We start from the raw sequence: 72,089 nt of genomic DNA, 5'->3' as shown, positions 1-72,089 counted from the left end.
GTTACGTTTCATATGTCCCGCCCAGTCTTCAATTCTATTGGCTCAAATGTTTTAAACGTCCGTCACGTTCTGCTTAGCCATTGGCGCGGCGACGTGTCCGTCACACCAGTTTACGGAAGCGTAACCACCCACTACAAAGATGGAGGACGATATCTCAGATTTGAGCAGACCACAAATGTACTTGTTTGGTGAGCTCGCTTATTCTGACAAACCTAATATTTTTCGGCCCCACAATCAGTTTTACCGCCATGTTATCATGCACAAATAGCCATTTAACATTTTTAGCTGTAGAAAGTTAGCTAAATAGCTGGCTAACCTGCCTGCCCCTACTCGCGCCAATTCAGCTCTTTTGTTAGCTAGGTCGAGCAAGGCATGGAGATGCATAAGTTAGCTATAGCAAAGAGTAAATCCCTGGCATCTCAAACTATTTGATGCATTTGTGTGTATTGTTTAAGATAAGTGCCAACATGAGGTTAATTACACGTTACGCGTATCATTTCCCATAGGTTGTACCCTCAAGTCGGACAAACGGGAGTTCAAAGTTGACGTAGACGACGATGATACGGAGCAACAGCTGTCACTCAAAGCAGTAAGGAAGCCGCCTTCCATTGCATGTAGAATAACTGTTCCTGGTGATCAATGCGGCTGTAACGCATGTCTCAAGGGGAGAGTTCATGAGGGTTAAATATATGTATTTGCAGTTTGTTTATACGGAGTGATTGGGGCAAACGGTAGTGTACTTAGCCCTACTTTTTTTGAACACCTGCCTCTGTCAATCAGTTTGCTTTACTGGTATGAAACATAAAGACATACGACAAGGAAAACAAATGTCATTAATATACAAATAACTACTACAAGAGAAGAACTATCAACAGTGAACATTAAAGGAATTCATCACACATCCAGTGTATCCTATGTTCATGTGTTATGCTCACATAAGATTCACATCCAGTCTAATTGTCAACATACAGGTCAGGTCCAAATCAATATATGTGTTCATTTCATACATTACATCACATGTATAGTTCATTAAAGACATGTATGTTGGCACATTATTTGGTATCTGTCTGTCTTTCCTTGTGGCAGCAGGTATTCTTGTCTTTCCGTGATAGAAAATAAAAATTTTCAATACTAGGCAGGGACATAAGATTTGGGAAAGATTTTTCAAAGTTTTGATAGAATAATTTGATATTTTGGACACATACAGAGTTAATGAGTCTTTATTTTGATGGCCTGGTGACAGTGGTTCACATATGTTTTGGGGGTTTCCATGATTTCCTATAAAGCCTGTTTCAATCAAAACCTACTAAATTGTTGTTCATTACATTTTACTGCATAGCCATTATAGCTGCTGCTAATTATTATTTTGTATTTATTCATTTAGTATTGTTATGTTAATCAATAAATGTGCAGTATGTCTAATGTAGGTTAGCCTGATGATGCCAAGACATGAAGGTGGTGTCGTACAGAGTCCGTTGTGCTGCTTTTCCAGGTGTGTCTGGGAGCCGAGGCCGAGGATAAGTTCCACATGGTGGAAGTCGAGGGCGTCACTTATGATGGAAAATCAACCAAAGTGCCATTGGTTGTCCTGAAACCGTCCGTCCTGCCCTCTGTGAGTGAACGCCATAACTGGCAACATTTTATATTTAAGGGGCTACTCAATGGTATATAAGTAAAGAAAAGGCGTGTCTATCAGGTGATATGTATCATTTATAATGTGTAGTTTTGTAATTTTCTTTTTTTGAACTAGTAAAAGTATAATAGCCCTCAGCCTCTTTCATGCTCAATAAAATAACAAGAACTAAAAAGTAAACCTCATTAATTTCATGGAGCACACAGAAACCAGTAGTGAAGAACATGAATGCAAATACTGCATTCAATTGGAGGATGCAAATAGTATATTAACAATTATTAAATTGTTTATTTTGATGTTCTTTCTTGTCCAGATGAGTTTAGGTGGATTTGAGATCACACCTCCGGTTACCTTCCGTCTGCAGTCTGGCTCTGGACCAGTTCACATCAGTGGGCAGCACTTTGTTAGTGAGTATTAAGGAAACTGCTGCTATTGCCCTTTCTTCTTTTAGAATTACAGACACACACATTTAAAATATGACTCATTTTACAGTTCACCACATCACTGAAACGAAGTGCTTACCTGCTCCACACTATGTCAATCATCTCCACCTTCCTTGACAGTGAAGTTGATGGTGCCTCTTTTTACAGACCCATAAAAAATAAAAGGCCCATCATATTTCTTCAGACTTTCTTTTAGAGTGAACTTTTTCCTTTCAGACTTCCTTATTTGCAGTTTGTTTTGGTGGGAAAGGACAAATGAATAACTGGAAAACAGAAAAACAGTGCTAGTTCCACTAACAGTGTTTGCTTTGTAGGCGTGAAGGATTCAGAGGATGAAGAAGAGGAGAACAACACGTCACCGGTGAAGCGGCCTGCAAGCCTGATGTCAGGGAAGAAGCCTCCATTGGTACTTACCTCAGTGTATTCTTTGAATTCAGAGCTGCCTTTAACTCTGAAGGAAAATGATCCCATAGAAAGTGTTTTAACCTTTGTAAAAATAATGAAAGGATGATTCATTTTCCTTGTAGAAAAAACTTAAGATGGATTCTGATGATGATGAAGACGACAGCGATGAGGATGATGATGAGTATGTTTTCCTATTAAGAATTTTTCCAGTTACTGTACGTGCCTTAAAAAAACTTTTAGTCAGGAATAATAGGAAGAATCCTTTTATTCACCGAATTTCATTTCTAGCATTTGTGTAGAGACAACTGTCATATTGCTTTTTACCTGAGTTGACGTTTATTTCCCCTCTTCCTTTTTGTAGTGATGATGAAGATGACGACAGTGATGAAAATGATATGAAGCCTCAGAAGAATGTCGGAAAAGAGCTCAAAAAAGTAAGCCTGGTCTGTTCTATGTTCCTTTTATAAATAATATTGAAATTTGGTTGTACCTGTAAATAAACGTTGACAGTCGCTGCAGGATACTGTAGAGCAGAGGTTTTCACTCTGAGGCACACCACCTCACTTTCCAAGGATATCTTTATCTGATTGCGATGTCTATCTGAATAAATGTCTATCTGAATAAATATGAGTGGAAATCATAGATAAAAAGACAAGTGTTTGGATGTTGGATTTTAAGATTTGTGTGGTTTTTTTTTAAGCTATCTGCAGTGTTTAATCTTATCTCCTTCGTTGCATCATTTCCATCACTATTCATACCAAACTAAATGTCCTGGTCAATGTAGGTTACCAAACGTTAATTTGTACAGTAGATTACATTAGTTTGGAGTGTTTCCAGCCCCCTGTTGTCCACCAGGTGTCAGGGTAGCCAAGCGCTTGCCCTCAGTTTTTTTGTGCGAAAGGAATTTCTCTGTGTTGTTGCAGTCAGCTCGCCCCCCCCTTTTTGATTCTACCACATCATTTAAACTCCCACAGACTGTATCCTATAGTAGCATTTCATTTCAGCAGGCCCTTCCCATTCCTGTACTCACTGACCGTCCAGCTTTATGTATGAGACAAACCATGGAACTTTTTCATCCTGTTCGCTCATGTACCCACCTGTTTTCCATGAGTAAAACACAGGGTCTGTGTGGCGTAATGATTGGATTTCTCCTCTGTAATCTGCTTGAATTCTCACTGTCTCACCAACAAGACGGCACTATGTTATCCTATACATACACACACACAGGCATGCATGCACGCACGCACACACACACACACACACACACACACACACTCTCAAAGGTATATATACACACTGTACACTGTACACATATGTGTAAGTACACATGCATACTTGCAAAACTGCACACAGTCTGCAAACAATAACGATACATATCTACAGTACATATGCAGAGAAGCACACGCTACATACAATTTCAGACACACACACCTACACACAGACACGCACGCACGCACCAGTTATGGGAAACATCTTCCCCCATTTTTCTGTAACACTGCATATCTTTGTCCCTCTGTCATCCCACTGTTAATATGATTGCTCCTTTTTATCGTCTCTCATGCCATTTCAGCTTTGCACCTGGCCTTTGCCTTTGAACACTTGTTTTGCGTGTTACCACAATCATTTGCAAGTGTGTGGGTGCATGTGTGTATCTGCCTCATTTGTACGTCGGTGTCTGTTTGTGATTTCTTTTTTTTTTTTTTAAACACGCTATCCCAGTCTGTGCCAGGCAAAAGATCAAAGCAGGGCAGATGCGCATACCTGCGACATGAGCGCCGATCCTTGCCTCAGGGTTAGATGACAGCTGAGCATTTCTGTCACTTGTTGATTTATTCTGTTGTCTTCTCCTCCAAGTCCTCCACCTCCTGCACCCCACACCCCTCCCCTCAATGACCTTAATCCTTTTCTTCACCCTTCTTGTCTTTTGCTCCATACCTGTCCATTCTTTAGTAATGAAAGCACAAAACTCTAGAAAGTAGGGCTGGGACCAATTATTTCTTTTTGACTGCTAACTCAGCAATAAGTCAATGTATTTATATATAGCAATGTATATAGCACGACAATTTTTTGGTATCAAATCAAACCTCACCCCTACTGTCCTAAGCAAAATGTGTCCGCAGCATTGTGTATGGAAAGTTGGCATCAAATGTTTGATCAGATTCTTAATCTAGTTTACTTTGACATGTAAATCTTACAGCATCATCATCAGACAATTATCATGTTTTCGGCAACAGAGCAGCCTGGCAGTGCCAGTTTTGGCATTGAAAGCAAAACAACAAAATGCTAAGAAAAGGAAATCGATTAGTCCAATTGTATTTAAGAAGACTCCTTTGTTCAGTCAAAAACTGGCAAAAAGACGTAGTTTGTCTTTCAAACAAGCACAGGGTGCTCTTACACTACAGAAACTTTGCCAGGAACACAGTGTTCTCTACGAGCTCTGGGACTTTACCTGCATTTCAATCAAAGAAATTTTGGCTTCTGGGCTACTTGTCTCTTTGTCTCCTAAAAGTCTTTGCTCCGGAGGTACGTAAGACCAGGAACTTGGAATTGGAGTTTGCAACGCTGAACATTTCAGACTGCTCCAAAACAAGCCTTAATGCATGGCATGGAGACTGTCATGTAGCTGACTTCCCAACTCTAAAAAAAAGAGCACAATAAAGATACGAAGTGGGATAATGTGAGAGAGTGAATGTTCGTTTCAATGTTGTTATCTGCTAAAGGAGTCAAATAAGATGATCTTCCCTACAGAGACAGGTAGAAACTTCTTTCCACTTCTAAACTTTTAATGTCTCCATCCAAACGTCACAAGAGCAACACAATTACTATCTTATCACAAACACAACTTCACTTTCTTGTTATAGTGGTGTTCTTCAATTGTGGTAGAAGCAAAGTGATTAAAAGCATTGGCGAAAGACTATTATAATAAACACAGAAATGATAGCGACAAAAGCCCAAAGAAATGATCACATCTCATGTAAAAAGTTAGTTATTCTCAATCAGGTCTACCAATCAGGTGCAGCTATGAAGGGTTTGAAGAAAGCACTATGTTTCTCTATTTGATTGAGTTCTGTCCTTCGCGTATTATTATTATCCTTCTGATTTGAAAAAAAAAAGAAGCTTTGCAACCAAACTGGAACAGCCTTACTGCATCTTGAATTACCAGGTATTGCTCTAGGAAATAACATGTGTAATTGGCTTTTAGCAGTTATGTCAACACAGGCAATTACACTTGTATCCCATTCCAAGGCGAAAACCAGTGATTGCAAGGAAAGGGTTGGTGCTCAGGAAATGCAGGTACTTGTCTCAGGCTATTACAAGGTAATTACACAGGTGACTGAAAGCAATGGAAACCTGACGGGAAGGCCTCCAGTGTGGAGAAGAACAATGACAGGTTATTGGGGTACTAAGTATCTGATCAGTGACAAATTACCAAGTATGTCTAGTGCTTCCTCTGTGATTTCATAAAGCGCTGGTGCTTGGAGATAATTTCAGTTTTGGTTGCATATCATCTCTGAATTGTTTGCAGTTTTGTTTTTAGTACAGCCTGCAGATGGACAAACCTTTAGTCTGAGATACTTCATGAGAATAAGCTATTGATTCATAACATTAGGACTGCCACTACTCATTTAGCCCGTAGAATGATGTTATGCTGTTATCCTTTTTGTTTTTTGCCTTGGGATGTACTTTGTCTTCTTGGGTTAAAATGCTTTTTAAAATAGTCTACACATGAACACCTCATGGCAAAAGACTCTGAAGAAAATTAACCACAATTGCAAGCACTTCTACAAATGTGGTTCACATTATGTTACATGCCAATTATAATTTGTCAGCTATAAAAGAGGTTTGGCAATTTGCGCTTTGATATGAAAGTTTTCAAAACAACATGACACAACTACCAGAGCCCTAAAGAGGCGAAGTTATTTTAATATCCAACATAATATATCAGGAGAAACAGTCTGAAAGTCACAAAAGGAGCCACTGTCACAGTTTGAAACTAACCAACAGGGACATGATAAATATGTACAGTATATAGGGGGCTGTCTAAACAACCAACAACAATCTAAACTCGGACTATTAAGCAGTGTTTGCAGATGTCATTCAGTTACTTCGAGGTTAGTCAGGGCACATTTTCATGAAGTGTTGATACGATTTTCAGCTGCTCGTAACTTCAGCATGGCGCCCCCCTCACTTTTGGTTTTGTTTCCTGTGATTAACTTGATGTATGATCAATTTACTATACATTTGCTGAGTGTGTGTTTGTTTGCTGAGAGAGTCTTTGCTTGTTTTCTTGGTATCTCTTTTTTTATATACACCTTTTACATGTTTTATGAGCATTTCAGTAAAGCAGACTGGTAAATTGAGCTGGTTAAAGCCCACGTTTCCTAAAAACATAGGGATGTCATACTGGGGATGTCTCATTTATGAATTTTGGTTGTGTTTATTTGCTTTCTCAGAGCCCAGCGTCTTCAGCAAAGAAACCCAACAAGACTCCGGTGAAACAAAACGGCCCTGCAGGAAAACCATCAGGATCAGCAGTCAAACCACAGATTAAGGTAGGAACGGCTGCATCACCTGTTCAGCTTTGTTTACTTGTGGTTGGCTTGTGGTTATTTAATTGATTGGTTGACAGCCATTATACCGCAGAAAAGGGGTCAGCCATTAGGTTCAACTAAGAGCCAGTTTATTCAGCACAGTTATAACAGGACGTTATCTGCCAGACTATAGTCAAAGCCAGAAACTCTATTTCTAATGAAATACATCAGGTCACTCTCAGTAATGTGCAAAAGAATTGTGCAGAATATGCAGAATGAAATTAACTCTCCACAGAAGAGAGAGCAACACATTTAAAACCTCCTTCTTCTTTGCAAATAGACATGGATCTCGCACTACCTACAGTATGTCTGAAGTTGAAATGTGATAAGGCCTTACACAAAGCAAAATGTGTTACACAAACAGAAAAAACCCTCTGCAAACAACTTCATCTTTTTGTGTTAAATTATTTGTGCTCAAGCCTGAGAAGACACAATGTATATATGAGAGTAATTAAAATAATTCACAATTAAAACCAAAAAAAGGGAAAAAAACTCTGGAGAGCCTCCCCATTCCACCGCCGAGGAATGTGATAAATGCACATTGCAATTAGCTCAACCTGATAGTTAATTTCTTGGATGGAATGTCTTGGACAGCCGCCTCTCAAAACCCAAAGCTTGAACTCTGCCTCTCTTTAAGCAAACACACCTGACCTCTAAACAGGTTTCCTGGGGCAAGGTTTAAACCCGTGACCCCTTGGCCTGACCCCGCCGTCTTGTGTTGCAGCCACCTTTGATGCCCCCCAACCCCCTGTAGCACACAAACACATCAGGGAATACGAATTGGCAAGTTTACAGATTTCACAAAGCATGTTAGATAAAAATGACTTGGACCAAAACTCAATTTAGATAAGGCATTGTGTGCATCTCACACACTCGCACACCTTGTACACATAACAACATTGTCATTTCGTGTCTGACGCCTTGAAAGAAAGCGGCATAATTTTGATCAGGTTAAACACTGAGCCGCGTGATTGCTAAATTCCTGAGGCGAGAAAGTGATTCCTCCCCAGGGCCGGAGCTCATGGTGAGTGGGTGAGTGCAGCTAATTCTGTAGTGGCCGTTGTCCAGACCCAACACAGTGGCTCTTGAAATGCTCTGGGGGATTGACCGATGGGCAGCTGAACTGCCGAAACCATCCCGCCAGTTTAACTTTCTGGCCCGTGGAGCTTCAACTGCCCCCATCCCCTCTCCACTTATGCACAACAACTGTTCCCTCTCTACAACCTTTTCACACCCCTCACTTCCTGGACACACCTTCTCCCAATTGCTCTCATTACCAGCGTTTGATGTCTGGTGCAGCTTGCGCTTCCAGATGCCCCTGAGGAGCGAGGAAGCGGGCGTGGATGTCTGTTTTTTTCTTTACTAAATGCAGGTGACTGGTCATTAGATTGGCTTGTCAGATCTGTTGCCAGTGCCGTGGTTCTCACCTCTCGCAGCCCAGCATGTAGCTGCACCTTCTTGCGTAACATGAGAACCAGCTAACTCGAGTTGTGCTGATCTGAAGTAACTTTGTCTTGCAGCTGGTGTCTTTTGATTGATGGGTTTGGAGAAGTCGATGCCTTTAAGCACACGTCACAGTCGTAAAGTTGTTAACCACTCCACTCAGGCTTATCCCAAAAGGGTGTGAGTCATTGTTTTGGCGACTGATTGACATGTGTTACAGCAGGTGCCTATCTTGTTAGTGCTTATTTACTTTTCCCGTGAGTGTAAGGATGTTGGCTTCTAACTATGACTCTGCCAATTGGACCTATGCATGAAAAATGTCGAAAAGCCCCAGCCCCTTTACTTACATTGCATATATTACTCACAGGGTTAGAGTCACAGTTCCCAGTGACCCGACGTTTTCCCTAGACAAGGGCCTCCAAGGCTCTCATTCCAACAAAAGGACAATTACCAACCCCAGACAGACGTGATGAGCAAAGGTGTCACAACCATGTGTTTGCACCGGATTGAAGACAAGCGATTGCATCAAATGATAGCATGCTTGTGATTAAGTTCCCTGTCTCGTGGCATCTGTAATCAGTGTCTGGCCCAGATGAAAAAGCTTGCTGGCTTTGTGTGTTTATCAGCTGTTTCAGGTCCACAGCTGTCCTTTGGAAGTAGAGAGCTGCCCATAAATAATAAATACGTAGTGCATTTGTCTGGCCAGGAGCCAGCAGCATATGTGCTCTTTTTTTTGTAGTGTGGTATGTGTGCGTCAAGGGTTTTTTCATTTTATACCTTTTGATCTGTGCTATAAAATGCAGATCTCTTGGGGACAGGGACAGATAATTGCATTTTTTTTTCAAACTACACAGATTTTATTTTCTCAAGATCATTCCACCTGTTTTTAACCATTTCAAGTCTTGGTCCCTGGTTTTGAAAGCCAGAAGTTGCTGAAGGTGTTTGAAGTATCGAGTAGTAACACATGACATTTATTGATTTCTTTTATCCGAAGAACCTTATCATTAGGGTCGGGTGGGGAGAACTAGCTCAGAATTTGAACCAGGTCCAAATGTTTAAGAAGTGGAAAATTGTTAACAAACCTGCCTTTTGATTCCACTTATTCTTTCCTGAATGTTTGATTATGTTATGTTCCAATCAGCTTGTGCATGGCAAGATATAGCATATTTATTTTTCTGTATTTGTTTATATTAATCAAAGCAAATCACACAATACTAGAAACCAGTGTTTATGACAGTGATTGGAACCACTAAGTAGAAATCTGAATAAAAAAATGATAATCAAAACAAATTACAACCAAACAAAAACGAACTTTTTTTTGAGAGCTGCTTTATACATGGCTTCTCTCTTTCTTTCAAATGTGTCTCTGGCTATCAATGAAACCCTGCAATTTCACTGGATTCCACAGTGGCTTAGCATGTAGGGACAAGCTCCGTGGCTTGTGTAACATGCAGTCACTGTGTGTGTGTGTGTGTGTGTGTGTGTGTGTATGTGTGTATGTGTGTATGTGTGTGTGTGTGTGTGTGTGTGTGTGTGTGTGTGTGTGTGTTGTTGTGTCACAGTCATACACTTCTAATTTAGGACCTCTGGGGCCTCGACTGTCCAGGTCTGGACACACCTGTGGGCCCAGTAGTTCAGTGCTCATGCTGCTCTCATCTTCACAAACACGGGGGACTTTTTGCGTGTTGAAATAACATCAATAATGTCACAATGATAAAAGAAAAGTCTGAATGACAAAGAAGGGCTGCTTATGACAATACTGTTTTACTCTTGACCATTCATAAGCGTTGAACAGAAAAAGTGTTGTCTTTTCTCGTGGAAGTCATTCATTTGATGTCATCTTTTATTGAGAAACAAGCACAAGAACATTAGTTGCACTTTGACCTTTTTTTCCGTCGTTGGGATTTACCACCAAGGGAAAAAGACATTTGACAAACAATCTCTATTACTCATTGGAGAGTCGGGTCTTGCCCTCTCCTGCTTGCAAACAATAAAAACATAATTTGTACCTGATGTAAATAAAGATGGTGTAATTAGGCTAGAATTTGTTGTCCTTTCTGATACTTTTATCTCCTTCCAGCTGGTTCCCCACGCCAAGCCTGTAAACACAGGCCCAGACAAAATGGGTCACGTAAGGGCTGTAGCCCAGACTGGCCTGATGGTCAACAAATGGATTTATCACCAATAAGTTAGAATTAGCAATTTTGTGTTGAGTTCAAATGAGAAACATAGAAAGATAAAAGGTAACAGCAAGAGCTGAACCTGAGTGAAAGATGAAATGTTTTGCCGCAATATGAAGTTATCTTGTTATCTACAACTCTATAAATCTCTCTTTATTGACATATCAATCAGTATTTCTTATCTAGCTGATATATATTTTTTAAGACACCCGCCCCAGGAAAAGACAAACCCCAGGCTGGCCCGTCTAAATCTCCCTCTCTGACTGAGATTAAGAGCAAGTTGTCAACGGCAGCTAAGGAGGTGAGCCTGTCATCCTCTTTTGCAAATTACCACTCTTAATTGAATGTCTGACACGCGGTTAAGCTGATGATTTAATGGCCTTTTTCATCAGGGAAAACCGCTACCGAAGACAGAGCAGAAGTTTGAGAATTTCGTGAGGAGTTCTTTCAAAATCTCAGACAAAAAAGTAAGTACTCATGAAAAATTTGTTATATTACGTATATGATGATTGCACGAGGTTTTGAGAGCCCTGATTACGAGACATCTGAGATTGGTCTTATGTTTATTTTTTTTAAGTCTTCAGTTTTTACATCACATGTACAATTTATATAAATGTCCTGCTTTTTTGCTTTTGCAATCTATGCATTTAGTGTCATAAACACTTTGGGGAGTCGTGAGGGTTCCTAGAAATATTCCAGTTGCTGGGTGTTTCAGCTTTAAGAGCTTTTTGCCATGATAGATACCCAGGAATGCATTATTGTTCCTCACACTGTCCTCATACCTTACACTGTCCATTATGCCTCAAACGTCTCTCCAGCACAGTGTGTTCTCTTTGAATTATATTCATTTTGTGTCAGCGGGCTCTTCCGAGATGGAATGGGAGTACACCTGCCAAGGGAAACTCTTTCTCAGTGATTTACTGGAGTGAGTGTCTTTTGTAGCCTTAATGAAGGGACTGGTGGTATGTGGATGGTACCAGTCTCTTTCACATTCAAGGCCTTTGACCAACCCAAAAAAGGGGTTTTTCTAAATGCAGGACTTAAATCTTTTCTAAAGCTGCTTGTCATTTCAGAAGAAAAACAACAGCCCCTGCACATTGTTTTGCAGAGCATGAATTAATCACCCAAAAACCTTTAGATTATCACCACCAACTGAAGGATTCTAGGCAGTGTGTCGGATAGTAAAGCTGCGTTCTCTGTATCAAAGCATCTGTAAGAAGGCGATCACTTGAAAGAGGCTATTTGAGCATTCATTTGTGATTGCATTGCACTGTTAAAAAGTCAACTGTACAGTTATGAGAGCAGGTGAAAGCTCTTTAGACCAGCACGAGGGCCGGTTGGACAAGGAAAAGAGTGGGGGTGGAGAGCTTGTTGATCCCAGTGTGTAGAAACATCTGTGGAAGTGCTTTGGTTTCATCAGCCAAGGCTGAGATCTGTCAGACCTGGAGCACCTAGTCATATACTCTGGTATGTATTGTTGCCCCCACCCAACCCCTCGTCGTTCCCCAACAGCCCCATCTAAACTCAGCGTTCCCACAGGCGAGACGCACAAAAGCAAGTTGTAGTAAAAGTGAGTCATGAGTCTCATGCTGTATAGCACTTCATTTGGATGATTAATAATTTCTTTCTTCTATTCTGTTGTCATCCCTCTCTCCCCTCTCCGTACCTTCCTCAGGTGGTCAAGGACCTCTGGAGTTTTGTACAAACTCTGAAGATTGAGAAGAATTAACAAACCTTGTACTTTGAGGCATTTGTACATTTTGCATCCTGCAAGACATTTAAAGGCACAGTCAGCGAGATTTCCTACTTGGCCTTATTATGTCATCAACTATGACTAGGAGTGACCAGAAGGACTTAAAATGGGTAAAGCCATTAATGATTCAGGTGTCATGTTTTGTTTTTGTTTTTTTTTAGATGCGAAGCACCTTCTGGAGCTAGTTCGTAATTCACTCACAAACTCGCTCATTCACGTTTAGCAGACTGCAGGTTTTCCACAAGGGGAAGCTGTCCTCTTCATCATATGCCACTCTGCACCACCTATAGGGAAGAAAAGTAATGTCACCACCAGGACCTGCAGATGACCATGTTGCTTTCCTACAGGAAAAAAATAGCTGCCTCAATTTTAACACGTGCGCCACCTGCAGGCAATAAATGTTGCACCTGCAGATTTTTATAGATGCAATAAATAACATATTTAAATTATTAGGTAACAACAAAGTTTATAATACAAGTATTCAGAGCCAAAGACCAGACAGAACCTAGTCAAGTTAGTCATTTTAATGGTCTCTTGGTCCCAAAAACAAAAAACAGCTATTTGTGAAGTTTGCAGCATTTTCAAATCCTACACACGAGGGCTCTTAGATGCAAAATACAAAATCTTCAAACAGTGGCTGTAAAAATGCAAGGAACTGCAGGTGGTGTAATTGTCAGATTACAGAAGCTATTCCCTTCCTTTCCTGTAGAAGTTGAGATCGGCATGCCTGTATCTTCACATATAGTTGCTGCTTGTTGCATTAGAACTGCAGGTGTGAAACTGCTGGTGCTGCAGCTCTGCAGCTTGATGATATTGGCTGAGGCTGGTTTCAGGTGCTTCGCATCTATGACACTGTGTGTCCTTGTTAAGTCAAAAATGCAATAGGAGATATTGCAGAATGTGCCTTTAAATATCTCTACTGTAAACTGAGATAAATCAGAGTCCCAATTTGTGTGAATTTGAGCAGTATATACAAGGATGGTTAAGCCAGCTGATACAGGGGGAGAGTGACAATATATTTTTTCTCCCAAGTGTTGTTTTGTTATTTTAGGTTCTGTCTGGCTTTACGAAGCATTTCTAGCTTGCAAAACACGCTTACAGATTGTACTATGAATTTGTCTGGCTTCATTGCTCTATACATGTTGTACAGAAATTCATAGCTACTCCTGCAGCCTTTAACAACTTGGCCAACAACACCAAGGGTTACTTTTGTGTTTCCTGCAGTGACAAACTAAATAAGCAAAAAGATGTTTATAAAACATTTCAATTAAAAAAAAGAGGAATCTAGACACAGTAAGAACCATATATCTACATGGATGTGTGCAGTTTTAAACCTTCTACTGTTACATATCTTTACCAGTTAATCTATTGAGTAAACAAGAAAAGTTTCATCCCGTGTTTTTAGCAGGAACACACCTGACATTTCTTCTATTTTACTTTCAATACAAATGTTTGTTACAATTACAAAAGTTTATATTAGTGTCATCTAAACAGTGTGAATTCATATGAAGCCCATTAAAATCTGTGATAACCTGAGAGGACATTCATTACAGTGATAACAGCCAAAAGTCATCTGTACCAAAAATGTTCACAAGAGCAGTACACAAAACATTCTCAAGAGTATTAAAAGCTCTATAAAACCAACGCAGATGTTCTGACTGTAATGTTTTTCTTTAATGTAATATACATTACATACAAAAAGTTCAAAACAAGAGAAATAGATTGGGTCCAGGGGTATATTTACGACATGGCACTAACACTGTTTTTAGTTTATTTCTATGTACTCAGTGCACTAAAAACAGATTACAAGCCTATGATTAACGCAGATTATTTTATTTATTACAACATAATCATAAGGTATATATCAGAAAATTACATCAGAGTAACATGGCGTCACCTTTACAGAAAGCCCATAAAGAACTCAACCCCGTAATTGTTAGCACTCGTGTATATCAGTGCTCTGATGACAATAAGCGTACACTCGCTCTGGGCTTATAATGTGTTTATGGTCCCGTATAATGCCTTTTATGAGCCAAATGTTGGCAGAAGGATACCACCTTTAACCAATCAAATTGCTTGGTTCAACCTGTTGTCTGTAAAGGATATCCTTAGCTGTACTACTAACTAGCTGAACTAATTTAGGTCATTGAAGTTTCCCTGGTAATTAAAATTACATTTTGAATATCGGTAATGTCCTCTTTGTTGCGAGGTTTCAGTAGGAGCAGGATGCCATCACTAGGATTTATTTTTTGGCTTGTGTATGACGGAGTCCTTCATTACTGATTTTTAATACTTCCCTTAATGAACTTTTCTTCTGTAAATAAGTCTCTTGCTTTTCTTTACAAGTACGGCAGCTGAACAATTATATTTTTAAGTGTATGCTTAATCCGCCCCTTGCTAATAGCTGGATTTGCAGCTTGGATCATTTGTCATGATCTTCAGTTGAAATGTTGTGTTCTAGTTTGGTGTATAAATGTTTTATGTTGAGTATAAAACCCCTTTTCAAATGTTGGGACTGTCCTGTTTTTGTTAACTTTACATTGTAGCCCTGCTGTTTGTCATCTTTTGGTTGTCCTCCTTTGATTCTGTCCGAATCATTTTGAAGCCAGTAACTAAATAGTCCTAGTGGGGGAAAAAAAAGAGATTGTAATCTTTGTTGATAACCTGATGTATGTTTTGGGCTCATTATTTTTAAACGTTTTAACAAAAATGAGGTTGAAATTTGGCTTTCAAAAATACAATTTGCAGCAAACACTGTAGTTTTGCTCCTTTACAATGTTGCTAGCATGGTAGCACATTGAGTTCAGAACAGCATTATAAAGTTGTCATTACGTTTTCTGGATCTTGAGTAGTAGTAAATATATAGTAAGAGTAAATCTGAGATTGATCTATGATTTTGTAATGTATCGATCCAATGACCCCCCGCTGTATTTTCTTTATCCATAATCTTGCCTTGTGTCTGTCTACTGTAAAACATCAGTATGTGGTGAGTGGCATCTTCAGTTTGAATTGACAAGAAACAAGGCTTGTACTTATTTGATGCATATGTCAATGCAAATTAAATGGTAATACACTGTATTGTAGTCAAATCTGAATTAGTATTATGATGGCTGTGCTGACTTGGCATGATGATGAAAGAAAGTGCATTTTGTCCATTTAGTCAAACTTTATTGGTAAGTTCCCGCATGACTGCTGATGGTGGATATTCATTCGTTCATGGTTTGTTGAAATGAACATATCCATTTTTTTTTTTTTATCCTACCTGTAACATTTACCTGAATAAAGTGAATCCCAGCTGGTTTTGAGTCACACATGTTGAAGTTTTTTTTTACCTGTAGACCTGAGTAAAATATTAGTCGTCTGAACAATCGGACCTTACAGTTTTCCATCGCACACAGCTGGTAGACATTACTGTCAATATGTCCAGAACTAAAACATTATAGATAATACCCAATTCAGTATTTATTTTTGCAGTTATGAGGCAGTTTTCAGTCTTTTGGGGGGTTTGGTGTAGAGTTACTAAATCACCTATTTTTCCTCGTTTGAAAAGAAGCGGCGCATCGACAACAGCTAACCTGTGTTTCTAAGACGATGCACTCTACTTTGAAGAGTGGACTACAAGTATGGTTCATGCTATGAGAGGGACAAACATGACCATATGAGTGGACATGCTGCTTGATTATCTGCAACTTGGACTTAGTTCGAGTAGCTTTCTGAGTTGCCCGCTGGTGTTTTGCAGTTGTCAGCTATTTGACCGGCTAAACTCTTTTCCAGGTTTACAAGTTGAATGCAGCATAAAGAAACTGTTAAGCACTGAAGCATCTTGGGCAACACTGCCTTTTAATATTGGCCAAAGTTGCCCTTGTGAAAGTGAGTGAAATGCAAACCCCTTGATTTGATGTCGACTGGTGCTCCCAAATCCTAGAATGTCATCACGACTCACTTGTGATATTTTTAAAGTCCACACAGTACAGTTTCGAAGCATAGTTGGAAAAGTTGCGACGAGCTGCGATTTTGAGACTTGAACATGGTCGTTTAAGTTTAACTGATTATGTTCACTACGTTACCACTGTTAAAATCCCACAATATCCTTTTTGGTGGTGGTTGTGATTGTTCCTCCTGTCAAGCCTGGCTGTGAAGATTCCTTTCTGTTCTGTGCAAAAGATAATAGGCTTCAGCGGTCCGAGTCCGACAAATCAAGTGGGTATCTTCCAAAGTGCCAAATTCCCTTTTTGTGTTTCCACAGACAGTAACAATAGCGCTTTATCGTACAGAAAAGACCAACTATGGAAAATACCTTCTTGATTTGACTGACTCGAACTGATGAAACCTCATATTAGCTTTGGCTGAACTTAAGAATTCATTTTTGCGCTAAGTTAGGACTGTGGATTTTGTCCCTCATCACTTATATCGACTTTCCTTCAAGAAAAATCTGCAGCCACTGTGAACAGCTGGAACAATTAAAGCAACCAGCAACGCTTTCAATGTACATACGGGCATGTGAGTATAGTTTTAAGACATACTTGGAAAAATGTGAACCTTTCCCTTAATTGTAATTACCTCCCATCTTTGCCGTCACCACTGGGTGGCACTGAAGTCCAGGCGTTAACTTCAAAGCGAGACTTCATAATGATATAAATTGATTAAGCTTTTACCTGAAGTGTGAGTCAGGCATTACTTCACTGCCAGCTGAACAGTTTTTTGCCCTGTAGCCACGAGGAAGTGAGGCGGATGCAGCCACGGGATGACGCACAATTTTATGTTCCAAACAAGACGACTGAGAGGCACGTGGAAATCCCCCCTTTGTGGTTGACTTGAATTCCAGTCCAGGGTTTGACTGAACCAGCCTGAAGGTATGAACACACACAACAAAATCCCAAAGCACACACACACACGCATATATATATATATATATATATAAAGAATGGCAGGTCTACAAGTTGCTCGGTGCACCTCAGTGGAGAGAAAATAGTATTGACGCTTGCAGAGTATTCAATACCAACAAAATGAGCATCGGTCAGGTGGTAGATAGCAGGAAAAAAAGCTACAGACAACACTGTAAAATCAAAAGTCCCTTGTAGTAGCAGGTTAGAAAAGGTTATAAGTCATATTTGTAATATTGGACAAAAGGAAACAAGAGGAGGAAGCGGAAACCTTGGCAGAAAAGGTGACATGGAGAAATAATGTTTATTTAATGTGCAAGTGTTCTGGTTATTAGACATCTTCCAATCCATCATCTTAAGGCTTAAGATGATTGTTTAAATTGCATTATTTCTGCAATCATACAATATTTATATATGTTTTTTATAAGAAAAACTGTCACATACATAGTTATATATCTAGCTATATATTTAGCCTATCTCATTGCGCAGTGTGAACTAAAACAAAACGCAATAAAGGTCTACACTGGTTTTGAACTGTAGGTGTGATCATATCTTCATTACAACACTCAAAAAACAAATGTTCTCACTTCTAGTGGTATCTCGCCTCGACTGTTACATTTCAACGGAAAATTGTCTGTCCAAGTCCTCATTATTAACATATTGTTAATTAAAAAACATTTCTTCTGTAGAAAATATGATTCCAGGGATTGTTTTTGGATAGAGGCAGAAATAAGAGACTGGCACCTCAAAACCCGGGCAAATAAAACTGCCTTCATGACTAGATACCACTAAAAGTGAGAATATATATGTTTCTTTTGTAATTTGGGTGAACTGACCTTTAAATGTTTCTCCTTGTTATGTTAAAGTTAGTGCCTCTCTTTAACAGTTAAACCACACAGGGTCAATGCAGGTGTGCTGTCCATGTGAGACTGCAGGTATCACTACCCTGCGTGTGGCAGCCAAACACATCATTAGGCCATTAGGGAAATATCGCCCTTTTCTCTAATCCCAGCAGTCACACGATATGGGACAGGACAGACATCACAGTCTGTTCGCAGACATAGACGCCTCCATCTGAGGACGATCTGTTCAACCTGTGTGTGTGTGTGCGTGTGTGTGTGTGCGCGCTCGCTCTTAGGAGAACAGGTGTGTTTTGTTTGTGACTGTGTTTGTCCCCCCTATGAAGAACTTGTGAGTGAAGCACAGGACGGGCAGTTTGTGCTGTATAAAACCAGCTTGTTCAGCCATCTGCCTTATTAAAAGCCTGAAGCCTGTGTGTGTGTGTGTGTGTGTGTGTGTGTGTGTGTGTGTGTGTGTGTGTAGGGGGGGATGGATTAAATAATCTTTCATCCAAACTGAATCATTTTCACTGTTTAGGGGCATTTAAACTCAAACAAAACCAAATTTGAGTGTGATTTATTTTTTTTATTGAAATATAAAACCTTAAACATATAAAAGCTCCAGGGTTGTTGTGTTCTTTGTAACATTAAAGACACAAACAACTGCAAACCGGACATGACCACAGACAAATAATTGTTTTCACAACACTTCTTAGTGAAATGCAAGTGGGGGAGAGGAGGTACAGTAGATGACATCTAATTGGCTCAGGCTGGTCTTGTACATTCAAACCATTTGAAGAACCTTTTTATAGCTCTTAAAACACTTCCTAGCACTTTTGAAAGAATGCAATACTCATGTAACCAGTACGTCATGTTATACTAGTGACTGATCTGAAAAACATCTAGCTAGGCGAAAATACAAAACATGAACAAAACCTGAGAATCAGCTTCCAGGTGAATTTTAAAATGTCAACGTTAGGGCAGAAGAAATGTCTGCTAAAGTGTGTTAACCATTGATTTAAGACTTTGTTTTTCCTCTTCATCACAAAACTTAAACTCGTTTTTTTTTTTTTTTCCTTCTACCCTTGCCAACTGAAAGTCATTTGCACCCTGTTTTACACCATATAATTCACTCGGCTTACACTTTTCCTCTTTTTCTCTTCTGCGTGATGGTTGAAGTGGGTTTAATTAATGAAAGCAATGACGTGTTACAGCTTTCACCTGGATTTACCTGGTCAATGAGTCATGACAGCATTCTTTGTGAAACACTCAATACTTAGGTGTGAAAATATGCAAATGTAAATGCTAAAAAGATACTTCCTTTTGATAGATGAAATCCAAAAATATATGTAGGGCTGTATTTGGAACGTCCTATTACATTCTACCCAGTAATGCAGTGTGAAACTGTCAGATCGATTTGTTTTGCAGTATGCCCGGTCAGGCTTACTGACCTGGTTTCAGGTTTTGGAAAGCGGAAGTAATAATCATGCAGGTATTTTAAACAAACCTTTAAATTAGACCTTGTAGGTCTAATATGAGTGAAGATTCAGTAAGTGGGTTGCTTATTTCTCGCCTCAAATTTGTTCAGACACAGATTTTGGTGGACTGCTGGGGTGAAGTAAGTGAAAGTTTACATAACGTTAATGGAAATCCACCGCCAGCCCTTTGCTTTGTGGGACACAGTATGCGACGTAGACTGGTCTGATGCATACTGAAGATTTTTTCAGAATCGGGTGTTTTTGACGTACTGCATACTACATTTTGGCCAAATCAGTACATACTGCTAGTACAGTAGGCAGTTTCGAATACAGCCTAGGATAGTTTTTGGCCTCATGTATGATGATATGGGATCCTTACTAGGGTTTAACCCATTCTGGTTGAACCCCAGTAATGATGTTCAAACTCTCTCAGCTTGTAGGTGCAACAGCCAGTTTAAACTCCATTTCATATTAAAGGTATAAAAGTTATCAAGTTATGAATAAGTTTACATTAAGTGTTTCCCACCAAAATGCATTGTGTGTATCGCTGAGGTCTAACAAGCATGTCGAATGCTTTTCCTTCCTCATAAAACATTTGCAAAGCTATAGTATTTTAATTGTACATTGTTTCCATCCATGTTTGCTGGTTTGTAGTCTTCTTCACTGCCTTTGTTGGGGCATTTCCACATTTCTTGGCATGTTACAGCCACCAACTGTTGACTGTTACAACCCCGGATGAAGGGAAGCAACGTGAAGGAAGAAAACAAAGTTGGATAAACTACATTTTAGGTTTATTAAGCAAATAAAAGAAAACAAAAAACAAACAAAGTGGTGTGGAGAGTCTCTGCTCCTGCAGATTCTGCTGGCTGAGAGAGAGAGTGGGAGGTGGAGGAAAGGCCTTTTGTAGGTGGATCAGGTGCCTCTGATTGGATAGGAGGAGTTAGTTTATTGGGACCTTCCTGAAACAAAGAACAGAAGCCAAGTGCAGAAAAAACTACATTGGTCATACACAGGCCCACTCATAAAAACATTGCTCTATAGCACTACAAGTGGCCAAAAGCTCGACAGGATACCTATGAGCTCATGTGAGGATGGAATCGGAAATCGTAAAAATGTCACATTACGTTTGTATCCAGGTCAAAGCCCGTTGCGGCTTAGTCATTTATGAAAATCTTGAAAATCTGTTTACATAGGCTTGAAGAAACAAACTCTCAAATTCATATTAAAATTCAGACGTGTTGTCACCACTTCACCACCTCCTTTGTTAGTACGGCTTGTAGCAACTAGTATCAATTAAGCTACAAATTTCCATTTGATACGATCACCTGTGCTGCTGCCAAGAGTGTTGCTCCACATGCTTCTCTCCAGACGTCTTGGAAGTGTCAGTGTATCTTTCTCAAAGACCAGGCACTCTTTTCCATGAATCTGAGGCACAGATTATGCAACCTCATCCTACACTGTTCTTTAAACTGCCTTCAGGGAATGCTAACACTACTGTCAGACTGACTGTATCACTCCACTCACAACGCCTCCGCCTGCATTTTTTACAACTCCAGTTTTGATAGCTAAAAGCAGTGGTGAATGGCAACTAAACCCACTCACTTCATTAGTTTATTTTAAGTAATGTCACCTTATATATCTATTTGTTGTTGTATATCTATTTTAGTGTAAACTCCAACTTTTTGTCAGGTGTTGTTTTACTACATTAGAAGTTCTGCAAACGTTCATGTATTATCAGTCAAATAGTCTTTCCAGGGTTTACCTGCAGGACATCTAATTGAGGACAATATTTTCATACTCATCTCTGGTGGAAAGAAATGTAAGGTCATGTCTCTGCAGGCATGTACATTTCCGCCCTCTTTTTTCTCACGACCCAAAGGGATGTGTGATTTTAAACACATCTGTGCGTCTAGTTTGGAAAAAAAAAAAAACCTCAACGACAACAGGTGTTGTTAACACGTGTTAATACTATATAATAATTCTGTGGTTAAGACACGTGGTCAGTCCTGTATCTGGTGATAAGTGTTGTTATTAAGAAAGAGTGAAGTTGGAAAGCAACTCGGTGTATGTCCTCCAAAATGGGACATGCAGATGTGTTGAAAAAGAAGCATTCTTTCTGAAGCTGCACTGTCAGATTTGCACTTTGGCATCCCCAAGTGGCAGTGAAAGATAACCTGGATTTTTGGACTTAATTACCCTTTATCGGTCATTTAATGTGATTTGTACAGATGGACAGGGTTGTGATTAGCCTCTCCAAGTCCTCAAACAAACCAGCTGATTTTCATTGAATATACAAATATGGAAAAACACCGTCTCCGTTAAAGGGATCAAATTCTTTTTTGTGCAGCCAGTTTGTGATTTAGACTGATAAGAAGTATTTTCAGACGAAAATCATGACTCTCTCAGAAGATTTGTAAAAACCTCTGTCAACGGCATGTTTGGGTGAGCATGTTGTGAACAATATCTGTTTTCTTTTGGTAGTTTGTACTTAACACGTCAAACTAAAACTACTCTTCTGCACTACACACACACACACACCCATCCCTCCCATGACAATTGTTTTGACCTTTGCTCTGAGGAAATAAGGCCGTCTGTGCTTGATGTGACAGGTTGGCACATCACCTGGATACAAGCAAATAAACGAGCAGAGAGAAAAAATATCAAGGGAACATTTCAAGCATTCACAGAGAGCTTTCAAAATGGAACAATGACTTTGCCCTCGGGGGAAAAAGTGATCATGCTGGTATGTTTATATTAGACGGAAAGGAAGCCATCATTGTCATCACCAGTGATTTTCTCTTTCACGGCAAGATTTTGACAGTTGACTGTATCTTAATAACAATTCCTTCTATGTATAAGTCAATTGTCACGGATGATGCGCTTATGTAAACATTTTTCTTCATATAAAAAAAAGCAGGCAACTCTTTTCCTGTCAGGATTTGTGAACTCTGTGGCATTATCATGAATAGTGTGAATATTAAACGGAGCTATTTTTAACTATTTCAGTCGTAAATTAAGTCTTGCGCTCTATTGTATCATCATTTTTTTGCTTAAGTACGCTCTTGGCATGGAGGGACGACAGGGTGGGGATTTGCGGGGGTTGTTCATTCAGGGATTGGGAACACTTCAGGGAAACAGACATCGGGGGAAGTAATTGTGTAAATTAGAGGAAGAGGTGGGGGAGTTCATCATCTATCTTCCCGTAAGCAAACCCTGGCCCAGTAAAACACAGCCCAGTTGGTACAGCAATAGGACATGCGGTTATTAATGCAGAAGAGGGAGGTGCGCTCGCCTCGACAAGCGCCAACACGCGAGCACATTACCTCTACGGCTGCTATGGCAAAGATGTGAGCTGCATTCCTCTGCCCACAAACTCAGAGCTTTTTCCCCTCACATAGAGGAGAGGCTTCTGAGAGTCAGGCTCAGGTCTGGGGGAGTTTGCAGGGCTCAGGCATTGCAAAAGAAAACTCACCTACACTTTGTTCTGTGGCCTCATGGCCCACATTGTCATCTTTCTGAGATTATGCATGAAGATTTTGGAAAGGTAGCCTACCTTTCTTTTTTTTTTTGACTAAATAGAGGCTGAGAAAACAACTGTCTGGATATATACTGACGAAGAGTGATAATGGCATTATGCACAGCGTTTCAGAAGATGATCTGGTATTCCAAAAATGTCCAGTGAGATGCCAAATTCTATATGACTCAATGTTATGTTTGGTGTGGCAGCCATCACATTGGCTGCTTTAATGTCCCCTGCTCTAAAACACTTGACTTAGGCTAAAACATGTTAAACCAACCCATGTGTTGAATAATTCAATTCAAACCCTAATACGGTCATTTAGAAAGGTTACACCTAAATGTAAATCTGATTACTTGAAGCTAAGAGAACTCAATGCTTTCATACAGCCAAAAAGTTAACGAGAACCTGGATTCAGGATTCTGAGGTAATTACTGCCAGTTCACTTTCTTGTAAGTCCAGGCGCTACTCCATAGAAGACTGCGAGACTGTTGTCCACTTCCTTGTCAGAAAAATGATTATTCACCCTACATTTTGTCACGTATGAAACCTTCCAGTTGCTCAAAAATGTATTTCCTCTTACATCCTCAAGGAAGTTATACTAGCTATTCCCTCCAGCTTACTCTTAATTATTAACAATTCCCCTATTACTGGTCATGCCCCCACCTTTTTGAAGAATGCCATTATTAAGCCTACTAACCATGATCCCATTGTCCTACGAATGTGTAAACAGCTACCTGGTTAAAATGGAGGTGGGGCCTTGGTATACCACTATTACAACTGGCTCTGGGATGTGGCATGAAGTGGCACTTTTCTGGTGGCGAGCAAACCAAGGCCAGTGTGTAAAAGATGGCTGGCTTCTCTCCTTTTCTGGAGTTACCTAGTGTGAGATGCACATGTGGATGTCATGAGGTTCTGGTTCAACACCAGTATGGTGACTTTTTCCCCGGAGAATGATATGGTCATCTCTATGCGACAGCCGCTGTGCATGGCTGAGCCCCCTTTTCACAAAGTCTTCAACTGCAACTGGGTTTGAGGAAGTTAAAGAAAGTTAAAGAAGGACTTTTGGTTGGGTCAGGATAGGGAGATGAGTGAGTGAGGTTCTTGCTCAGGTTGTTTTCAGTAGAGGAGAACTACTGACCTTGACTGCTGATATCCCCGGAGTATTATCGGATCAGAAGGTCTCTGCGGAGCCAGAAGACCAGAGGTCCAGAGGTCTAGAGGTCTTTCCAGTGTTGAAGTCAGGACAGGACTCACGGACTGCTAAATGGAGGTGGTGATTCTTCTTCTTATAACATCCTCCAGTTATTGGGGGACTACATTTCTCAGCCTCCCAAGGAAAGCTTATGCCAGGGCGTATCTAAATCTGCTTTTTTTTTACTAATGCTGCAGTTCTGCTGGCTTTATCAAACCTGACCATGGTAGATTGCCCCTTCAGGAGGAGGTGCAGGTGGTTACTGGGCTTCCTTGCTAAGCCAGCAGCCATGACTTGGACCAAAGTAAGCAGTAAAAAGTGGATGAATGGATGGACACTCATTTCTCCTTAAATAAAAATATCATTTATAGGTAAGTAATGATTATTTAGTATAGGGCTGACCAATATTTCAAATAAATCATTGATGTGTAACAGACGTAGTTACAGGGTTAATGTCTGTAGGTCTGTTTGATCGTAAACCACTCCTGTTGCTGCCATAAAGGACTCCATTCAAACAGATGTCACTGCATCACCACATGCCAGTAATTAAGTGGTGAGTAACGTGTTATCTACTTGATAGGAATGATGGCCACAATTATAAAGATATAAAATATGCTCTGAGAAAATGTATATACCTATAAAATTGAGAGTTTTTATTCTTTAAACTGGAGGCCGTTACCTGGTGGTGACCACAGGTAAGAGTTTGAATTTAACTTTTAATTTACCACAACAGTAAGTGCACTTAAGTGAACGCACATTTATCTGTTTCACACTTATCAGTCCGAGATCAGCAGCAGCCTCAGGCAGCACTGTTATCATATATTTGACAGACATGCCTCACTCAGACCACTGTGGTTCGACAAGGTAATTTGTCAGTCCGCAAACTTCAAAAAGCTGATATCTGTAATGACTTTAGCCCCCGAGCTCTGTGAGGCCGTTATGCACCTTGCATGTTGTCTCACTTGACATCTTTCCCATCTTCACCAGCATGTTCTCTACAAGGTTTTAACAAGGTGAAAGCAAAATGTGACAAGTACAATGATTGGTTGGTTTTCTCTCTGCCAATTAAACGAAGTGAGTGTATGCATACAGACACAAACAGTCTCAACAGATAAAAGCAGAAATGAATAAAACTGCAGTTGATTTACTTTATTACTTTATTTCAGACATGAAAGAAGTAAAGAAAATACAATCGTCATTGAGTCCTTCCCCGCAAAGGCAGGAGAAAATAGGAATAGGATATTACTGCATTAAAAGTGTTTGATAAAAGTTTTAAGTGCCTCTCTAAACCTTGAAAGCCCAACACACACACACACACAGACACATTAACTGTGTTCCTCCCCTGCACAGGTAGGCAAAGCTGCAGGACTGTAGACAATTATGATTCACATTTAAAAATGGTTTTCACAGAGCAGGGATGACTTACAACTGGCCATGCAAAACATCCCACACTTTATTTGTGTTGAGCTAATGCATTTCTTGACCCACGACACACTTTTACCAACACTGCACTGGGCTTTAACCGCTTTTATTGTAGCTCGGCTACTTCTTTTTATTGTCTTAATGCTTTTATTTATCCTACCAAGTATAACACAAATACAAAGTAAAAACTGTCCAAAAGCTCCCAACCCAACTACCACTTCCAGATATCTTGTGCACATTTCATTAATTAATGCTGGCACATTAATGCTGGAATGCCTCTTTGACAGCTCAATGCATCGACACTTCCAGGGCTGAGGGTTTGATTAATGATCACAACACTAATAATTAGTAATATGATTATATTAACCAAACTGTCATCAGCTCAGCACAGTAACATCACAAAACTGTAGACTGGGTGTCTAAAAGATTCGGAGAGACTTAAACAATGACTGCTATCACTGTACTGATATTGTATTAATGTATTACTGCGTCACACTAGGAGAAATTACAGGACTCCAAATAAAAACCTATTTTACCTGCAAACGACAGCACACTGTTACTGAACTGACAGGCTGCCGAACGTCTTTACAATAAACAACATGACTCAATAGGTGTGTTTTGTTTACAAGCCCTGGTTTGATTATTGTTGTGCAGGATGAAACTAAATTAATCAAATAAACAAATACAATATATTGTAAAAGCTTCTTGTGTTTTCCAGATATGGATCATACCCACTACAAACCCATTCATATGAATATGTATATACTTTTCTTTACCTGGATAAATGATGCAGAGACATTCCCCGGTGAAGTTCGATCCAGTCAGATCCGTTAAGATCTCCGCATGCTTTGACAGCGAGACTGCCATCAATCATATTTTATTTTATCTTTCACACTGTCTAAATTTAGTGTGAGGTGACGTAATGCATCACATACTTGTTTGAAGGAAATTGCACTGGCAAGAGCAAAAACAACATTAGCCATATCAAAGCTGGATGGGTGTGGAAGGGTCCAGCCTTTTTCTCGGTGGGTGGAGGTACCAGCCTGCCTTCCCTTTGTACATCTTACATCTGGAATGGGCACATTTTTTCCCCTCTTTTCCAAATAACATCTGCAGCTAAAAAGCCAGACAGGTAGTTAGAGCTGATTGGTCATGGATGGATTTTCTCTCTCTCTCTCTTCTCTTTCTATGTTGCTCTCTCTCTCTCGCTCCCTCCCTTTTTTTTTCTATTCTACAAAGCCCAGAGGCTAGTATTTCACTGATTACAGAGTCCCTCCATTTGAATGGTCGTTTGTGTATTGTCAGAACAAAGGGGCGAGCGGCCTCTGAAGAGGTGCTAGACAGGGGAATGGATTGGGCTCAGCGATTAGGATGAGTGGAACTACAGGTTCAGGCTAGCTTAGCAGAGCAGAGGCAGCTCAAGGAGGGACTCCACTCCAACTGCTGTGGGACCTTTCGTGACTGGGAAAAGAGGACTTGTGTGCAGCAGCTGCACTCCAGTGCAACTTATTGTTGAACTTACATTGTAAGGGGGAGCATCAGGGGGTTTATAGTGGACTAACTGACCCCTTGTATTGCTCTGGATTGGAGATATCCCTATGCTGCAAAACTGAAACCTACGTTAAGATTAAGGTCTTTAATTTGATGTAAAATGTTCATTATTGCATTAAAGCAGCACAAGTTAGCCTTCAACAATAGGTGGGCCCGCAGTAAAGTAAAACGCCTCATCCTGCCTAAATGAGATGCCATATATTCTTCCTATTAATGAGGCTGTGTTCTCAGGTTTGGACATTTTTCGGCTAATGGGAAGTGATTAATAACAGCAGCTTTCAGAGAAACACGGCACAACTTTAGCCTGAAATAGGGGTACAAGAAAGTTTATTTTTCAAACACAAAGCGAGTTTGACTTCAACAAACAGTGAGAATAATGGGATTTATTCCAAAAGGTTATAATTAGTAGATATAATGAAGTATTTTTTAATCGACATTGTTAACATTAAAACCTGAATTTAAAAACTGAATTTGATGACACAATATGAGACCAATCTGGTGTGTTGCCACAACAAGGGCACAACAGACCAGTTGCACCTGAGGAAGTGCTTTTCAGACAGCACAGTAATCAGATAAACATTGGCCTGACAGGTTTCGGCTTTGAACACCCACTTAGTACTTCTCACCCCTAACATGAAGGTAATGACTTAAAATCAAAGTCCTCATCAAATTAGGCGGGTGAGTCCAGGTCACACTCTTGGTGGGCTTCAGCATCCTTTTGATTCTAAAGTATCACCTTTTCAAAGCTGTTTCTAAGCTGAGTTTTAATTTGCTTTGGGTCTACGTGTCAGTAGTGAGATCTACAAACGGCCATTTCTTTAAGGGTAGCAGCAGGGCGGCTAGGTGTTATATATATAATGATTGTCAAATAGTAACACATTTTGTGTGAATGAGTCAAACCTTCTGGCCAGTTTGTAGGTCTCATAGCAATTGTATGCCACATTACAAACAACCAGACCCTTAATTTGGTAATTGTGGCCATCCAAGAAAACGATTATGGGGTCGTTCAATTCAGGGAGGAAAAACAAAATTAAAGAGCTGACAAAAAAACTCTTACATCATTTTACTTCCCAAACTTTCACCACCAGTCCACCCAGCTCTGAAGGCTTATTATGTCATTAAGGCACTCATATTGTTCAGCAAAAGTCTGAGAACAGAAACGAGACTTTTTGATTACGTCTCGTCCAGGGGACTTGACATTTATCTGTCAAACTCTGGCCAAAAACTTAGAACTCATGGGGTCTATCGGTTGATTGTTATTCAATTGTAGCACTGTGACACATTTTGGCAGTTTCTCTTTCCTGAGCAATGGCCAAAGCATCCATCCAAGCAAGAATAGTTTAGTGAGGTCTTCGAAATGCATGCAGTCACATAAAGTTATTTCACGTGTTAGCAACCAGCAACAAGACAGCCCATACTTTTGTTTATGTTTTTGGACAACTCCAGACTCCCCATTGCATGAGATGGAGCAAATCATCATTAATGTCAAACAGGCGACTGAAGTCAGTGGAAACATTAATACGTTCTGCGTGTACCGCGGTGCTCAGAGATGATTTGTTGAAGAGCGACGCTTTAATTTTCACTCCTTCACTCCCACTGCCTCTCCCCCAAAGAGCGTCCGCACCCAAATTCTCTGGCCTCTTCCCTTCAAGGCAAAACCTAAATGGCCCTTAATGACTCCATGCAAACAACGTGTGACGGGGGACAAATTACTAAAACACTTCCCGCTTTTTTTCCTCCTCCCTCTCCTTCAGGTGATACTTGAAAGGTCTCCGAGGTAGCTGGCTAGCTGTGCCCTCCCTCCTCTGGCTCCTCTCTCTGTCACCCTACACAATGTCAAGGTGTCGCGACCCCGTTACGACCCAAACCCACGTTAGCCGTTGGACTTCAGTAGCCCGCAGAAGGGCACGGCCGACAGTGTGAAAAGGGATGTGAGTGTGTGTTTGGAGAGGCGGGGGCTGGGGTCAGCATACACTAATGGGGTGAGGCTGATTTCAGTGAGATGAGAGGAAGAAGGCCGTCCCGTTTAGGTCTCACGCGCTTGTCGGCCTGTGACTTCTAGTTTTAAAAAAAAGGGCTTCTGGGTGGCTTATATGAGTCAGTGGTCACCTCTCTGCATCAATCGCCTCACCTTGAGAATTGAATGGGACACGTACACCCCCCCCAGACACACACCACAACTACCCACCCCTCCGTCGCGGCCCTGGCACCCCTCCTTTCCTTTAAGTCAATATGTCCGTGTCAGAGATGAAAGTGCAAAGTGGGAGGGACGCGGAGGGGGTCCTGACACTAATGTAGTACATTGGGCTTCACTTACTGATCTGCCAAGTTCTTTTGTCAAGCCCTAAATGCCTGCTAGGGCCCTTTGAACCGCTGAACGCTCGCCCGCCCTCAGATGCCTCCTCCTTTAGCTTCAATGAGATATCCTCGGTGACATTCCCACAGTCCCGTCGCTGTGGACAGACACGCATAGCTGCACGGACGCGGCGAGGTTCAAATTCAAAGGCTTGAAAGGAGTCTGGGAGTCGTCTAAATAACATCATTCGCCACTTTGCAGCTCTTGACTTAAAAGTTCAATTCGTTTTCATCAAAATTGAAATAGAATTGGCGGATGTGGCTGCAGAGGATCATTTCAGGCACCGTTTGAATCTGTGGTTTGAAAGCACTTTCATTGGCTGCCAAGCACAGCAAGCCAGGTAAACTAAGACCTTTAACTTGCTTGCTTGTTTTTCTCACTCCCTCACTCTTGTCAGCTAATCTCTGTGGGTAACCTTATCCCAGCTCTTGAGTGGCTGCCCCCCCCCCCCTTCCAAGCCTCAGAAACTGGACTGAGAAACAGGTCTCCCCATTCATAAAGCTCACTCTTGTTATGCTCGACCAGCGGCGTACTGCGTTTGATTGATTCTTGCTGTTTTATCACTCTTTTTTTTTTACTTTTTCAAATAGCGTCAGCAGACAATTTACAAGAGCACCAACTCTTTTGACTGAAGGTGTGGAAATGTATCCTGCTATCCACATCTAAAGTGCTTCCTTTTAAAGGGTGAACTTGATTAAAAGTTACTTCAAACAGTATCTTTTTTCCGTGCAGATTGTTTTGATTTTAGTCACTCGGGTTTTGAGACCATTTCAATGGAGGTCAATGGAACTGAATGTTTCAATTTCAAAACTTCAACAGCAAAAACAATGTCCCACTTTGTTTTGGAGATAATAGATAATCCACAGGACACACTGTCAACAACTGGAACTACTTTCACTGTACTGGGGTGTCTAGATTATTTAGTATTTTCGTAAAAAATTGTGTGAACCATCCCCTCAGGCCTGCACGGTGTCCTGCAGATTAGGTATTTTGTTTATATACCTGTTACCTTGTGTTAGAGCTACTATCACTTTATTCTCCACATGCAACAGCTGCACAGGTTGTTTTCTCTGTGGATTTTATGCAGAAGATTAAAAGTTAAACATGAATTGACGAGTGGGTCTTCAAAGGGGAGAGTTTTGACCATTATAAATCATTTTCGGTCCGCCATATGTGTAGGTAGGACAGAAAAGTAGGGCCACATATTAAATCTGTCCCTCTGACTCCTGATTGGCCAGCTGCCAAAGTAACTGGTAGTCCAGACAAGTGCCTGGCAGAACCATCCAGAAACCGGCTTGTAGCCATTACTTATTTCCCATACTCTTAACAATGATAAAATGATAAAAGTCCTCTTTAAAAATCTGGGATCTTCCATTTTGCCACGAGCAGAGATACGTTTCCTCCTCCTTGTGACTCACAGGTGGCCACATCCAGGCCTGCTGCTGCGCTCTCTTCTCTCAGTTGTGGATTTACAGTCATGCTCCGAGACGTTTGTCACAAACATGTGCTTAAGAGGCGATGAGTGACTCCACAGTGCTGGCTCTATCTCAGTCAGTGTTGTAATTACTGTTTATCATCCTGCCTTCTTTAAATCACTTGTCAGGTGCCGTTATTTTGAACTTTCAGAGAAATCTTCACCAGCGGTGAGCAGCAGCTAACGTAAGCCGTATCTGATCAAACAGAACACAAAGCCTTGTATTTGTAAAGAAACCATCAAATTATCTGTCTCAATAATAACTATTTGCTAATTTTTGCTGTGATTTCCCTCCCTTAGGCAGACAAGGCTAAATTAGTCATGCTGTAAATGACATTATTCAGCAGTTGTGTTACAGGGATAATTAAAGTGCACTGTGGTTGACAGGATCAAACCTTCTTGTTAGGCACACAGCCACCAATCACAGCGTAAAACCCACATCAACCCACTTTATCCACATGTGTACTTGCAGACAACACAAAGGATTTTGTGATTTAACTTGTAATTATAAATCAAACACTCTGATATAGTCTTTTAACTAAAAGCCATTAATTAATTTCTGGATAAATAATTGATTTTTGTTTATTTTGCTGTCTGTTTGCCTTATGTTGATCAGCAGCTGGAGCTCTTGGTCAAACACTCCTTTTCATTTCCCACTAAACTCACAACAGGAGGCCCGTTGAAATCCCCAACATGGGAAGTTATGTATGTAATCATTTAGAATCATTTTGAATATCAATGGGGCAGGAATGCCGAGGATCCAGTTTTAATGGGACAATAAAGGCGGACCACAAAGGTTTTCTTTTTTTTTTTTTTTTTTTAATGGCAGCAGGGATGTGGGCTCACTTTACTGCTGCCAGCTCGTAAACACATTCACACCTCTCTTTCATTTAAATGCGGGATAAGTTATAGCACATTATTGAAAAAAATCGAGGTCGACAACAACCTGCATTTGAATGCTGTCTGGGAGAGCCGGGGCCAATCCACAAACCAGCGGCAGTTTAAAAAGCACAAATAACAGAGAGAGAGAAGCAGTTTCTGTTGCAACAGAGCAGCTCTGTTTATTTATCATGTCGCAGTGTAATTATAATAATACTTGTTATAGTATTATTATATAGGCTAGGCTTTAAAGGAATAAAAACAAAAACTAAAGACATACTTTGACGTAAAAGTTGAGTTAAATAAAATCTGATCAAACTCAGAAATAAACAAAAAAAAAAGTTTATATGATCCCATGCTTCCCATTTGACGCAGATATTTTAAACCAGGTTGCCCTAGTCCAAATCTGAAGACCAGTTAAATCGTCTTCCAAACTTGAGGGAAAAGTCTGATTTTAAAAAAAAGAAAAGAAAAAAACAAAGCAAAAAGCGCTTCATCTCCTCGTTCTCGTCCTCCTCTGCGCAGCGCTTTGCCCACCGAGAGGAAAAAACCCTCTGCAAGCTGATGGTCTCTCCAAGATTACCCTATCAGGTGCAAACCGCTGACATGTTTCCACCCACCAACAACAAAAAAGCCTCTCTGTGCCCAAATCTCAAGCCGCAGACGCACAAACACCACTGACAGGCACTGCTGCGCCATCATCAGCCCCCAAACCTCTCCAGGGATCCGCCGCCGCTGCTGCCGCTGCGATTTCCACACGACTTTTTTGAAAAACATAACTCTTTTTGTATGCCTGGATAAGTTTGTTTGCCCACTTTCAGCGACTTGTTTTTGGTGAAAAGGCATTGTATTATCCACCGCTTCTCCCTTTTCCACCGCAGCACTTAGTAGAATAAAATGACCCATGCAAGGTGTAGAAATCCCCCGCAGGTACGGACGGAGGTGAGGAGCCTGTGATCTCTGGAGCAGAAGGATTGGGATTGTGGGGAAACTTGGCTATAGGTGCGCAAAACTCGGAGGATACTTTTTTTGAGGGAGGGGATTTTTGAAGAGGTTGAATTCTGAATCCTTTCCACGCTTGGCATCGATTTACGGAGACGTTGCGCGATTTCGGGGAGCGGAGGAGACTGAGCTGAGAGAAAAAAATAATCTTCTGGATAATTCCCCCCAACAAGGAAGCACCTAATGTTGCACCCCGTGACTCTGCTGCTGCTCTCCAGTGATATATCCTTACACTGGGATTCAATCTCCTACTTACCCCCGGAGTTGTGTGCGTAAAGGACGCGCAGGGGAGCGAAAGCGAGAGAGAGGGGGGCGATTTCGCCAACCTTTCCTGGGGCTCTAAATCTGTGGAAGCAGGTGTATTTCTGCAAGTCAAGATGTCTCTGCTGCCTTCGAGGTTCATATACGTGTAAGTGTTCAACATCCCCGTTTGGCTTTTGCACATAAACTCCTGCATTCTTACCAATAGAAGTCGCCAAAAGCGTCATATTTGCGCATTGCTTTCATCCAGGTAGGCTGCGTTTATTCTTCATGTAATTGCCTGTGTGATTCACTCCCCTCCTCTCTTCTCTCTCCCTCTCTCTCCACGTAGGTGTTTACATTTTCTGGTACTCTATTTCCAGCTACAGGTACGTTTACTCCCACGTTAAACTCCTTTTTGTGTGTGTATGTGTTTGCATGTCACTGTGCACCTTTTAATGTGAATGATGCCGATGGTGGGGGTAGGCTATTTTCAGGGTGGTCCCAACAATATTAAACACAGGTTTGACTTGTTTCAATTAAATCCATATGAATTTATATTAATTATGGCACTGACCGAAAAAATCGGTCAGTTTCTCTACGCGGAAAAAATAAAATCAAACAAGGATATTGCAAAAAAATAAAGTACAATACGATGCAGGAGATTATAGAGATATTATACAATGAAAAACCCAAACTGTAAAGACACTACAGGTCTCTGCATTGATATTAGAACAGCACCATCGCGATACGATAAAGGAGATAGAAGTGCAATTATTGCAATATATTCTTGATAAAATGACTAATAAAGACTATAACCTCCTGTAGTGATAAAGAAAGTTCATCATTCTAATCTGAAGCGCGTCAGCTGATTTCTACCCGGACTAATCTACTAATATCTCCAATCAATACTATCAATCTGGCAAAAGTTAATTAACGCCTGTTGTTTTTAATCTGGACTTCAAGTAGCAGTTTCAGTATTTTACAACGGAATTGTGTAATAAATAGTTTGATCCCTGAGGTTAAAAGGTATTCTTTGAACACATGGGCTGGTTTGGCGCTTGTTGCCTCACTTTTTATTAGTCGCGTCTCACTTTGAACAGTAATGATTTGCAGGCATCCACTCATCTAATTGCGCGCCGTGATTCAGATAAGATGCGGAGAGCACGCTCCTTCACTCATAAAGCTATGTGATCAATTTATTGGTATGACGTGTTTGATCATAATACTCCACGTGCTTGTGTTTTAAATTAATTTATCGGTGTTGTTATGATCTTAAATATTAAAACTGGATAGACTGATTACAAAAATAGAGCCGAGCAGGCATCCCACAGTTGGCAACATTTTGAGGGTGGTTTTTATGTGATTATATCTTTAACAGATTACAAAAAAGGCTGAATCATTCCAAGATGAGTTAACATTTGACCTTTTGGGACAAATAAAAACCCTGCAGGAGGGAACCTTTGTAAACTATGTAAGATAGCCTTCACTTTATTGGTTGCACAATTGTATTTTTTTCATTTAGTGCTGCTAGGATCCCCTTGTCCCGGTCGGGGAGCCATTTAGCTGTCAGGGACAAAATGACAGGTCTAACTCCTGGACTACATTTTCTGAACCAGGACTTTTTAATGAAATTTCCCGGAGACAAAATATAAAACCGGAAAACTCCCAAAACTAGAAACTGCAATGTTATGTAAGTCTGTGTGCTCTGATTATTCCAACAGAGCTGGCACAAACAAAGCTATAGTGTCGACTGACCTCTCCTCACATGTAAGACAGGATGAAGTTCATGCAGACTGTACGAGGTGGACTGAGGAGGGACATTTTATGTTTTTTTTGGTGTAGAAAAAGTCAGATTAGATAAAGGTATTTATCAAACAAAGGAAATGCTTTGTGGCTCTTTGAGTGCTTTCAGGCAGATGATCAAACTATAAAGAATGCAGGAATAGCCCTTTAACGCCCTCCTGTCACATCCATCTCCATGTTGTTGGCCCACTCTGCTTCTCCGCACTGCTACGTGCAGCTAATGGCTCTTACATGCCATGTTGTGGTTGTGATTTCATGAGGAAAAACAACAGAAGCAACCACAGTTGGAAGTAAACTTTGAATGCACTGCCAACATGAGAGAGTGTGTCTTTACCTACTGTGTGTGTGTGTGTGTGTGTGTGTGTGTGACCCTGTCTGTGTGTCGAGCAGATAGCAAGGTGTATCTTAGATGGATGCGACGACAACTAAGCTTCCTGGGTGAAGATGAGCGCCAGACTTTTGAAGTTTCAACCATATCCGTTTTCATGCTGTGTCTTTGAAGAAAGGAGACGGCGTGATAAAAAACTGTTGTCGCTAGTGTTCACCTCAGCCATGTGCTTAGGCTTGCCTTTCCCGCAAAAAAGCAACTGTCTACCAAACACACCTTTATGTTTGTTTAGAGATGTGGAGATTTGGGATAAATCCTGTAGCAGCCCAGTTAGTTTTGTTTTGTGTTGGGTGTTTTTTCTTGCTCGTCAGCTTTGTGGTTCATGTTGAGAGAGAGAGCTGACAACAGATGATGTTTGACTTTTGAAACACATTTGTGTGCAGTTTGAGTTGAACACTTGAATGTTTAATTTGAAATCCGCATGTATTTAGTGGTAATCCAGCTCTGTGCAGAGATGGCTTGTCTATGACGTCTTGTTCCTTGGATGAAATGTCCTGTAAGTGACACTTTTTTCTTTGTTTGTTCAGCCGTTGTGGCTACTGCTGTTCATGCTAACTGCTCAGCTCTTAAATGCATCATTTTCTGAAGTTTCCTTCGGGAACACCTACTGGACACCGAATGTTTAGAGAAACAAATTGCGAAAGCTTCCATGAGGAGTACTTTAAAAGTAAAAAAAAACTCTGTTACCGTAGCTTAATCAACATCCCTTTAATTTCAACATACATTAAATGTAGTTTTACACATGTTGTCTGTATGCATTTATTAATATAAGTTATAAAGACTGGTGTAAATGTGCCTCTTCATGCTGTAAAACTGTAGATCTCTTGGTTGAGTCCTTCTGGTCCTGGTCCTGGTTGACTTCATAGGATTAAGGAACTGGTTGAGGGTTAGGGTTATCTTTTTAGGGCTCCAGAAAGTACTGATCTGGATTGAAGCGTTTTCTTTTTTTTGAAAAATGTATTTTTTACAGGATAATGTGTTACATGGCTGTGCAGTTGTTGTATCTACAAAAAAAGGTGTTTTTTGCAGGCAAGTATTGGGGGGTGAGCCAATAGAGCTATAGCTGCTTTGAGAAAGAAGACAGTATTATCCGTGATAGAAATGCCTAATCTGCTACTCCAAAGAGATACTGGCCATTAAAAAATATTTCCCTGTAATGCATGAAGCAAAGTCATCACAAAGTTTAAGTTTTGCTGCCTTGAAATCAATATTAACACCAAAAGTTTGTAATGCATTTTGATATCCAGCCTCTCATTTTCTTCACTGCCTGATGCCAAAAGTAACATTATGGGCGTGTTTCCTAAATGTCAAGATACAGAAGCTGTGTCCCAGTTCAGGGGCTGGATCCTCCGAGGTCCACATTTCTAGGCTGAATACGTCATAATGAGCCAACGTGTCCTTCCGATTTCAAAAGCTCGTCCAAATGTGGCAGAGAGATGCTGCTTATGTTTTACAATCTAGTGGGCATTTGAGAAAGAAGTGACACTTTTTGACATTAGAAGTTCAGTTTTGGTTTCTAGGAGGTTAAACTGTTGCTTTTGGGGGACGGTGTGAGTCCAACCTGAAGGACTCATCTTCGTGGACAGCATTCTTTAAAGGATTAGGCGCCTGAAATGGGGCACGACTTATGTGAGACCTGGTTCATAAGAGCCTCGATAAGATTTGCAGAAGTTGTTTATTTTTCCTCTCTGTTTTAAGGTTTTGTTCTTATGAGGCTACAATTTCCCATCATGTTTGTTACATGTCATTAATTTACTGAAGTTAGAATAACAAGGACTCGGGTATGTAATGTGTATATAATTAGCCACCTGAGAACAGCCACATAAAAAGCCATTACTGTGCAATTACCACGCCATACAGCTGGGGAAATGGGATCTTGGCGTGAACTGAGATTCCAGGGCTTCTGAAAGTATACGTTTCCTCTCGCTCCTCCACATGTTGGGTGACACAGTTGCTTTTCTGACATGCCGTTGAAGATTTCCTCTGTTTTTATGTCAGGTCCAAGGTGACTCGTAAACGGCGGGCTGGTGAATTCTGAGAGGTGGATGTGGACAATTTGATCCAAACGTCCTCCTACAAGAGTGTTTTTGTGGTTCAAGGTGCCTCTTGCCATCTCGCAGTCTTGTCTTCCGCCTGCTGCGGTTCCTAATTTATGGACCCTACTTCGCCTGCAGGCAGATATTTGTTTGATGATAGTGCAACAGGTCTGGATGCTTCAGGTGTATAATTGCTAGTGGCTTGCTTGCTTGTGGAAATGGAGTACAGGTTTCTCAATATCGCCCGAGGCACATAGTATACTGCTGTCTCAATACGAAGCAACAGAAGGTCGCACTATAGACTTAACACTTGTTCTGTGGGATTTTCTCCTCAAACGGTGATTTCATTAACACATCTTGTAGCATAGTTATCAGCTTGTAAATGCAATGCATATAAAACGTGCCAGTTAAAAGCGAGAAGAGAAACATTAAAAAGCCACAGCCACAATTTCCAGCTTGGTATCTCTAGTTTTTAGCCCCTGAAGCACAATTTTTTGACACAGGGCCTGTAAAAGCAACAGCACACATTACTATCAACACCTGTGCTGTGAAGATCTCTCACTGTCTGTCTTTCCCTTTTTCTGTTTCTTCATCTTCTGTCTGTCTCTCTCTCTGTTTCCTCCTGTCTCACACCTCTGTGCAGGAGTCCCAGCAGAGCTCTGCTGATTTCAGGTTTTACATCGAGAACCACACGAGGAACCCGGAAGACCTGAGTCGGAAGCAGGTCCGGATCTATCAGCTCTACAGCAGAACCACGGGGAAACACGTCCAGATCTTGGGGAAGAAAGTCAACGCCAACGGAGATGATGGGGGCAAGTATGGTATGGGAGAACTCCTGTGCATCTCACCTGACACTTTAGCTTCTTTGTTATAACAGGATGAGAAATCACCACCACCTACCAGCCAGATTTAGGTGCTTTGAGATTCTCACTCCTCCAGCCACTTTGGCTGTTTACTACTCATTGTTTGGACGTGGTTTTCCACGCTCTGTGTTTGGCTTGGGCAAAGTGGAAGGTGACTTTTTGAAGCCACCAACTAGTGGCTGGGGCGGCTGGAAACATTATGAAATTGCTGCAGTGGATGTTTGCTGCAGCATTTGGGTATCCAGAGTCTATTTTTATCTTGATAGATTTATAGGCCAACGGTGTGAATTTCTGCCAGAATGCCTAATATGGACCAAAACTGACTTGCTGGTTTTGCCATTCTGCAAAATATTCTTTACTGTTGGTTTTTTAAGTTTTAGGTAATGAGCTTTTATGTTTATGTAGGATGCAATCCTGTGGCATTACTGAACTTTACTGTCTGGTAGGGTTGGAAAACATGTTTCTCACAAGGAATGAGACTGTGACTGTCCATATTAGGAGGTGCAAATTGGTGAAATCTTAAAATTGTATTGTTCTTGAACTTGAAAAAGAAAGTGAACTAACTAAATGTATAATCTTTCATTTTCTTCAGTGGTTTGCAATCGTCACATTTAATGTTGGATATGGGCGATTAGGTTTAGTGCAGCAGTGTGAAAGTATTTCATGCCAACTTGAAAATGTTAAGAATTAAGCTCAAAGATGACAGAAAGCCTTTGGCAGATTTCGTCTTTCTTGTTGAGTTTAACATTTTCAGATCCAATTTAAGCTTCTAGCAACCTAAAACACGTCCTCTTTGCTTTCTGTGCGGACTTGTTCACGATCTCAAATGAAAACAAATGTGGCGGATGAGTAAATTGATGGTCAGCGAAGCCCTCTTTGATGCAGTGGCACAAACATAAGGCGGCAGGACTTGTGTTGTGCTTTCCTGCAGATATTTTGCTCACAACAGCTGACTCACGGCTCGAAAATTGCTGGTCTTGAACGCCTCTGAGTGAGTGTGTTCAGTCACAGATGCGCCGAGGCGAAGTTTCCTCACTGCTTGTTAGAGCTTGAGTGGAAGCAGATCCAATTTTTCCCATGAGGCCTTGCCAATTCTACCCTCCGCCCCTCCTCCTCCTCCTCCTCCTCCTCCTCCTGTCCCCCACCTCTCCCTCTTCCTCCTCCTCCCCATCCAGCTGCAGTACCTGGCACCTGTGAACTCCTTTGCACTCACTAATAATGCTCAGGAAGATAGTCTCCTCGCTCTAATCTACTCTCAGTCACTGCAGCTTCACCGTGGAGGTTCCACAAACCACCACAGAAGAAATATATTGCTTCGATGTAGAGCTTTATGACCACTAAGTCTGTATCAGTGCAGCCAAAGTGCGCCGTTATCATTCTTCTTAGGTATTAGCAAAGGATATTCATTACTTTTAAGAGACTAGAACAATCCCTTTCCAGAACAATCTGTTGTAAATGAGGCTTGTTGTCCACTCAGAGTGATGGTGGGTCAGTGAAAAGGCTTTTAAACTGATAAATGCTGCAATGTGGAATTAAAGCAGGAGTATTCAGCTTTTTTGACAGGTGACCCCATGTTGAGGTCAATAAATGCCTGTGGCCCCACATTGTTCATAGTGCACAGAGGAAGAAAACATTGCACAGGTTGAGAAGTCAGTTGGATTTAATGTTAAAATATTGATCAGATATTCTAAAACTTCTGTAAGATTTTTAATTTTTGCCCTTTTATATAATACCTATGGACGCTAATGGAGTCTTAAGTCTGAGAAATATCCAGAATACCCAGAGTTAATATACAAAACATCACAGTGACGACTCACTGACTCAAAGATATTTGCCTGTGGATGCTGTTCTGATAAAATCACCTATCACTCACAGGGCTTCACTGAAGGTCATTGAAGTGTCCTGTTCATACATTTACAGATGTGGCGAAGATAGGGTTTGGACGGGGTCACGGACAAAGGATGACTTACAGTAGGGAGGGAAATAGTGTTTTATCTAATGTTCTGGCTCGAGGCTTCATACTTGAGGTTGAATCTTGGGTCTCCATGCAAAACCAGGGAAGCAGCCAAAGTGTTGACTCCTGATTTGACTTATATATCTTTTTAAACATCATGCAATTCATATACAAACCAGGGTCGTTGGATTTTATTCCTTCTTGAGTACCCCAAAAAGGTCCAGACTGATCTTTGATGAAGAAGTCAGAAATGCTATTCTAAAGTTCCCAAGTAAGACGTACAAACAGAAATCTCTACCTTCCCTTAGTTTAACCTTTGAGACAGGTTTCCTTCTTCCCACTTTCCTCCCAAGGTTGGATTTTAGGAGGAGGGCAGGAGGAGGGGAGTTACTTCTGCCCTCGAGCCTGTCCCATCCCCTTCGCCTATTCTTCCTCTGCTCCCTTGAGCGCTGCTGAATGGCCCTGTGTGTTAAACAAATGGATCATCTTAACTTTTTGATTGAGTGAGCACAGACTAAAGGGAACTTGAAACCTAATCCTGAGGGGCACATAACCGCTCCACAAATGTTTGGCAGATCTCTTTGCTGGTCGAGGGGCGAGCAGAGACAAAGGTGACCTCGCAGGGGTTAACATTTGGGATGGGGGGGGGGGGGGGGGGGTTAAAAGAGCCGCCGGGATGCGTCTCGAGAGTGGATTACTGCTGTGTCAGGTTGACGTGACGGTGGCATTGTTGTTTTGGTGCATATATGGTATTGTATAAAGAAAGTTAAACACTTAATATACCTTTAAGAGACTTGAATTATCTGCTCTGGAGACCCACAATTCATCTCTTTTTGTTTAGCACAACAGCTAAATTTCATCATATTTTTCCACATTCACAGAAAAAATGTTTGTGTGTGTCAAGTCAAGTCAGTTTATTTATAGATCCCCAAATCACAAATCTATATGTTCTGGATCTTACAGAATATTTTTTTTTTTTCAACTATTAAGAGAAATCATGTCTTGTGATCGTTGATGTGATGAAACAGAATTTAATCTCTGGAACAACTCTGGCGGTGGACTGCTTTGTGGTGGCGTAAATGATGAAAAACAACAACATATTCATGAAATATCAACGTAATATCTCTAAAATACTGTAAACAATTTCAATAGTTCGCACTGTGTTCTCTTTATGAGGCGCAGTGCTTGACAAATGTGTTATCCCCTCGATTGTAGAGCCTTCAGTGTGCAGGGTTCCTTTACAGGACTGGAAGTTAAATACGATCATTTTTAGGTCTTTATATGAGGGGAACTTTTCAAAAAAAGCCCAGACACCGTCGACCGAAAGTGAGAAAAAACATACCGGATTTGTTTAAATGTACGGGAATCCTTCAGCCATGGTTCTGTGAGTGGAAAGACTTATACATGCCCTTAACAGAGTCTACTTTTTCTTGCCTTTTCCAGCTCTTCTTGTTGTCGAGACGGAGACTTTCGGGAGCCACATTCGAATAAAAGGAAAAGAGAGCGAACATTACATTTGCATGAACGAGAAGGGCAAAATAGTCGGAAGGGTGAGTATCTTTTGGTTTTCATTCTAGAAACATCATAAAAATGCCTGATCATTTAGTAAAAGCTCAACCACTTCTTTATATCAAAATGAATATTTTAAATGGAGCTCTTAATCCAGGCTGAATTGAACGTAGCCTCAGATCTGCTTTCTCCTGCTGTTTTTGTACACCCTAACAAAACCCCTTTGATAACTCACAGCCCTTCTTCCATTACGTAATCGGCCTACTCCTTTGACACTCGATCAGTCAATTACGGACTGCAATCACCACAATGCATTGAGAGACTAATGGTCACTTAGGAGGAATGCCATTGCAATTATATCACTTAGTCACACCAGGTGGCCACAAGTGCGGGATGACTGCATGTGACTCTGCGGACGACCGCTTCGATATGGAAAATAAGTTAATATCCGACAAACGTACACCGCGGAGGCACACGTGTGATTTTGTTGCGTTAATAACTCATGCTGTCAGCATCGGTGGGGCTCCAGTAATTCACACAAGTTTTCACTCTCTCATCATGGTCATCTGTTAGGAACAAGCATTTTGAGTTTTAGTTTCTGGGGCCTCTTTGACTTCCTCCTTTAAACCGCAGTAGGATTATTTAAAAAATCGGATAAAATGACATGTCAATTATTTGTTGTTATTAATGATAAAAATAAGTTGCACTGTAAATCACAGAAATTTGGACAGATTCAATTGAACTCCCCAGTGTTGGCATCGAGATTTTTAAAGGGCCTTTACACGCAAACTTTAGAAAAACACATTTTCTGACTTGCCCCCATTGGTATGTAGACATGCAGATAGTTTCATCTTCATAGGCCCAGGTTTGGAGATATCTGTCTTTGAGATTTGTTACCTTGGATAATCCACATACCTCACCGTGAACAGTTTTCAGAGCAACTTCTTTCTTCCAAAGAAAGTCTCCATGAAATCTGTTTGCAGTGAGGAACAATCATTATAAAGAACCATATTTTCAGCATGACACCTCAGCTTTGTCATTGCAAACGGTCGGCTGTGACTACAGAATCCTCTAGATTTCCATAATTTTTTAACATTTGTATATTTGAATCACTTTAATACAGCATAAACACCAAATTAACTCCACACCGGCATGTTTTTGAAAAGATATGAAGCCAGGTCTTCCTAATTTTCATGTACAGCACAATATCTTTTTGGAAAGTCACTTTCTTGCAGAGATTTAGATTTAGAAGATTGATACCAGCCTATTATCTGTCTATGAAGCGATACAGGCCAGTCCTACCAGTCTTTATGCTAAGCTAAGCTAACCATCGCCTGACTCTCGCTACATATTTAACCTACAGACAAGGGTTGATATGGAATTCCTCTAACTTGGCAATGAAGCAAGTAAATACAACTACTGTGATGTGATCTGTGCCCAGAAAGTGAAACTAGAAAGTAATTTCATGCTACGATAGCGCAGAAGAGAGTGAAGGAGGTAAGGGAACCAGTCGTCTTAAACTTAGTTCAACTCCCAACTCATGGCAAGACCTTTTGTAGTTAAAAAAAACCTTAAGTTTAAGCCAAGTTTATCTTTTCAATCATGATTCAAACCTCATGTTATCATACAGTGATGTTTTACTTGCCTAAAAGTATTTGTTAGCTAACCTTTTCAGTGTCACAGATTTATGAAAATTAGATATTTGCCTCGTAATTAACACCAAACTGGAAAATACAAAACCACAACAGCCAAGCAAACCATTCTGAGCCTGAATACACTGATGCAGTGGAAATCAGCCAGGATGGCAGTTGAAAAAGAGGTCATGCTGTTAATAATTAATTAATGTCCTTTTTCTTTCCTTCTTTCAGCCTGATGGAAGGAAGCAGGAGTGCGTCTTTGTCGAGGAATTCCTGGAGAACAACTACACGGCTCTCGTGTCGGCCAAGTACAAAGGATGGTACCTCGGCTTCAACAGGAAGGGTCGGCCCAAGAAAGGCTCGCGGACCACGCAGAGGCAACAGGAAGTCCACTTCATGAAGCGCCAGCCGAGGGGCAGGGTAGACCCACTGGAGGAGTTTCGTTTCACCACAGTAACTAAGCGGACACGAAGGGCTCGGCGATTAAAACCCAACTCCAAGAGGAACTGATGGGACCAATGGGACAGCACTAATTTTCCTCTGGGGAAAAAAAAAACAAACTGTATCTGAAAATCTCAAGCTTCTTGTCTTAAGAGAATCACCTTAAAGACTTCACTTCTGTAAAAGAAAGACAGACAAAAAGAACAAAAAAAAAAGTCAAAGATGTTTTATTTTTGTATTTCAGGATGACTGAATATTTCCTAACTCTTGGATTCTTCTGGGTTGATGTCAATGTGCTAACGTGTCTGTCATGTTATTTATACTGGATAAACTAAAGGACCCCTGAGAGAATTCCTGTCGCCGTCGTCCTCAGCTACGTTTGAACTGCAAGCTGAAGGCATGCTTTCTTTTTGACAATGGGGGCTGAAGCGGGAGCTGACGCAATGTTATAAAAATCAGCCAACTAGAGATTTATTGGAATACCTGTCGGTTTTTGTTTGTGTTGCCCCTGACAACGCGGATCCCATACTTTCCACTGGAATCAGACACCATGGAGATGAAACGGAGAGAGGTGGCAGTCGCAGGTGACACTGTGCTGCCGGGATAACTGTGTAGCTTTGAGTGCAATATTTTACAGGTCTCTCTCTTTCTCTTCCTCTCTCTTTTTTTTTTTTCCATATGTCTCTCAACCTCAGCTTCACTCGTGGCTCCTGGAATGCGCTGAACCTTTCCGAGTACTGTGTGTGATTTCCTTGACATTTCCATGCAGCCTGTGATTCAGCTAAAACACGACATGCTTTGACTAGTCAGGCACCAGCCGTGGCTTAAGTCTTGTTTAAACACTAAAAGAAAACAAAAAAAAAACAAACAATACAAACAAAAATATAACAGCTGATGTGATTCATAACCCCACAAAGTCTTCCAACTTCATCACATTCAGGAGACGGACGTTAATCCCTTTCGTCTCCCCTTGGACTTTTAACAGCTCTTCCTCACGTGTTAAACTTGTTCCAGAAAAGGATGCCTTGATTCTTTGAGTGTGAGCTAGCTAATATTTTGGGGTTGGTGATGAAGACTTCCTCTACCTCCTTGTTCTTTTTGTTTATCTGTACCTAGTCTGACTGTCTGTGTTCAGTTAATCTCAAGAAGCTTTCAGTCGACGCTGAGCTGAACTGAGCTCTTCTCTTTTTCTTTTTTCTTTTCTTCCAAAATCATCTTTTGACTGTGAGCTCATCTTCGCTCCTTTCTCAAAGATGCCTTTGGGAAAGCTTATCCCTGTCAGATCAGTGATCCTCAGACAGGAATACTGTAGCTCTGACCAACCCTGATCACTTCATAAATCCACATTTGACAATTAAGACGACGTCTCAGATGACCAACTTGTGCAGGATTCTGGGAACATTTTCTTCAGCGAGTTTGTGTCTGAATCCTAAAGGGAAAAGTCTTCTGTCATTCCTTCCCTCGCTGACGACAAACTCCAGCCCCTTTTCACCAGTAGTATGTATTCACCTGTCTGCTGGCAGGTTTTTGTATGAGTTGCTACTAACAACATGACACATTTATGATTTTTTTTTAAAAAACAAATGTAAGCAAAAATAATTTTATGACTATTATTAAGATATTTATTGCCTCCCTTTGTAAATAAAATGTGATGAGTTTTATTTGGCCTCTGTTAATAAAATGAGGACTATATTTTAAAAAAAAGAGACCTATTTTCTGTCTTTATTGCACTGTGGAGAAAGGTAAAAGCGCCATTATGTCCCAGTACAGACTGGAATTTTATGATGTGCACGTTGAATATCATACTGCCTAAAAGAGAAATGCTGCAGGTAGCGATTGGTTGGACATAGAGTACATTCCCTTCCCTGCATACTGCCAAGGTATGCATTTTTATATACAAACCCAAAGTGTGAGGACTGCTTTTAAGGTCAGCGGTTTTTAAATTGAGAAAGGCCTATTGCAACATCTCTGAAGGCTTTTTATATCGCTGAGAGTTTACAGTTGGTGCTTTTTTAAAACACTGATATCATAACATGATTATAAAAAAGTATTTTTGGCAAAGAAAGTAACATTTTATCTTTGTATGTGTTTTTTCTTTTCAGTGTCAAAAACAAAGATAGACGCGTATTAATTAAGTGGGATTAAATATTGCGTCATAAACCACATCACAGCTGTAGTGAGTGGCATAGACGACACAACACACATAAGATAAATAAATGTTATTTGTCGAGAGTGAAGGAGACGATCTGAGAGAACCTTTGTGAACCTTTGAGCACTTACTAACTTTGATGTAAATGCTCCGTTCTCCAGACCAGTAAACATACAATATTTTAGACATTTTTCCATCTTTTAGAAGCGCTACAGGAATGTGGAGTAGCATGTCTTATAATGCTGTGTGCTGGAATGATGTTTACAGTAACCGTCAGACTGAAAGATGGTGGCTTTGAGGGAGAAAAAAATACTTTTGTTTAAATTCCTAGCGATGCTATCAGCCCCCCCCCACCCACCCCACCCCCACTCCACTCCGGTAGTTACCTTCAACAGACCCAGGAGTCCCCCGTTCCGTCATGGGATTTTGGACGTCTGGCCTGCTTTTAAAGGTGGAAACATAGTGCTTGATGTGTGACCTAGTAATTCACCATCAGTATAATGGATCAGCGCTGAAGATCCTGCTCGTCTGGGGAGGGGGGAGGGGGCAGTGAGAGAAGTAGCTGAGATGACTTTCAAGGAATGTTTTATGTCCCTTCATCTTGCCATCATCTCTTTCAACTGCTTATTGTCTCCTCTGTACAAGAATGATGTTTTTATTGAGCAAAAAAAAAAGATTACCTGCAACAACCCCAGACAAGAATATGTGTTAAATGTGTTCCAGCAACAAGGTAAAAGTTTAAAAGATTACAACAGCTATAAATAAATACTTTTAGGGCATTGTTTCCCATATAAATTGCCATGTTTTGTCCTGTGCGTGACTGTCTACAGATATTTAGTGTTCTGAAGGAGTTAAAATCAACCTTGCACACGGTCGAGGAATTTAATCAATGCAACTTTCGAAACCCTCCAAACTCTATTTATGCGAGCAAGAAGCTTTTCTTTTTTTTTTTTTCTCCATCCACATACTTCAAACTTGACCAAGCACAGCCAAACTGCATCTGGGTATATTGACATTTAAACGAGCGCCGATGGTTTCCAACGTGTCGACCGTTTCGCAATAAGGAGACGACATTTTTGCATAAGCCTCCCGCTAGGCTTTTCTCTGACTCGACCTTTGATCATTGGAGGCTAGATGGTCTTGGAACTGGACCAATAACTTCAAAATGAAACATAGAATTCCTTTTTGCAAAGCCCAGCCCCTTTTCAAAGGAGGTGGAATCTTTAAATGCAGTCCTGCTTGCCAAGTAGTTTATATTCTATTATTAGAAAATCTCAGCACATTGGAGCCGTGCACAATGGATACAGTATGACCAGAAAGCAGTGTCAATTTAGAGAAAAAACGTTGTGGTTCTGCATAAGTTATACAAATTTTAGTGGAACAACCAAAGTGGTTCTTTGGCCTCGAGATCAGCAACCACACACTTAACAATTAGCCCTGTCAACAGAAATGTGTTCAGTTTGAGACATAAAACAAGTTTTGTCTCTCTGAATATCACTAAAATTGTCCCTCAAGGTCAGTAAAAAACAAAACGCCAACGCCAAACAAAATAGAGTTCAAGCTATAATATACCTCGTGCCATTAAATGTAGTTTCACGTCACGTCATTTACTGTCAAAACAGGATTGCTGCTCCCGCCCGTCTAACTCATGCTAAACGCTAAACCACAGTCGGCTGGTCGCCTTTTATGACACAGAAATCCGCAGGGGAAACACTGTGATTCTCAAAGTATTTTTGAACACATGGCTGAGTTGTGTTTTTACAGGATTACAAATGTGCTTACTGTACATACAGTTTCTGCAAAGCCAGACCTCTTCTGTGTTCTCCTCAGAACAACATGTGGCCAGCGTGTTATGAATAAGGGTCAAAATGAAGGTCAGTAGGTGTAACGTGTCAGCCTTATTCCATCTTGTTCCAACTCAATGTGAAATATGGATTTAAATTTAAATCTAATTTGGACCTAGTGTTAAAATCAGCATAAATACTACACAGCCTGTAAAAACAGTATTATGTCTTCTGTGGCTCTGCAGGGAGATTTCTAAAATCAGAGAAAAATAACCGTAATCATGTCAATCATTTAGCCTTGTGATTTTTAACATAACAAAATGAGCGACATGGGGAAAAGTAAAACATTTTTGACGCTCAACTCGATACAACTTGATCCTGACATCTATGGAAAACCCACCTGCAGTTGTGACAGTTTTGGATTTGACTCCACGAGGAACTGCATCTGCACTGATATGTCGTAGGATTTTAAAGGTACATTGATGCTTCTGATCTACCGTAATTAGATCGTAATTACACACATGCATGACGGCTGATGATGTATGAGCAGTGGCAGGTGTAGCAACTGCATGGCAGTGAAATTTGAAATTCTGCAAACACCTTAAGTGACTCAAGATTGAAACTTCTCACAACCAAGAAGTGAAATGCGAGAGAAAGAAAAATGTGTATTTTGGTCACATAGAAAAACCTCCGGGACAAAGACTGAATATTGATACTTCTGCATTTGTACATTTGTAACCTTAAATCTTGAATTAACTGACCAGCTGCACAGGAAGTGTTGACTGTTGTTTGTTTATAATAAATAGGGTGTTTAGAATGGGCAGAGACAGCCACTATGGCTGAACAGACAAAGAAAATTCAAGAAAAGACACTCACAGTGATCACATGGCACCAAAGAAGGGGACAAAATAAAACACCTTCATCATTTTCATTCACACCTTTGAATTTTGACTTTTACCTGATGCATTGTTGTGTCTGTTGGGTAGCGTTGCAGGAGGAAAAGGGACCCAGTGATGAACCAAAGAAACCACTTGTGAACATGCAGAAAACCATCATCTCTCTTCCACATGTACACAAACACACACAGACACTCCAGTCAGGCCTCGTCCCAGCATCAACAGATGCCAGGTGACACAGCTCATTAACTTCTCCTTTCTCCTATTCTTTTGGCTCCTCATTGTCTTGAGATATGAGATGAGCCTTTGTTGAGAGTTTTGCCCCCTTTTCTCTCGTCCAGGCAGGGCCCATAATTAGTGCTTTGCGCTGGGCGTACTTTCTCACAGGGCTACGACACAATTAATCAGCACTTTCCCACCAATGGGCAGAAGCCGCTTGATTCTATCAAGGCCAAATTTTTAAGTTGTGACGCCTTTTTCCAGTAATGGAAATATCAGGTCACAACAATGATTTTTAAGAACAGATGATTTGTAGGACGACAAATTCAAGGATTCATTGCGTCATCTTATCCTCTTAAATATGGTAAAATATTATTTGAAAGTACTTTTTATGGTTAGTTTAAGTCTGCACGAGTGCCCGATTTGGGGGTTTGTTACATAAAACAAAGCAGCGAGTGCCAGACCTGCCAGAAAGTTTGGACTATCACTGCAGAGGTTTTGAAAATCACATTAGTTCAGCAAGAGGCAACATACCTGACATCTGAGCAGTCCTGATCTGTTAAGCTCCGCCCATCTGGAGCTCCACATACAACGATGCTAAGAAGTATTTGCAAACGCTGTTTATCTCCGATGTGTTGGTGACATACGGAGAGCTCAGTTTGATTTGTCTTCTAATTTAGTTTTTTTTTTTCTTGAATTCAAACTGATGGCACTATGTGACTTTAAGCCATGATTTTATTAGTGGATACATAATTTTATGCTCTCTGCTTACTTATTATCTTTCCCTTAATCTCATACTGAATCATCCTCTTTAATCACCAGTTTGTTTATTTTCTTACATCTGTGATCTTTGGACGGTTATTAGCAGATCCGCGGGGCTGTCATGACTCTTTGAAAACAGAACTTTTAATGATTTTGTTTGCAAAATCGCACCAAACAGATGAACAGTGACAACACCATGTAGTGTGTGTGTGTAGTAGGATAGTCGTAGATTATACAGTATACCGCTTAGCTTCCAAATCAATCAATCAATCAATCAATCAATCACTTGATTTTGTTAGAACATCTTATACGAAAGGTATATTCAAAACCCACTGGATTAAATCGGCCACAATGAGGGAATTAAAACAAAAGACCGACACATAAAACTGCTAATAGAATAAAAAATAAAGACAAAAATTAAAAATTGCATGAAAGGATAATCAAAATGTTAAAAAAAAATACACTCATAGCTTCTAACCACATCAAAGGGTCAGAAGGAGCCAGAAGAAACATAGGTGTGCTATTTGACAGCCTGTAAATCATGATTAATGAGCTGCCTGGTAATGATGAGTCACTGTAATTCTTAATATAAAAATTAGAATTAAGACGTCTATGAGGACGAAGCTCTGCTACTCAGACTGTATCATCGTACTTTTAGTCAAATATGTCAATGGTGAACAGCAAGATGTTAAACACGAATGACTTCCTGCCCAAATTACAAGCTTTCTGACATATTTCAGATGATTATGAACAAAAACATAATTTTTCACCGCGAGACCTTTTGTAAAATGTGCATGCACTGATATCCTGGACATAAAGCAAACATTAAATGTTTACCAGAATGCAATTTTGCAACAACATCAAAAATGGGATGAATCTTCCTCTCCTCTTCCTCTCCTGAAATGTTTATTATAGCGTTTAATTAAAACAGCCTGGAAGAAGTTATGGGTAAGATGTGATATTGGTCAAATTATAAAACAGGGGAATCTGTTGAAATTATTGAGTTCACCACCCAGAATCAAATAATCTTCCAATCCATTTATTCATTTCATTTTCCCTTCCTGTCTTTAGTTGTGTTTCCTAATCCTATCACAGTGAGGAAACTCATTTCCTTTCAGATTTTGTGCATGGAATTTGTATTTAGATTTTTGGACACTGTGCTAATTTTCCAACATTTCAAGAGATCCAGCTCATTATGCTCAGACCTCAGACCTCAGACCATTTAGTCCACCAGTCAGGTTTAAACTAATGCAAAGAATAATTGGGTCTGGGTCCACTGATAGGAGAGAGAGAGAGAGAGAGAGAGAGAGAGAGAGAGAGAGAGAGAGAGAGAGAGAGGAAGAACAGTAGGAAACCGAAGCAAAAGAAAAAAAAAACACTCAAGCAGACCTTTCACCTGAGGTCGAAACACAGGTCCTCTGCTGCTAATCTGACATATGTTTTCATGAGCCAAGACAAGCAACCCTGCCATGGTGGCCGCTCTCCAAAACTAATGATGTCAAGTGATTCCCTCTAACAGAATCCCTTTTAAATCAGAATGAAAGAGGCAGAGAGGGAGGGAAGTACGGGGGCTCTGGGGGTCCAGCGAGGGGATGTAGTTGAAGGGGGGGGGGTTGCAGGTTGGAGCAAAGAAGAAGGCTGAGACGACCCCCGCATTGTCAAAAAACTCAACTTGGTGTAGCTCAAAGACCCTACCAGCTACTTCCTGTGCCAAATCTTACCCCTCGCCACTATCATATCATTGTACAAAGAGAAAAGGGCTCACTTTTTATTTACGCGGTTGTTATTGCCAGAATATTGCTTTTAATTGCTGTCCTGGATTCCCCGCTGCGGTATAGGATGAGTCTGAGACGATTACTCAAAGTAATGGAGCATAATGATGTCTCGGAATGGCCCCTGAAGCTCAGGTCAGGGGTTGGACAATGTGAACATTCAGCTACTTAGCTTCCTTTGCAACTTTGTGACAAAATCTGTTTGCCCAACACCAATTAAGATGCCTCTCTGAGCACTCTGGTCAATGGGTTTGACGGAGGGGGTCGTCCAACGAGTTGACATGTCCCTGAGCACGAACAAGCTGGCCTGTGTCCTCGCCTCAATAATTGGTGTCCCTTGCAACGTGCCGCTTCCCAGGGCTGTCCTTTGTGTCCCCATGGCAGTCCTAAACGAGGGGAGTCAGGGCTTTAATGGGAGTCCTGTTAGTTTTAAACAAACACAGGGCGACCCCCTACTGTTCAGCATGTTGCATAGAACAGCTGGGAGTCCACAGGGCTCTCACTCGGGAGCCGGCAACCCCCACGGGGGCCCAAAGGGCCCGCTGCCCACTCCTCATTGTGCCTGTGATGACGTCCTCTCAGGAGCTCGACACTAATTCTGTGTTCACACCGCTAGCAGCCGCATCGGCGTTCTACTTTTCAGTGGCCTGATTGCAAGGTGTGGTGCCAACGGAGTCACAGAGAGAGGCGGAACGTCATGCAGTACTGGTGTGTGATTGGCTGCTGGAGGGAAATGTCGACCAAAAGTTTACTGTCTGACTGGAGTGAGCATGAGCTGGGGCTCCGACTGCAATAGGGTGACACAAGGGTGAAGTTAGAGGAACCAGTTTCTGACAGGTTTCTCCCTGTGTGCTACAATGTGCTACAACCAGAGCAATGTGGTGAAAGGTTGCTCTGCTAGGTTGGAAAAGGTGTCTTTGGTCCGTTGTCTCATGATCTGTCCATAGTTCAATTCTATGTTATTTCAATTGTAGATTGTAAGCAGCACAATTAAAGACTTTTGGCCTTCAGTCAGGAAGTTTATTGTTAACTCTGCCTGGGTCAAGTTCATTCCCCAACACCTGTCAGTCATCTTGATGACCTATCTGCTTTTAAACAACAGCTCGCCTCAGGCTGAGGGAACCTGAGACTTCGAGGCAGCAGAGGTAGCAGGCAGACAGGAAACGAAACAACATACAACCAAAAAACTTTAAAGAAAGTTCAGTTTTTCTTCAAACAGGCCATATCTACTGGAAGTTCACTCTACGTTTGTGTTTTGTTCTCATGTCTTGCTCTTAATATCAGCAAAAAGCTAGGCTCAATCATATGACTGATGATGTATAAGCATCTTATTCAGCCACTGTTTGCTTAAGATGAAACATTGCACACTGCAGCCTTAATCATTCTTCACAGCATCTTGAATTTCAACATTTAAGCTCCTTGATTTGCTGGGAAAGGAACATCGTGGCTCCTCGTCTGAATTTCATTGAGAGAGCAGGGAGGATTTGTCAATGGGGCTCTTGAGTGCAGTGTTGATGTTGTGTGGCTAATGTGTTTGCGCTGGCTGTGATAGAGGGGATTAGCTCCTTTGTGGTGGTCTGCTGGGACCGCAGACTACTGGACTTTGAAAGCATACTTGCCAACTTACTCACAGGCAAATCAAAGCCTGTGAAAAATTGTTCCCTCTGCACCTAGTTGACTGGTTGACCTCTGTGTCAGAAAAGGTACAAGCGCAAACACACCACACATCAGCCTCATCATAGTGTGTACCTCATAGTGTTTGAAGAGCGGCTGAGGGTCAAGGTGACAAATGGCAAACACCAAATAAATCTTCTCTTAGGTGATCACCTACTAACTAGTCAGGCAACAATTAACCTACCTCCTCCGATAAAACAGTTTTTCTCCTATTAATATCTCAAACCGATATTTACATACAGTTTGAAGTGGTTTTATAACTGGTCCTTGCAGAAGGCATGTGTACTTCATACATATATGCTTTTAATTTGATTCATTTATTTATTATTTTAGAATAAAATACTTGTGTTTTCCAAAACTTGGAAATTCCCAACTCCCACAATAATAATATTTCATGTATCTGATCCAAACACTTCATGGAAAAAGTGGGAATATTTCCATTTATTTCAAATAATAGGTAATCCTAAAAATAAAATCAGAATTACACTTTGAAGAATACATTTTTAAGAGTAGGGTTAGTACTTCTCAGGCCTTAAAATGTGTCATCAAAAGAATATTAGCGGTTGTTATCTTTCCTACAAAAATATAGAAATATAAAACCCTTGCTAGTCAAACTCACTCACTACATCAAAAATAGTCCATAATCTAAATTCATGTCTGCTTTCTCTCCAATTTTCTAAAGAGAAATGTTCTTTTCTCCATCTTTTCATTCTCCATCACTAACTGCAACTTAACTCTATGAAAACACAGTGACAAAAGCCTCCACACCCACACACAAACACTCATATATGACCTCTGCGATGCCCCTGCCAGTGTGTTTACAGTAAACTGAACCAGTCCTAAGTGTACCCCACAAAGGACCCTGCAGCCTTTGTTTTCAAGCACACTCCCAGGAGACTCTGTGAGGATGAAACAGAGATATGAGCAGCTAGAGTTACCTCTTAATGAAACACCACCAATCACAGCAGCACAGAGTGCCAATAGCACTTCGCCACGACTGGACGAACTCTGGGAGGGTGAGAAGGAAGAAAGTCAGCAACACAACAGAAGAGCTTTTCATCCGCAGTGATCAGTCCTGAGTGAAAGAACTAAATGTTTGAGAGTAAAATGCATTTTTTTATGCTGTGTTGTCTAAATATGCGCATTGCTGGGTATCAGTAACAGAGAGAAGTACAATGACCTCATGCACACTCGCTGCTATAATTTCGTGGATAAGGCTCCACAGTGTTTTCAGCAAAGAAAACATCTCAGGTGAAGCCACAGCACGGCAGCAAAGTTAGCGACATAGTGGAGAATTTCGTAGCCAAAGAACCAGATGTTTTCTTCAGGAGGTGGTGACCAAAAAAGAGCTACAAGTAGAGCGTCTGCTGGCTGTGTAAAAAAGGCAACTAGTTGCTAACAAGTTTGCCATAACAATACGTTAATGCTGCTTTAACCTTTAGTTTATCAGTGCAGTATTTAAAGATCAGAGTATCTCTCTTTTGGGAGGGTACTGTCCAAACAACAGCACAGTTTATATATATCAATATATCCTTTTCTTTTCTTCATGATTTTACTGTGATCGCCACAGTCTGTCAAACTACATGCACAGCCCTGTCCATCACCCTCAATACACCATCACCTGCAACACGTTAACAATACCATGTTCCTGGTTGCAATTTTGCAATAAGTCTGTTGCTTTAGCACAGGTGTAACTAATAACATTAATGACTGAACATTATTCTATTCAAGTGCTCCTCCACGTCAAAATATCTCCATATCTCGCCGAGAACTTGTAGACCGCTTTAACAGTTGAGTCGGCTTCCTGGAAAGGATATACATTAAACCAGGTGAAGGCTTTTAGTTAATCCTTCCTGAGACCCATCTAAAGTTTGGATCAGTGATGTCTTAACTGTGGAACCCTGGACTAAGTTAAACAAGATTAATCTCAATCACCTGTGGTAGTCCTCGTTAGTGAGAGTATGTGCACACAGCACAGCTGGAGGCTGCTCATCAAAGCCGGTACAGATCACTAAAATCCCATAATTAGATGCACTTTGTTAACCAAATGGTTTAAGTGGCCTTACTTTAATCATACCTTTAGTAGCTTTAGTTGTGAGCGAAATTGAAAAATATTCACTGAATTAATGTTTTGCAGATACGTTCAACATGAACATTTTGTTTGCTGATAAGGTCCCAAAAATGTCAGCAAAGATGCATGAACATATAAACAAAATCATTATTAAGTGCTTTATTAGCAGAAGTTTACATGTAACTACTGATGGAGAGCAAAGGTCGAGGGCGCAATGTCCTGACAAGATATGTAACAAATATTCTTGTGTATAATCATGTATATCACACATAGTAAAAAAAACAAAAACACCTTGCTCAGTTTGGCAGCGTGTGTGAAACTCTAGATAGCGAGATAAAGAAAGGAATGCCGATGTTTATTATTGTAGCAGCTGAATCATCTGAAAAATTGTCTCTACTTTTTCCAAAGCCAAAGTCTTCATGAAGGCTCGTGGCTTAATAATATTCTGCAAGATTATGCTTCTTCAGGGAAATTCCCAAACAATGCTGAAATCACACGGCCTGTTGTAATGGGACAAGAGTTATTACAGGTACGTACGCAGCTGTGGGACAAAAAACACAAAGACAAGAATGAAAAGAATGCTTGGTTTCTTATTGATAGCCGGGAGTTTTTGAAATAAATACAACAGCGTTTTAACAGGTTTCAAGGCTCTGAGCGTCACCAAATTCACAACAATTTCACAACAGAAGTTCTGCATTGCAAACTCTTTTCCATAGACCTGAGACATCCTACACACCACTCAGGCTGGTGTGCCCCTGCTCTGGCTGGGGATTGGATGGATTAGTTTGTCTTATTTATGTCAGTCTCCTAAAGGATGAGTACACTATAGATTTGGATTTGGTCACTGATGTGTGTTGTGAGGATATTCGAGTGTTTACACTGAACAGTGATGTTGATGAAGTGTATGTTTCTTTGTCAGATTTAAGAATGGGAAATGGGCATATCAACTGTTCGACTTCATTTAAGCTTTCAGTTGAATGCTAATCATAGCTACAACCTTTACAGCACTAAATACATACGTGTACTTTACAAACCACATACTTTAAATATACAAGAAAGTGTTCTTTACTATGAGTATGGATGCAACAAGTATTCTTCTGACCTTTTACCTTGTTGCTATTAGTTACCAGCTGTAATTTTTGGTAAAGCACAGCTATCCAGTGCATTGTGAGAATTGCAGGCACGGCTGGAACGCATCATTGACCAATCACTTCTGTTGGATGTTGTATAATAAGCTGTGTGGTCTGACGGAGCATATTAGGCTTCATAAGGGAGGAAAATGGCTCTGAAAGTATGACAGGTATGATAAACCTTTCTCTAAATGTAGTCCAGTTGGAATGCGCGTCTAAATAAAACACAGACGAACATGTTGCTACAGGTGACAAATAAAATAAACCGGTGAGAGTTTAGCGAATATGAAGAGGTTTGTTTCCAAACAGCTCTGTATGAAGTCATGGTTACTATCACAGGCACCGACACCAGAAATACCAGCGACTTTTTATAGTCGAAGATGACAATTTCATATTTAACTGCTGTAACTTCAACTGTAAAATATCCACTGAGCATTAAAACAGGTCCTCTCTGTGTGGTGAAGCTCTGAAACAATGCAGGGACCTTAAGTTTCCTCAGAGGCCTTCATCACTATGACTTCCAGTAACCACTCTAATTACAGTACTGTTGATACTACATTACATACTTATGCGACCATTAAAGTTACTACTGTAATCAACTGCTGCTTATGCTACTAATATTACTTCTGCAAACAGAGACTGGTACTATCCCTATCACTTTAAATACTGCTTTTAAAACTAATCAGTGGTGGAAGAATCATTTTGTAAAAGGAGCAAAATCACAATAAAAGAATACTTAAAAGTCCTGCATCCAAAATCTGCAGGAAGTAAAAGTACATAAGCAAGTTGTCAAGGTAGAGCTAAATTATAACATAATAAAATAATCTATACTGTTGAGTAGTTACATACTTACAAAAATACATACTTCATAAACTGATCACATGTACGTATTAAAGTTTATTTAAAAAGTAACTAGTAACTACTGTCAGATGAATGTCGAGGAGTAAAAAGTACAATATTTCGCTCTGAAATGTAGTGGATTAGAAGTATAAAGTATTATAAAACGGAAATACTCAAGTAAAGTAGAAGTACCTCAAAATTAAGCATTAAGCACAGTACTTAGTTACATTCCCCCTCTGGAATTGATGGGACTACTTATTACACATATTCACTACTAGCCTACTGTTACTATACTAAGACAGTGGTGACTATTACTTCTCCAAGCTACTTCTATAACTCCAACTACTATACTACTATACCATACTATTACTAGTCTAAAACCATTACTGTTGACGTTACTACTACTACTGCCGCCACCCTTAAAGTTATGATCTTCCTTCGTTATATTAGTTTTCATTCTTAGTGGCGTAGTCCGCCATTCCCATGCAGGATTCAAACTGTCCACCTACACATGACAGTTTCACAGGAAACAATGCACGTATCTCATTTAGTAACGTAATCTCATTGAGAACAGCCTCACTGTCTACTCTTCACTTCCCTAATGCCACATCAGAGCTGTATTAAGTAACATTTCCAACTGCTGCTGCTTCACATTAAAGGCGTTCAACTGGCGAAGCAGTCTCAGCAGAAAACACAATGTATTTGTCACTGATGTTAGCGCAGACAGCGATCATTCATCAAAGACAGAAGTCATTTGTCCCAGTAAGCCATGCCAGTGAACCAGTATGCACCATATGAGGGCCCTGGAACTGGTGCATCTAAATGGAATGCAGTTGTTATTAATGTTAGCAATGTTATTAATAACACCTGTGTTTTTCCTTCTTTCACATTTGTCTTCAAAGTGTCTTCCTTGAAAAAGGTCTATTCGATAATGTGTTTCGTGCTTTTATTTTATTTTATGTCCTTATTTTGACCAGTGAATGTGCATGGTGGTGCAATAGAACGTGTTGACTTGTGGACTGAAGGCAAATGTGACTAAACCTTTATTTTTATTAATGCTACATTAATAACCCAACTACCATTACGAAACTGCTGGAAGCGTCAATATATAGATGACTAATTGAGCATTTTGTTGTTACTGTAGGCACCCTCAAAAAGACAGCAGTAAGCACTAAAGAGAATTTTAAGGTTCACATAAGGGAAACAGCCTGATTGTATGTTACTCAGCCAACCTGTGTTCAATGCCAGGACACACATGAAGAGGTTTTTCTTCACTGCTCCAGCGCTAAACAGAAATCTTCCAACCTGTCTGTGTGGGACTTTCCACCGTGACTATAGCTACAATCATTAATCAGCCCCAAAAAGCAATGTCAAACCATATTTGTCACTTTTTTATGATTCATTGCTTAGAGGGAGAGGGAGAAAAACTCTCCCCTGAAGCTGGGATTTCACCCGCAACAAGCAATTCAAAGGCAATTTGTTGCTTTGTCATGTACAGGTAGCACGTTGCCCGTCACAGGATTTTTGTTTGCACAGACTTCACTGTGATACGAGAAGTCAGAGGAGTACAAAACCGAGACTGTTTTCATACAGACGTGATGTATGATCCCAAAGATTATCCTCAGATTATCCACGATCAGGTTTCAGGAGCCCCTGCTGACCCATCGGTTGTTATAGATGGGAGACCAGACTGCCTCAGTCCAGGATGATTTGACCAAGCTGTGAGGAAAATGATGAATGACTGCAGTAGAAATAAACAGCAATGACAAGAATCTTTACTTTTAAAAGTAGTCACTTGACTCCGTTCCTCAGTGTACACAGATCAAATTTCCCAGTTAGTTTTATTAAACCATTATGTGTACAATTTTATAGTCAGAGGATAATTAAAATTATTTTTATGCTGTTTTTGTTTGTAGAAAAATGAAGCAATTACGGTGACAATAACTGCATTCTGTGTTCGAGTTTGAGTGGTAAACTGTTTATTAATATTGGCTTTAAAAAGTAAAAGAGTGAGCAAAGAGACACACAGAGGAAAAAACCCTCATCCACAACTACAAGAACCTCGGTCAGTCTCCGGCTGATCGGCTTGGCGGGACGCTGGACTAACAACTGGAGTGACTGGGTGCCAGCTTGTAGTCTGATGTCCACTTTGAGTTCAAGTGAGGAGGAGTTTAAAAGCTTTTATTCAAACCTGCTAAAAGCGACATTAACACTAAATCATGTTAAGTGATATTGTTGCTAGAAGGTAGGCAGGCTGACAACGTTTTTCACTTTTTAATGAACAACTTTAACATTCTCTATCTCTATCTATATATTTTTTGTGCAGACAGAGTTTATGTTCTAAAGTCAATGCACGCCACTCCACATGCACTAAATATCTATACATACTAAATCTCATCCACAATTAAAATCATAGCAACGTCCTGTATCCCCCATCTATCTTGAGAATGCATGTTGAAATACTTTCTCACAGATCCTTTGGCATAAATATAAGCATAACCATAACAGTGTTTTAAAAGTATCACTTGACAGTGTCAGAAAAGCATTGCAGATGTGTGCCTGTGTCAACTCCGTCTGTCTGGGGTAATATTATAGAAATGCCTTCACAGATTTGTGATCCTTTGTTTTGAATGCGGTCTTCTTCTGTGTCTTTTTTCCCACAGATCCTCTTAAACTAATAAACGTCTGGTTTACTTTGAAGAGTGCTCCACACGAGTGAAAGGGGGGCAGATACTGTGTGACTTGCACCAAAAAAAAAGAGAAAGATATTCAGTTGCTTCCAAAGTGTTTAAGTCTGGTTGTTTGGTTTTTATGGATGAGTGGGTGGATGAGAGGGACAATATATGTGGAATGTTTTAAAAGTGCCAAGAGGTAATAAAAGAAAATGTCTTGGTCTTACACAGAGCTTATCCTGTAGATGGTAATAATATTTGTCTGTCATCAGCAGCAGTAGAGTTGTGGTGCTGAGTGTCTGTTGACAATGAAGCTGCATTCAATTCACTGACAACTGAAGGGGGCAATTCATAAGTTATGTCTTTATCTGTGGGTGCTTTTCTGTCCCCACAAATTCAACCAGTCCCCAATTTATGAGATTGTGCAATTTTTCGATTCTTCACATAATTTTTCAGCAAAAATGGTCAAACTGAAAGAAAGAGTCAATAGTCAATCTTCTACATCCAATCTAGAACCACTTTTTTTTAAAGCTAAAGTTAAATGACAATGAATCTGCACAAGCTTCCTTATAAGTGCGATGAGGTAACCTTTAGAAGTTCAGTCAGCACGTGTCTCTAGGCTATGTCTTGCTCAGGAAAAGCATATCTACTTTTAAAGTCACTAGAAAAGAAAATAATTACAGTACAGCAGTGTGTTCAACTTTTGGACGCTCTTTAACAGTCTCATTTTTTACAGCTGACTTAAAGTTTTTCAATCTTACTGCAATTTGTCACAAAATAACACCCAAAAGCACAATTTCTTTGGCACATATGTTTTAAAAACTGCTACAAATAGTCATAATCATAAAGAAATCTATCTAAAAGCAAAAGTCCATTGGAGTTTGTCTTTAACATTCAGTTAAAGAGCCACAAAGGGGAACAATGAGACCCCAGAGACAAAGGTCCCTCCATCTAATAACTTGTGGACAATTGCCAGTTACAGCTTATAGGGAGGGTGATGTAATGTTTATACAATATAGGAATATTTCACTTCCCTGTCAAAGCACTAACTCACCTGCGTTTATTCAATCCCCAAAGAATCCTCGGCTGCTGCAGAGGTGGAGAGACAATGATCGGTCTGTCACTGAGCGGGGCGGTGGGCGGGACGGTCCGCCCAGCTGAGGCCTTGATTTGAGCTGGGACGGATCTTCAGTCGCTGATGGTGGGGCTAATGGAGCGTGTTTACCACTTAACCAAACCTGGCCTGAACTGAACCGAGCTCAACTAAACTGACCTGAGCTGAACTCTGGTGGTTGGCTGGTCTGCAGTCAGAGGTCGGTAGAGTGTAAAATGAGACAAGAACAACAGGTAGTTTGGCTAAAAGGTAACCACTTCAGTAAAAATCAACTCTTTGGTCCTTGTACGTGCCGATTAAGTACAGCTGTAGCACGACATATCTCAACACTCACCTGGTGAGACGACATGGCGAAACCTTTGCGGGTTTTTCGGTTGTTGTCAGTCTGTTGGAGCAACAAAAATACGTGGGCGTCCCTGCTCTTTTATGAAATATACAGTATCTATTTGAAGGTAAGCAATGCTCCCTTTAGTCTTATTTTAATTTATAATGGAAAATGAATGCCTACATTAAACAAATCGAATCGGATTGCACTGTATCGTTCTGTATTAATATGTGTCGTCCCTGAATCGTGTCATAGCCTAGGTACCTAGTGTATGGTATGTATATATGATATGTATGGGATCGTCTTATAAGGGACAGATGCACACCACTACATACATTCATTCTGACAGTTTACCCTTGAGGGTAATTCACACAGAAAGCATTTTTTGAAGCGCTGGCATCAATCCACACAGACTCCGAGACACTTGCATGTTTATTTTTGCTCCGACCTTTTTTTTTTTTTTCTTCTCTCTGGCGCGCGTGTTGTGAATTCACAAACAGTATCTGTGATGATTCATCAAGACCACCAGTTTTGCTGTGAGCTTTCTGGCTTCACTATAGGGTTCACTAAAGTTGAGTCCCCACAGTGTGATTAATACAGGTATACACGCACACACAGGACATCAACGGAGGTGTCCTTGAAGACGGCCCTCCATACTGCTCCGCCAGTGGAAGCTATCTGTGGCCAAAAGTGTAAAACTTTATTTATGCTTCTCTGTTGAGGTGTTCTGGTGGTCCAGTCATAACCACCCAGCTCAGGATGAGGTGTTCTCTCCAGCTCAGGATTTAATGGATAGTTCTCATAGCACCACCACAGCACTAGGACGGATTTCACTACCACTATCATTCACTATGAACCCAAAATAATAAAATAATCGTGTTTACATTTTCTTATTCATTAATAAGAGAGAGACAATTGCGGTAAGGAGACGGTATAATTGTCTTGTATTGAACTGGCAAAATACAAACAATTGTTGAGCCATACATTCACTATACAAGTAATCATGTCTCTTTCATTCACTGCAGGCCATAGAGACGAGAGGATCACTGAGAGTTTTCAACTTGCTCCATGTTGTCAAGTCCAAGCCACCTAATCACAGTTTGTGAGGTCACCATGTGGTACTTCAATAGCACTTGTATTCATGATATGTACTTGTATTTTTGTGGAGGAGCACATCAGCCTGGTAAATACTGGGCAACTTCATGTGTGTGTGTGTGTGTGTGTGTGGTTTCCGCTTTGATTTTCTTTTCTTTTGTGTCTCTAGTGTGTATCTCTGTGCTGTTCCCAATATTTTACATGCTCAGAGTGGCAGTTACAAGTGTATGGGTGACTGAAAACAATATTAAGTGATATCACTGTAGCTACTTCACTTGGCTACGCTCCACGAAAAATATGCAAAGAGTGCGGACGAGAGCGTCATCACTCTTAACAACAACGGAGCCGGTGACAGCGATGATATTTTGATATGATTTGATTAGCTGTGATCAAGCAGAGCAGCCTTTTGATGTGTGATTAAATAAGAGACAAGAAAGATGTGAGAGGATGTAAGAGGAAGAGTGACACGCAAAATAAATAGGATGAGAACGATTGGAGGCTTCAGTATCACGGATTCTGTTATGGTACAAAGTGTACTGGCTTGATCTGCCGTACTGCAAGTCTTAGCAGGCAGGAGGAGAGAGGAAGCCAGACTCAGAAACAACAGGAAGTAGAAGTACAACTACTACTACAACTAGTACTACTACTGCAACCACTGCTTACAGCACATTTACTGTTGTGACTTCTGCTATTTCAGCTAGTTGTATCTGTACTGCTCCAACTCTAAAGCTGCCCAAACAACTGCTACTACTGTCTCTACTACTATAAGTACTATAAGTATTACTGCTGCACTACTACTACCACTACTACTGCTACTACTACTACTGGTGCTACTATTACCAATGGCAATGCTACTTGTATTTCACTTCAACTGCTAATATCTCCATGTTACTCTACTTTTACCCCACTATATTTATTTAACAACTATAATTTTATAGTTTTATAGATTTTACACACAGAACATACAACTTTCACTTGTAATTGAGTATTTTTACATTGTGGTATTCCTACTTTTTCTCAAGATCTGAATACTTCTTCCACTACTGCTTGATGTTAATAAAGATCTGAAGAGCGTTCCTACAAAAGAATGATAAAAAGCTTTATATTCAAATACAATTGAGCACAAGATGAGCTGTTAAAGAGGGAAAAGAGAGGAAGGGAGGGAGGAGAAATATTGAAATGGAGAGAATGAGGCATAGAGGGGGGTGGCAGGGTGATGAGGGGTACAAGTGTAAGTGGGGTCATGGGTTTAGCATTGCTCAGTCATGTTCTCATGGAGCGTCGTTGCAGGCGGACCGTGCCAAGTCGAGGCTCACGCTTTATGTAATGCTTGAGAGGTGGAGTGCCGAGCTCTGCTCAGAATCAAACCCGCCTTTGTTTAACAAAACACCCACTAATCTGTGACGTTGGAATATTCTAGACATCTATTCTGATGGAATCGGACGCCGTCAGGTAAACTCGGTGCACCCAAAATGTTTTGACAGATTCCAAGGTAACTGAGGTATTTTGATGAAAGGCGGAACAAAATATTTTGATAAGCAGGATGCTGTGATCCAAAATTAATGGCATATTGTTGAGCTGGTCTTCAGCTCTCTGCTGCTGGATTGGTTTGTGAAAAAGTCACGGTTTAGCCCTGTGCCATTAGATCCAGGCCCATCTGAATGACATAATCATTACATCAAAGTCCACTGTGTATTTAACTGGTATTTAGAAATCAGACTGTTAAGGTTATAAAACTGCTATTAAAGATGCATGGCAAGTTTTCTCAACTGCACCTGTACGTGAGTCTGCACGGTCTGGCACAGGATGGCACCAGTCAACCTTTTTGTTTTATGGTGCAATTGTGAAAATGTAGTACCCCGAAAGCATCGGCCACATGTTGCCATAGCAACAACACATCTGCAAACACATGCCCACTGGAAGTTGTTTATGTGATTTCAGCCATTAATGTTTTACAGCACAGCAGCGTCACAGAGCATCAACCCTGCAAGCAATCTGAGAGACGGATTGTGCTGAGTCAGTTTTTTTTCTTTTGTTAAATACACAGGAAAGAAAATGGTTTTTGCTCCTCACATCTTGCCTCTATCCTCTTTCTTTCATTGAATCCCAAATTTTGTCATTTGTCAGTTCATCATAAACACGATCACATTGATGGGGGAGAAAAACTACAGACATGTTGGACAACATGTCTGTAGGGAACAGGGCTCTAACTTGGTGACTGTGTTGCACAAAGTTAACACCCGATTGCAAACGTAATATTGTTAAGTATTGTTGAAATTAATTATTAGTAAATATACAATAATATTTCAGAAAAAAGGCTAATTTTGCACTTTCTTGTGGGGTCATTATGTGATTAACACATGCATTTCTTTGTTGTCAGTGTGTGTGGATTGTTTTGTTTTTAAAAATAAAATGGTGATGGTCACATCTGTTGGCTCATGTGTGCCTTATTGAAAAAATATGTAAGTATAATTTTACCAGCGGGTCCTCCAAAATGTCAGAGCATTGAAAAATGACCCATAGGTCACAGGATGACAATGTTTATCAGTGCCTTCAAAAACTGTTACGAATGATTGTTTCAGTGATAGGTTTGGGCATAACAACTACATGACAAGGTTAGAGAACAATCTCAGTCATCACTACAAGAAAACAACAGGAGGAGGAGACAACCAGCAGTCTCCCATAACAACGCCATGATACCTCTGACAATAACTCAAAAATGTTGCTATACATAAACTGCACTGTGCAGTGACAACTTGTGAACAGGATTACAAAACAGTCCAATGGAAAAAGCACATTTTAGCAGAGTGTTGAAATATGCAGAAGTTTGAGCGCACATTCTTTATTATAGCAATGAAATCCATGATTAACATGACTTTGTGTACAATGGTGACGTGGCTACATACCATTTCTGTAAAACAGCCAGTGTGAATAAATTACAAATATGTGACTGAAACAGTGTAGAAAACAAGACAGATTGTCATTGAGCTCCCTGGTTACTGTGAGTTAGTATCCAAACCATTTCCATTTTTCATAACATCCAGCCAGTGCATTGTGGGATTACCGGCACGGCTGGAACGCATCAGTGACCAATCAGGTGGCTTGGCTGCAACTATCTGTTTTATAAGAAGCTGTGTGGTCTCATCCCGAGAATGTGAATGAGCATATTAGGATTCATAAGGGAGGGAAAGTATGACAGGTATGATAAACCTTTCTCTAAATGTGGTCCAGTTGGAATGCACGTCTAAATAAAACACAGGAGACACAGTTGCTACAGGTGAAAAATAAAATAAACTGAAGTCCATTTCTTAAATGCCATATATCTATTTTTGTAGAGGAAAGTAAAAATTAATTACTTGAAATTCATCATTCATAATCTCTAAAATATGTAAGATGCAATCTGTGAAAGTTTTTTGTAAATCAAGTGACTGAAGTCAGTTATTCTTTAAACAAATGTGATGATTTCAACATTGATTATCAGTTTCTCAATGCAGTTAAGAATCATTGACTAATAACTTTTACTTTTTTCCTTGTTGAAGTACTTGCACTGTAACATAGCAAGCCAAATCTTATACTAAAACCCTGTAATCTCCCCCATCACACCTTGACAAGGTGTACGCTGCAACACGAAACTGTGTTGATAGAAAGGAACATCATGAATGCGGTGGTACTTGTAAACCACATCATCAGGTCTTATCTTGCTGATAATTTGATTCCCATTTGTGAGTGCTTCTTTTTTCCTCGGATTGAGATGTTCAGTTTAAGTGGTAAGTACTGTTAAAAGGCTCAAAGCTGCAGAGAGATCTCCCTCCGATGAAGATAAACGTCATCCCCTACTCCTATGTAAAGTTTGTCGAGCCGGGTTGCGGTCCCAGGATAAACACAGGGTGATAAAAACACCAGACTGCAAGAATTATGCTCCCCTAAAAGCAGCATAAAGCATTGAGGGTCTATCATGGATTGCGGGTGGTTCTCAACAGACATAAAGACCTGAGGAAAGAAATCTGGCCTGGACTGACTGCAGTTGGTCATCCAATGAAATACTGTTTAGGAGGGAGAACTTTTAGATTTTTCGGTCTTAAAGAGAGTGGACTTTTTAATGAATGTTGCTGACTTCTTGTAATTCCTTATTAATGTCTAGTCAGACACATATGCTCATTATAACAATGATTCATATGTGTTTTAATCACAGTCATGTTTGAAGAAAGCAATGTTGGCTTTTGGTAGAAGAAGGGATTCAAACTGCAAAACTCTCGGCTGACAAACTCCTACACTTTCTACACCCAACCGCGCACACTGGCCTGCTCTCCAGACACAACCACAAGAGGCCGCTTGTCAACAAAACGTGAGCAGGTAGGTTTTAGGACAGCGTCTGTATTTTGGATAAACCCTCAACAAATCAAATCAAAATTATTTGCATGGCTACATACCACTGGGGCTAAATGGGAAAACCGACCGACTCTTTAAACACAGCTTTATGTAAAGGTTTTGAACATTTACTGCACCATTAAAAAAACCAAAAAGAAATATAACACTGGTATAAATATATACATATACACTATATATATATATATATATATATATATATATATATATATATATATATTGGCACTTAACTCTTTGTGGTCTAACTGAAACAGTTTTGCACCCTGACATTCATTCTGATAAATCAGACGTTATCTAGTCTGATCCATAATTGTAAGTGATTTGTTTTGTCAATAGTTTCATGATTGTTTACTAATTTCATTCAGAAGATTCCAGCCTTTTTACATCAAATGACACATCTCACTTTCCATCCAGACGTGTCTTCCTGAGTTTTGATCCATTGCGTCTTTTATAGGCCCGTGTTTTCAATGGGAAGCACTTTTCAGGCTTTTCTGTCATTTAGGTAACTGGATGGATTCCTCGGCACACTGGCAAACAGTAGCTTTTGTGTTCACTGTGCTGGATCACTGAGTAAGGAGAGGGAGGGAGAAAGTGTATTCTCTCCTCTCCCCAGTTCGTCTTTTTAGCCTGCGTGGCATTCTCCTCGCTACCTCATGTATGGAACCTTTTCAGAAACCAGGCTGCCTCTGCTTTGGGAAAAGACACAGGCTCGTTTTGCATATTGCACAGCTTTTACCCGAAACAAACTCTTCTCACTGTCTCTTTGTGCTTTTTGCTGTTCGAGAACGCTGAATGTGTTTAAAATCATCAGAGAAACTATGCAGATGAACACACAAACAAATATTTTGTGTAAATAAGTGTGTAACTGTTTATACCCATGAAGTTTCTCAATTGTCCTCTAACTATATTTCCCCGAGCCGCATCTCATACCCTTCATTATATCATTATATACGTATATATATTATAACTGTGTTATGTTATATTGACATTCATTATCTGTTTAGACAGTTAATACAAATACTTTAAAGTTGTTGACAAACACACAAACAAAAATGCCACAAACACTGCTGTACAAAATATTATGTTGTTATAAACAATTCAATAATTGTTTATGTACTGTGTATAAATGCTGCAAAATGTTAAAATAAAGTGTTACCCATGCCCAAGCCAAGACCCCCAAACCAAGTAAACCTCAAACAGGCCACCACCAACACCTACCAGCACACACTGTAACACTTTTATAAGTCTCTTAAATTATTGAGTTTGACTTTTTGTACCTGGTGCTTTTATAACAATACATTTATTTCATTTGCATATTGAGATCAGTGTAAAGCCTCACCTTCACCTGGTGTAAGACACCTGATCAGATCAGAGCCTTGCAGGATCAATTCAGGGTTTAGAGTCTGGCTCAAAGAGACTTCCATATGCTGTTAGCTGGGAGTCAAAGCACAAACCCTGCGATTACTGCGTGACCCGGTCTACTTGAGGGGGTCACCAGTATATAACTTCCATTTTAAGGTGGATGTTTCATTTTGGAGCAAAGCTTCCTCTCTGTGTCCAGCTCAGGTTGCTGAGTGATTCCTCCAGAAACCCATACTGTATGTTGAGTGAAACCCTCTAATCTTGTTGGTCACAGATTAGAAAAGGCTTCAGATTCTTGATTCCAGCTTTAGTTAATTTGATGACCTTATCGCTGCATGCTGTTATTCAGTGGACACTGTGTCTCCAAGCAGGACAGTTCCTGATTAGCTGAGAATGTGTGGGACACGGCAGTGAACGCCCTCTTGTTTTGCTTCACAACATCGTCCACCTCCCTCTTCAGTTTGGGTCGAACGTTATCTGACGGCAAGTGGAGCACATGTGCCGGCCGCCAGCGATGTCAAAAGGTGAGTATGTGCAATGTCACTGTCAAATAGTCAGGAGCTGCCCAGCACCGCAGTGCTTCCACTCTGCAACCGCCCTCAAACACACACTTACAGATGATCAAGTGTTTTTCAGACAGTAAAGTTAGTCACACTATTATCTGTTTCAGCAGAAGGAGTCTGCCAGAGTGATATAATGTTCTGCCTGACTGAAACCGCCTGCAGAAAACTACATGGGTCACATCTGAACATCGGAGCAGCCACTTGGCTTTAACGTAAAAAAAGGTAAAAGTACCTCTTTAAGGCAAAGCCTCCCTAACTTAATGTATTTGTTTTGTTGGGATCACGCCTTGCTGATCACAGAGGGTCCTGCTTTCAGAAAAGAAATATGGAGGGAGAAATATCAGACATTACTTATGTTTCTTACATACCAGTACATTTACTTAAATATCAAAAGATCTGATTTGGATAACAACTCAAGCAAAATTGATGAAAACAAAAACATACGATGATCAGTGCAACTAGAAGACATGTCTGTGTTTTACCTATCAAACCAATGTGAGCCAATTCCAAACTTTTGTTGGATGGTTGAATACAATATATTCCCAAGAATATGCAAGAGCACATTGTATCTTCAATGTGGAAGTAATTTACAGCAAAAGACACAAAATTGTACATTATTAGTTGCTGGGCTTCATTCCTGGCTACGCTGCAAAGCAGTTATGATGATGAGCAGGACAAATCAAATAAACAGTGCATTGCTGCATACTTTGTAAAGCATGGGAAAAATTCAGTGTTGCATACAATAGCAATTTTCTGATATAAAACAGGAGGGTGTGCACATATTGTGTGTCTTCCATCAAATGTGTGGTCGCCAATAAAAAGGCACAAAGTAAGTTATGCAAGAGGTAAAAGTTATGTCTTTTATTGGTCTCACAGCTTAGGATGGTGTCTGCATGACACACACAGTGAAGTCACCTTAACATCACAGATAAGTCAGCCAGCCAGTGAGAGCACAAAGGTCATGTATTACAATTCAAAATACTGGAAAGACTCAGCTACTATGTGGTTTCCTTTTATGGCTTGAGAATAAGGCTTTTTGATCATCACAGTTTAAATGTCATAATTTAGTCTCTATTAGATTAATCAACCCAGTCACCACCAGTCACATTATTATATTACATCATAACCTCCCACGTTTTGTCTTAGTCTTTTTACAGTTACTGTCACTTATGTCGCTGTAATACGTTTTTTTTAGTTGCAGTTTTTTGTGCAGTAAAGCATTCTGCAAATACAGATGATATTCACCTTTGTTTTGAAAAGACACAGGAAGACTGCTGCTCTCTGCAAACCTCTGGTCACTGGTGTTATGAGGCTGACAAGAGCAATCTTTACAGAAGCTTTACTTGGCAGTTTTGGATTTAAGACATTCTAAACTTAATGTAGCATGCAGTTTGGAGGATGCTAACCCTAACCCTAACCCTTTTTTAAACATGGGTTTAAGAGTTAAACCCCTAACCCTGGCAGTGTTATTCTCCCCCTTGTTGACTTATACACAACATACAGCTTAAGATAACTTCTTGGGGTATAAATATGCACTGTCTGTATGTATATGTATATGTATTCGTCCTCTGTGGCTACACTTCTCAGGCCTACCTTAAATAGCATTTAGTTAAGGCTGCTGGGGAGTGACAGATGGTTTGTATTTTAACGTCTATAAAGATTGATATAATGGACAACTTACTTTACATTAGATAAACTGTTTTACTTGTTAAATGCCACCTACAGTAAGTACACACTCGCTTACACACAAAACAGACTCTTGCAGCCTCTTTTTACTCTTTCTCCTCCTGAAGCACGCTGACCATGATTGATTGTTGGGAAATAGTGGTAATGTTGCTGCGCTGGAATGCCCATTACAGAGAGATTCTCGCACCCCTACGAAATTCCACCACGCCGGTGAGTCGAGGCGTCTCAGACAGACTTAAAATACGCCTGGAATCTACATTAATTCATGTTTAAAAGCACAGGGAGGACTTGTTGCTCACTGTTTAGAGAAAGATCTTCCACGAATCTGTTGCATCTGTTTTTCTCAATTTCTCCTCCTTCATTTCCTCCTCTCTCCACTGCTCTGTGCTGAGTCCATTTAAAGGCAGAAAAGCAAACATGGGCTCTTTCATGTACAAGCTTGTAGGCCTCTGTTCTGGGCCCGTCCATCTCATAAAGGTTGATGACACTTCACGGACCGCTGGGTCGCATGAGAGAAGAGCCTGGAGTGCAGTGCTGCAGTGTAATCAGCTGAGGAGACTGTGGCAGGGGATTCTGGGATGAAGCAGACGGTGAAACCTCCTACACTAAGTTTACCCACCTTTTTATTTGTTAATTTATACATCCCTTGGGTTTTCTTTCCTCTAATTTGTGCAATCTGTTATTATTCTCTCTTCTACATCTGCAAATAAACAAACTAAGCTGCTCAGTGATGAATAGTAATGCCCTGAGCTTTGTCCATGATCCCTCTGTCTGGTGTTAATTAGCACTCAGGGGCTGAGGTTGACCATGACGTGATACTGGGTCTGATGTCATGGAGTCCAGCGACCTCGCAGGTCAGACGCCACATTGCACACTGCGGCTTTGATGCTCAGAAATATTGAGTCATTTGTTGCAGTCCTTGGGTGGCATTGGATATCATCTTCCTGCAAATGTTTGTTCTCTGGAACTGCGATGGAGACGTGAGACCGTTACCCTTCGCTTGGCTTTGCCAGGTTGCAGGAGTGTGATTCCCCCAAAACAGACAAATCTGATTTTTTTCCCCATCTGAGCAGAGAACAACAGGGCGGCCGTAGTCACAACAGAGCTGGGAAACAGTTCTTCATTGTCTTGTAGCATTTAATTACAAGACAGTTGTACTTTCAGCTTACTATGACATTGTAGGGACAGTTGTTTAGTTTGTATAACAAACACAGCAAGATATAAAACAGTGGTAAACTTCCCCAAATTATTCAATTAAATACTTAATTCAGAACCTCAATCAATCAATCAAGTAAATCACTCAATCACCATTTCAGGGTTTTTCATTTGTATTGAATGAAAGGATCGAGGAGAAGGCATTTTATAGCCGTACACACAATGTAATGTAATTAATACATTATTAATGTGTAAAATGTAGCACACAGGATCCACATCATCCATTATCCCAGAGAAAAATAACTTAATGTATAATTGCACAATCCAAACCTAAGTGTATTAGGTTATATTTCAGGAAATATTTAATATCCTCCCCTTCATAAAATCTCCTCTGTGTGTGTATGTGCACGCATCATGCATACATTTCTCTGTCTACCTTTGCATGGAGGCCTTTTATTCTCCACACTCGCTGGTTTCAGTTGTCTCTTGTTGAACCACAAAAGCCCCGCGACTCT

At 40.4% G+C, this 72,089-nt stretch overlaps 2 protein-coding genes across 2 annotated transcripts; both read left to right on the top strand.

Annotated features, from left to right (window-relative positions):
* The first annotated feature begins 114 nt into the window (after positions 1-114).
* On the top strand, positions 115-12,805 carry npm1b (nucleophosmin 1b). Its single transcript, XM_070913517.1, has 11 exons — positions 115-188; positions 507-589; positions 1,493-1,612; positions 1,947-2,040; positions 2,391-2,482; positions 2,604-2,662; positions 2,843-2,915; positions 6,936-7,034; positions 10,902-10,997; positions 11,089-11,163; positions 12,372-12,805. Exons 1-11 carry the CDS (start codon positions 140-142, stop codon positions 12,423-12,425), a joined length of 894 nt encoding a protein of 297 aa, XP_070769618.1. The 5' UTR covers positions 115-139; the 3' UTR covers positions 12,426-12,805.
* A 20,617-nt stretch (positions 12,806-33,422) lies between these two features.
* Positions 33,423-44,102, top strand: fgf24 (fibroblast growth factor 24). Its single transcript, XM_070913078.1, has 5 exons — positions 33,423-33,454; positions 33,638-33,674; positions 38,159-38,336; positions 41,776-41,882; positions 43,710-44,102. The coding sequence occupies exons 1-5, from the start codon at positions 33,423-33,425 to the stop codon at positions 43,986-43,988; spliced, it is 633 nt and encodes a 210-aa protein (XP_070769179.1). The 3' UTR covers positions 43,989-44,102.
* Positions 44,103-72,089: the final 27,987 nt, after the last annotated feature.

This window comes from Enoplosus armatus, chromosome 10 (genome assembly GCF_043641665.1).
Source record: "Enoplosus armatus isolate fEnoArm2 chromosome 10, fEnoArm2.hap1, whole genome shotgun sequence".
Lineage (NCBI taxonomy): Eukaryota > Metazoa > Chordata > Actinopteri > Centrarchiformes > Enoplosidae > Enoplosus > Enoplosus armatus.
Note: the sequence above shows the minus strand (reverse complement) of the source record. Positions and strands in the feature narration are given on the sequence as shown.

Coding starts and splice junctions, on each gene's coding strand:
- fgf24 (XM_070913078.1), top strand. CDS start 33,423: ATGTCTCTGCTGCCTTCGAGGTTCATATACGT. Junction 33,675..38,158: donor TACTCTATTTCCAGCTACAG/GTACGTTTACTC, acceptor ACCTCTGTGCAG/GAGTCCCAGCAGAGCTCTGC. Junction 38,337..41,775: donor AGATGATGGGGGCAAGTATG/GTATGGGAGAAC, acceptor TGCCTTTTCCAG/CTCTTCTTGTTGTCGAGACG.
- npm1b (XM_070913517.1), top strand. CDS start 140: ATGGAGGACGATATCTCAGATTTGAGCAGACCACAAATGTACTTGTTT. Junction 7,035..10,901: donor CAGTCAAACCACAGATTAAG/GTAGGAACGGCT, acceptor ATATTTTTTAAG/ACACCCGCCCCAGGAAAAGA. Junction 10,998..11,088: donor TGTCAACGGCAGCTAAGGAG/GTGAGCCTGTCA, acceptor CTTTTTCATCAG/GGAAAACCGCTACCGAAGAC.